Raw genomic sequence first — 72089 nt, forward strand, 5'->3', positions numbered from 1 at the left:
AAAACTGCGTACGTATAATTAAATAAACGCAATTTGCAATTAATTAACAATTACGAAAATTAATCACCCCTTTTAATTCTTGCAAATTTGTAATATTTAACCATGTTCATGCAATTTAGATTATGAAAATAATAAGAGGCTCGTGATACCACTGTTAGGTTATGATACATATGACAATTCATAAATCATGCGGAAAAACCATAAAGCCAGGAAAACATATTATTTACACATAATCATTTAGCATAGTTTAGATGCATACTCTGTGTTGCGTGCCTTCCTTAGCTGCGCCCGAACCGAACAAGAACAAGTCTTTAGGACTCCAAGTGTCGTCCCTCGGTAGATAGTCCACAGCACGTCCGGATCCGCCTTAAGATTGACCAACTAGAATCGCCCTTAAAGTACTACTTATTTTCGGCTAAATGGGCAAGAGTTATGGCTGATTTTTCTGCTTAAAAATCCTAGCTTTGAATACTTGAAAACTTGTATATAAATTTATGACCCTAGGCATATATTTATAGAACCTTGGAAAGGATTTCGAATCCTGTTAGAATACTAATTAATTAATTAGAATCCTATTAGAACTCTAAATAATTAAGTTAATCTTTTAGGATTAGGATTTAATCTATGCACGAATCCCGATAGCTTTAGGATTCGTATAGCACGTACAGGCACCGCACGAGCATCGCACGCCCATGCGCAAGCCTTGCGGCCCACGCTGTGCGCACGGCGCACAGGCCCTCTGCCCGCTGCCCATTTGTGCGCGCGCGCTTGCCTTGGCTGGGACTGGCCTTGCGCTAGGCCTGGTCGAGGCATTGGCGTGTTGTTGGATGCGTGTGGCTTGCTGGGCGATGGCCTGGCTTCGTGCTGGGCCCTCGTCCGGCAGGCCTCGTCCGATGCTTATTCGTACGATACGCTTCCGATTAAATTCCCGGTTCCGGAATTCATTTTCGATACGAACAATATTTAAAATTTCCGATTCCGGAATTAATTTCCGTTTCGAACAAATATTTAATATTTCCGTTTCCGGAATTATTTTCCGATTCTGATAATATTTCCGATTCTGACAATATTTCCGTTTCCGGCAATATTTCCGATTCCGGCAATATTTCCATTTCCGATAATATTTTCCGATACGTACCATGTTTCCGTTTCCGGCAACATCTACGACTTGGATAATATTTATATTTCCGATACGATCCATATTTCCGTTTCCGGCAATATCATCGTTTCTGGAGTATTCATTTCTTGCCTGTGACGATCTCAGCTCCCACTGAAACCAAGATCCGTCGATTCCGAATATCCATAGATGGAGTATTTAATGCCAATAAATACTTGATCCGTTTACGTACTATTTGTGTGACCCTACGGGTTCAGTCAAGAGTAAGTTGTGGATTAATATTATTAATTCCACTTGAACTGAAGCGGCCTCTAGCTAGGCATTCAGCTCACTTGATCTCACTGAATTATTAACTTGTTAATTAATACTGAACCGCATTTATTAGACTTAACATAGAATGCATACTTGGACCAAGGGCATTATTTCCTTCAACAACCCCCGTGATCATCTACTGAGCTTTGTGAATACCATGAACTTGAAAGGCGTGGACAAGTCCATGTACCTACCTGCCTTTCCTTTGTCCTTGGAACCTGTGCCGCTCAAATGGTACTATCACCAGGACCCTAAGCTCTTCCCCACCTGGGAAGACTTTGTCAATGTCTTCATCAAGCAATACTCGTCGAACATGGATTTCCAGGTCACCATGCGCGAGCTGGAAGTTCTCTTCCAAAAGAAAAATGAGCGTTTCACAACCTACTTTGCTAGATGGAGGGACCAGGCGGCCCAGCTAATCAATAGGCCTCCCGAAACAGAATTGGTCCAAAAATTCATTGACAACTTAGACCCGGCTTACAGACAACACCTTAGGTACTTGGGACTCGACACTTTCAAAAGGGTTTATGATGTGGGAATAAAAATCGAGGATGACCTCGCCAAAACCATACAGAGCAAACCTGCATATAAGACCAACACCTATAATCGGGGTAACACACCCCAAGCCCAAGAAGTCCATGCTGTAGAAGAGGCTCCCGCCCGAAGATACCCTGTAAGATGGGTCCGAGACCGAAAGTTTGCCCCACTCGGGTCAACTTTGGTACAAGCCTTTGAAAGACTAACCAATCAAGGAAAGTTGAGACCTATAGGCCCCACCCGTGACCCTCCTGTCAAAAACAAATATTGGGTTGAAGGTACTTACTGCAAATTCCATCAAGGAAATGGGCATGACACTGAAAACTGCTGGCATCTAAAACATACGATCCAGGACATGATAGAGGATGAAGTAATACCTCTCCCTAACGTGGCAAACCCAACAACAACAAGAGCCCACTCGGCTCTTGTCACATCTCTCTCGACCAACCAGAGAATTTCGACCCCACGGTGTATATTACACCTCAAGGTGCACCACTCGCTGTGGTACCTATGGATCGAATCGAGGGGAAAGTATGCGGTGTGTGGAACGATGATGCTGAAGATATTTACCTATCTCAAGTCTCGGGCCAGAACCTCTTCACTGAAACTTGGCCCGGGAATGCTCTCATTGACACCACCCCTCAGGAGCCCGAGGTCGACAACCTCACCCGATCCGGAAGGATATACCAACCGGATATTCACCCACCCCCTATGGACGACATCCCGGTTAGGCAAACTCCTTAGAACGGGCGGCACGCCACCGTCGCGGAAGTCATTGAAAATCCTCTCCTGAAACAACTAAAAAGAACCAAGGCTGAGATTACCATCTGGGATCTTATGTGTACTTCAAAGGAACATCGCGAAAAGCTTATTCGCTCACTTGACCTCATCTCAGTACCCACAGATATCACACCTGACTCATTGGTTAGCCATGTCACGAGAGATGCCAGAGAAAAGGCCATAGTTTTCACTGATAAAAACTTACCCAAAGAGGGGGGTGCTCACAATAAAGCCCTTTACTTAGTGGTTGGATGCAAAGGACAAAACATCCCCCTAGCACTCGTAGATAATGGTTCGACGGTTAATGTCTGCCCATTGCGAACCGCCCATTGCTTGGGGCTAGGAAGCGATGACTTCCAAACCTCCTCACAAGGGGTACGAGCTTATGATAACTCCCGAAGGCCCGTATTGGGAAAAATCAACCTTACCATACAAACCGGGCCTGTGGCACGCACCACGGAGTTTCAGATCATCGACATCAAGCCCACTTTCAACCTCCTCTTGGGGCGACCTTGGCTCCATGACTTAGGAGGTGTGGCTTCGACCTTGCACCAAATGGTTAAACTTAACCATAACGGGGTAATACTGGAAATCCGCGCCCCCCCTCTCGACGTCAGTTTTACTATGGTTGGAACGGCCGAAACTGCAGATGACCTTTATGGGTTTCAAATGGAAGAAGCAATCCAGTTCATCGAAGATTATGATCCAGCATTCCTAGACCCGCATGCATCCCGAGTCATCCCTAGAATGCTGTTGGCTCAAGGTTATTTCCTAGGAACCCCATTTGGCATAAGGAAGAAGGAATGCACATTCCATCCTTTTCCCGACAAATCTACTCCCTTTGGCTTAGGTTATGAACCAACGGAGGAAGATATTGCTGACCGCCTATCTAGGCTACGCCTTAACAAAGCCAAACAAACCACCCTCCTTCCCCCATATCAAAGGACCCTTAACGGGATGTTTGTTCGGGAAGGAGAAGAACACCCATGCTGTGATTTCCCTGAACCCTTCGTTCAGGATGGCTTGCTAAAACCCGGATTTGAAATTTTCCATGATTGCCACACCTTGGATGAGGCACCCCACCTCACCAAGACTAAAACAGCTGAAATATTGGACAACCAGGCTCTATGGACAATGTTTAACGAATCAAGGCCTATGGAGAACGAGACTGTGATGACTACCCTAGCTTTACAAGATGAAGGTTTCGATCCAACCCGGTTAATCTCTCCTGCATCAACACCACAAGAGGTCGGGAACGGATGGGTGAAGACATATCAGTGGGTCAACGCAAAAGGAATGGAATTCAAGATGAGTACCGGCGAAGGACCAAAGTTTTATGAGACTAAACCCCAGGCTTGAGCCACATAGAGCACCATTAGTAAAAAGCGCCTAGTAGTTCTTTAGATTGATAGAAAATATAATAAAGACTTTAGATGGTCCTAAGGCCCTTTAGAATATGGGTCAGTTTTATTTCAGTGTGTTTTCCTTACTTTCCAAATCAATAAAGGCGTAATATTTTTCCTAAAATTTTTATTCTAACACTAAATAAACACCAAATGTACTTGCAAAATAAAAAAAATAATAATAAAGAAGCGGCCCACTATAGGCCCAACAAACAAAGCCCACTCGGTTTTGAAATAATGCCATGTGAACCAGTTCCCGAAACCCACAAAATAAACCACACTATCCCATCCTCAAAACCTAAAAAGCCAACCAATGTCATCATAAGAGCCAACCCATGCAACCTAAAATCAAAAAGAAATAAAAAATTTGAAACAAATGCAAATGTTACCAAAAAAATAAATTCATAAAACATAGAATCCACCAACAGCGGTTTCACATAGATTCCATCATACCCTCCACAAAGATCTTCATAAGTTTCGCACCCTAACTCCATTTTCAAAACTGTTTTGAGTCACCAATAGAAAAAATTAATCTTGACAAAAATGCGTTTCACGCTAACAGTCAAAAAAACCTCCAAAACAGCCTCAAAATTAACTTTAACTGCGGAGCAAAATATCAAGGCACAAAAAACGAAATAGAAATAAACGCAAGAACATGTGAAGCAAAAACGTCAAAATTGACCGCCCAAGTTATTTTCAGCGCCCAGGGCTGGGCGCCGAAATTTCTGACGCCCCAGCCTGGGCGTTGAAACTCTCTGCCTGCCAAAAGTTTTCCTTTTTTCGAAAAGTGCTCGGCATTTTATCCGCACACAACGGAAAAATAACGAACACTTGGGGGGTACAGTACGTATCCAAATAGGTTTACCAACAAATTGGTCGAATTTTACACAACCTATGGAAAACGGCAGATGAAAATAATGGCAAATACTTCACTCATTTGACCGATTAAGTAATATGTTTCCACTTCAGGACATATCTACCAAAATCCGGCATACTAGAACTTATTCTAAAGCTAAGAACTACGCGCGACCTGATTCTGACAAGATACGTAGGCAATCCTTACCAAGGATTCGGTCCAAATAATAATAAAAATTATATTCTTTGTGTTAGACATATAAACAAAATTGAATGGGAACTAAAAATACGCCTTTATTAAAATATAATAAGAAGGAAAACAAAGTTCTAGGAATAAAAACAAACACAACTGAAATAAATAGAGGGCACCTACACCCTAGCAAAGAACTACACTACTCTAGTTCTTCCGGATCATCAAATAAAGTCTTGAAGAGAGCAATGTTCGCAGGATCCACCCCCATAGTCTTCTGCGCTGCCCCAATATCAATCTCCATAAGAACTGGCTCCTGGACACTAACTTCCAAAGATGCCAAAGCTTTAGAAACATTCTCAGTTATAGCCCGCTCAGCCTCAAGGGCACAAACAGTGGTGGGAGAAGGATTATTATCGTCAACTGGACTAGCCACTGTTTCTACAGGCGGCTGAGCCTTCCTAACCCATACATTGTTCCGGCGACGATCTCCGCGAGAGCTTGCATTTCTTTTAACAACAGCAGGCCCTTTCATGTTAGACATCTTTTTAGGCCTGACACTGGAACGGGGAAGAACTTCCTTTCGCTTTCGATCAGGACGAGCTTTCACAGTCTTAAAACTATAGGTACGAGGTCTGGCAGAATCAGGACCCTCATACTTAACACGAATACGAGGTATCAAAAGCTCAGCCGGCTCCCCATTACGAGCCTTGGTCCTCACATCCTTGTCATCAGAACTCATCCACAACTTATAGTTTTCAGAAAGACCCACCACTAGTAGAAAAAACCCCTGTTGCAGCCCCCTTGTTGCAGCGTACATGTATTAATACGCTTCAATAACCAGTCGGTCAACGCGGGTCAAACCTTTTAAAGGGTTGTTGCAGCGTACAATTTAATTGTTCCCTGCAAAAAAGTTTGTTGCAGCGTACAATTTAAAAGCCCCCTGCAATAACCTATTTTTGTCGCAGCGTACATTTAAAAGCCCCCTGCAATAGCCCGGGTCAAAAAAAAATTCGCTGCAATATTAAAATTTCATTTCTCGCGCTTAACTCCCCTCTTCTTCCCTTACCTTTTCCTGCGTAGTCCCCAAAAAAAACCCTTCCTGCGTCGCCATAGCTTACTCGTCGGTGGTTCTGGCCTCCTCGCCAGTCGCCACCTTTATTCGAAACCCTCTCCTCTTCCAAGAAAACCACGAGCAGCTAGTGAGCTACCAGCCTACCCTCTCAGTCCTCCCATCTTCAATTCTCTGAACTTGTACCTTTCTTTCACGAAAGCCGGCCACCAAGGGTAAGACGGATTTGTAATCTCGAAATTCTGCCGCGTTCACCACCGTCTCACCACCTTCCGATGGAGATCCAATTGGGTTCAACTACGACCGTTTCTCACCAATCGCGTTTCTCACCACCACCACCACCGCCCGTTTTTCTTCAAATTTAAGTGAATTTATGCACTACGGAGGTATATATCTCTATTCAATTTAAGATTCGGCTTATTCAATTTTTGTAAAATTGAATTAACTATTTTCCCCCAAATTTTAGGGTTTTGGCTCCATTTTATTTTTTAATCGAAAGAGGGAACGATCTACTAAGCTAGGGTTTCCTTTTTTCCTCTTTCGTTCAGAATTAGGGATTTGAGGACGCTTAATTATCAGGATTTCATCCGCAAACTCTGCACTTAGATTTTGGGATATGGGTTGAGGTTGATTCTTTTTGGTTATGCTACTGCTCTTTAAGTATAGGCATCGGTATGCTTCTCTTATTTGTTCTTTAAGATTTACATAATTTTTAGTGTTGATTGAAGTTGGATTTGCTGATTGTTAGAGGTTTTACTAATCTTGTATGATATAGTAATTTATGGCAGATATGAACTATTTAAGTTTTGTTAACCATCATTTTGCCTTTAATCTCTTTGAAGAAGTTAAAATAAAATAAGACTTAAAGTTTTAGTTAGGGAACGATTAGAGCTGAGAAATACCATGTTTATCAAGTAATACTGTCATTTGATGGGAATTAGGATGTTCACTTCATATTATTAGAAGAATTGAATCCATCTTTACTAAAATTCTTCTTTCATTGAGATGTTAATGTCTCAGGATTGAATATAGCTTTGCAATTTCACTACAATAGTATAGATTTGTGATAATTTGGGTTTCATTGTTCAACACCAGCAAAGCAAATGGAGAGGCGTCGAGATTAGGTTTCAGAAATTGATGGTTTTTTTAATGATTAAATAAGACAGCTGGTGTTGGAAATGCTGCTGGAGTTGGAACTCATTCCTGTACTGAATGTGTTTCTGAATGTGCTGCTAAATGTATGCTTCTCTTCTTTCTTCTTCAAGATTTGTATTATTACATGGTTTACATAGTTTTTAGTATTATATTGAGGTTAGTGGATGTTTGAGGTTTTTTGTTATTCTTATATGACATACTGATTGTTAAGTAGATATGAACTAATTAAGTTGCTAACTTTTTGACACCAGACCATACACAGCTCAAGTCAACAATGGCCCATGTTGACCTAACAACTGCAAACAGTATCCAACAAACTCACTCCCAACTGAGAAAGAGAAAGCAATGGAGAAAACGGTGGCGACATTGGAGAAAGGAACAGTATGCTCAGCTTGGAATTACAGCGCTCAAAGATTAGCTATTGGTTCAATCAATGGTCTTCTCACCATCTTCGATTCTCCTGACCCTGCTTCCTCTTCTCCCTTCTCTCCTTCTTCCTCTTTTCAGGTCTGCTCCTCCTTATTTTCCCAATCAATTGCAATTTTTTTTTTGGAGACAAATTCATTTCTTAATTGCCCATCTTTGTGTTTATACTATAATGTATGATATTTTCAGTTAAATATACAATCTTTTATTTGCTGAACTTTATTTCTTTCTAGTAGTATGTTTGTTGTTCTATGTATGAAACAATTTAATTTATGATGGAAGTTTGTGAATGTTGGTTACTTGATACTATGGCGCATGGTGATCTTTCCGATTTTAAAAATGTTAACAATTATTAATCTTAGAGCTGTCAAATTGGTGTTTTGGTCGGATTGTGTGTTCGTCGAATCATCCCCGGTAGATCATCTAAGGTCCGGTAGCTTTAATTATAATGTATGTGAGATTTTGATGTAATTCCGAATTATGATTCAATTTAACATTTTTCAGTGTATCAATATTTGGGGGTTTATCAAAATTATGTTGAGTTTTTGAGAATTAAGTTGGAGGGTATATATCTAATTTCTTCCATTGAAGCTTCTGAAGTAGTATGATGCAACTTTCATGTGACAATTAACATGAGATTAGATCGTGGTTTTAGGTGCATGAGGGTAGCATTGTGAAGGTGGCATGGGTTCCTCCAGAGTATGGAGATGCCATCGCGTGTATTTTGGATGATGGGACGTTATCATTATGGGAAGAAGTTACAGGAGGTAACACTAACTCAAACCTCTTGTTACATTCATACAAAGCAATCATTTCTGCACATGTCCATTTACACCATATTGTCTTTTCTATAATGACTGTACTTCCCTTCTTAAAGAATGAGTTGTGAAATTGTATGCTCGTGTAAGCTTTCTAGCCGAGAGAATTATGTTGCCAACTACTTTCAGATCTCCGCATTACAAGTAGAGTAATGATTTACAAATCTTATGCTACCCTTTTGGCCTTTACCCTAATGACTACTAGTAATAAGTAAGACATTGATTTCAGAATTGATACGAGAGTGGTGTTATTGGTGTATGGTTACGAATGATTTAAAAATCTAAAACATTTGCGCTTCCCTTTTCCATTCAGAGGGGCAATCACTTCAGTGGAAGATCTGTACCAAGTTTCAGAATAAAAGTGCCCGTGTATTAGATATTCAATTTGGAGGATCCTCTACTTGTTTGAAGTTGGTAAGTGTTAGATAATAAAAAACATGCTGAATGTGTTCTTCTTGGTGCATGGTGAAATCCTCTGACTTTATAATTGTGTCATGCATTTCTTTGCTTGTAGGTTGTTGCATATTCAGATGGGTATGCCAAAGTCTATGAGCTCCAAAATCCTTTGGAACTGAACACTTGGCAACTTCAGGTATATTTCCTGCTTGAATAATTGAATAAAAAATTTAAATGCTCCATTAACTTGATGCCTACTTATCTAAGGAGCTTTCGTTTAGTTAGAGTATCTGTAATAGTCGGAGCACTCTGCAGCTGCTCTTGTAACTTATTAAGTACAAGTTCGGATTTCTGTTAACAAACTTCTATTGTCAAATTGTGGTGTAGGCCGAGTTCCAGAATGTCATTGACTCTGTATCTAAATTTGCGAAAGCTTCATGCTTATCATCATCCATTTCATGGATTCCACAAATAGGTGAAAGCCAGCAATTGAGCTTCGTTCTGGGATTCAATTCAGATATACCACAACTCAATTCTTCCAAGGTATTGTTGAGTCCAATAAGTTTTGCTGAGTATTCTAACTTTTCTTTTTCTTTTTCGTTCACATGCCCTTATAGCATTGGTAGTTATGTTGTTCTAGGCCTTCTAGCGTATATATAGAGAGAGTATACATGTGATTCGCCCTCTTCTATCACTTTTCATTGTGTGTGGTTGCTGTAACTGACCTTTGCCTTTTTTGCGTATGCTTTAACGTTTATTCTTAGTTACTGATATCACTCTTTATGCCACTTTGTTTTCCTCTCCCGGGATTTAATTATTGCTACTAAAGTAGTAATACTCCTCTAGTGCTCCTCTCGTCTCAGAAGTTGTGTTCATAGTAAATAGTTTGGAATCAGCCTCTTTGAATGCTGAATGATAAAAGGTAGGCTATATGCAATTTGACTTCCCAAATATAACATCAGTATGGGGATCCACCGTGAGTGTTGTTTTTCTTACTATTGTTTGTTGTGAGATGAATAAGATGCTTGTGCTTCGCCGACTCATATCATATGTTTAACTTCGGCTCACTTACAAGTTACAACTGACAAGTATTAGCTTTTTTACTTTAGGTCTTTAGTACTTCGTATTGTTTCAATTTTCTTTTTGTTTGTGTGTGTGTGTGGGGGGGGGGGGGGGGGGGGTTGGTGTAAAACTTTACATAATTGCATATATATATATAAGAACATATAGGTGTGTAAATCTAAACTGAAACTTTTCACGAAGCAATTTTATATATGTAGAAAACATAGCCACCATGAGTTTTGGCGCCAAATTGCCAACAATGTCTAAGAAAACTATGCTATTATTGTATTATCTGTCAGAGGAAGATCAACCCCAATCCTGCAACTTAGAACAGAGGTCTGGATTTGGTTAGGCTTTGTTTTGTTCGACTTATTTTCGACAAAATAAGTTCAGATAAGTTCAGCAAAAATAAGTTTTTTCCAGACATTTTCACACACAAATAAGTTTATTTTAGACAAAATAAGTTTTTTTCAGATAAAATAAGTTCAGATAAGTTCAAATAAGTTTATAAAGAACCTAAGGACTTATTTTAAACTTATTACATGTTTAATATGCTTAGTTTTAAGTTTCTAAGACTTATTCTAACTACTTATACACATTTAAGGCTTGTTTGGTCGTTATAGGACATATTTAGGCTAAAATGACATTTTCGCTCCCAACTATGAACCAAAGAACCTAAGGACTCATTTTAAACTTACTAAATGTTTTATATGCTTATTTTTAACTTTCTAGGACTCATTCCAATCCATTTATGCACATTTAAGGCTCATTGTGTCGTTATGGGTCATATTTAGGCTAAAATGACATTTTCGCTCCCAACTTTGAACTTAAGAACCTAATGACTCATTTTAAACTTATTATATGATAAATATGCTTAGTTTTAAGTTTCTAAGACTTATTCTAATCTACTTATACCCATTTAATGCTTGTTTGATCGTTATAGGTCATATTTAGGATAAAATAAGGCATTTTCGATCCCAACTTTAAAATAAAGAACCTAAGTACTTATTTTAAACTTATTACATGTTTAATATGCTTAGTTTTAAGTTTATAAGACTCGTTCCAATCCATTTATGCATATTTAAGGCTCATTGTGTCGTTTTAGGTCATATTTAGGCTAAAATGACATTTTCGCTCCCAACTTTGAACTTAAGAACCTAAGGACTCATTTTTAAATTATTATATGATTAATAAGCTTAGTTTTGAGTTTCTAGGACTTATTCTAATCTACTTATACCCATTTAATGCTTGTTTGATCGTTATAGGTCATATCTAGGCTAAAATAAGGCATTTTCGCTCCCAACTTTAAAATAAAGAACCTAAGGACTCATTTAAAACTTATTACATGTTTAATATGCATAATTTTAACGATCTAAGACTCGTTCCAATGTATTTATGCACCTATAGGCTCATTGGGTCGTTATAGGTCATATTTAGGCTAAAATGACATTTTCGCTCCCAACTTTGAACTAAAGAACCTAAGGACTCATTTTAGACTATTAGGACATTGTCATTAGTTTCTTGAATGTTAAAATGTGATATTTAATTTGTATTTAATCTAATGTTTAATTTAAATTTCTGTTTTTGTAAAGGTCTACACTCCGAGGATTGCGCCTTATGCGAGGAATTTGATGTGGTTCGTGAGCAATGGGCTAAGTTTTTTACCAACAAGTATTTATTATTGGCTTTAGCGCGCTTGATCGAGTTGGTTTAGTTGTTATAGAATAAATTTTATATTAAAATGTATGTTTATGTTGAAATTGGAACATATATTTAAATGTAATATGTGCACTTTGGTTTTGGGATATATAGTATACAAAACTCCAGTTGTTGTTTTTATATTTGTTATACAGGTTGCGTTATTCTATTATTGTTTTGACAGGTTTCTATATTTGGTGCAAGGCACTCTAGGTATCCCTAAACAAAATTAGAATTTTCCCGCCAAAAGTGCTTTTTTGCAGCGTACATATATGTTGTACGCTGCAACAAGGGAAAAAAATTTCGCAAAAATTCAGACTTGTTGCAGCGGGCTTTTAGATGTACGCTGCAACAAGTGCCAAAAAATTGGCAAAATTTTGGACTTGTTGCAGCGTACAAATAAATGTACGCTGCAAAAAGTTGAGTCTTTTGCAGCGTACATATATATGTACGCTACAACAAGTCCAAAATTTTGCCAATTTTTTTGGCACTTGTTGCAGCGTACATCTAAAAGCCCGCTGCAACAAATCACTTTTTGCAGCGAACATTGTACGCTGCAACAAGTTCAGACTTGTTGCAGGCCCCCCAGTTGCAGCATACGATGTACGCTGCAACAGGGGTCTAAAAGCCCGCTGCAATAAGGGTTTTTTCTACTAGTGTGTCGATCCTAAACATTATCGCCCTATAGCTTTGGGTAACCGAAAATACTTGCACCAAGGCCAGGACGAGGCCGAATGGACCTCCTTTTTTACTTATGGCATTTATTCTATTAAGTGGGTGGTACCATGGTGGGGTTTGACTACTATGACAGGGGGGGTCTGATGTATCGGTTTATATTTCTTTGTTGGGGCTATCTTGTCCCATTTATATTTTCCCTTATCGAGTCATGCGTCAATATGGTTTAAGGCAGACTATCCCCTTTTCTGATACGGTACCTCCTAAGGTAGCTACTTTTGCACAAACACGGGTCTTAGCGTGGGCTAGGTATTATGATGGTCTCCCGCGTTGGGCTGTAGCTACAAATGGGTTTGTGCACTAGTAGAAAAAACCCTTATTGCAGCGGGCTTTTAGACCCCTGTTGCAGCGTACATCGTATGCTGCAACTGGGGGGCCTGCAACAAGTCTGAACTTGTTGCAGCGTACAATGTTCGCTGCAAAAAGTGATTTGTTGCAGCGGGCTTTTAGATGTACGCTGCAACAAGTGCCAAAAAATTGGCAAAATTTTGGACTTGTTGCAGCGTACATATATATGTACGCTGCAAAAGACTCAACTTTTTGCAGCGTACATTTATTTGTACGCTGCAACAAGTCCAAAATTTTGCCAATTTTTTGGCACTTGTTGCAGCGTACATCTAAAAGCCCGCTGCAACAAGTCTGAATTTTTGCGAAATTTTTTTCCCTTGTTGCAGCGTACAACATATATGTACGCTGCAAAAAAGCACTTCTGGCGGGAAAATTCTAATTTTGTTTAGGGATACCTAGAGTGCCTTGCACCAAATATAGAAACCTGTCAAAACAATAATAGAATAACGCAACCTGTATAACAAATATAAAAACAACAACTGGAGTTTTGTATACTATATATCCCAAAACCAAAGTGCACATATTACATTTAAATATATGTTCCAATTTCAACATAAACATACATTTTAATATAAAATTTATTCTATAACAACTAAACCAACTCGATCAAGCGCGCTAAAGCCAATAATAAATACTTGTTGGTAAAAAACTTAGCCCATTGCTCACGAACCACATCAAATTCCTCGCATAAGGCGCAATCCTCGGAGTGTAGACCTTTACAAAAACAGAAATTTAAATTAAACATTCGATTAAATACAAATTAAATATCACATTTTAACATTCAAGAAACTAATGACAATGTCCTAATAGTCTAAAATGAGTCCTTAGGTTCTTTAGTTCAAAGTTGGGAGCGAAAATGTCATTTTAGCCTAAATATGACCTATAACGACCCAATGAGCCTATAGGTGCATAAATAGATTGGAACGAGTCTTAGATCGTTAAAATTATGCATATTAAACATGTAATAAGTTTTAAATGAGTCCTTAGGTTCTTTATTTTAAAGTTGGGAGCGAAAATGCCTTATTTTAGCCTAGATATGACCTATAACGATCAAACAAGCATTAAATGGGTATAAGTAGATTAGAGTAAGTCCTAGAAACTCAAAACTAAGCTTATTAATCATATAATAATTTAAAAATGAGTCCTTAGGTTCTTAAGTTCAAAGTTGGGAGCGAAAATGTCATTTTAGCCTAAATATGACCTAAAACGACACAATGAGCCTTAAATATGCATAAATGGATTGGAATGAGTCTTATAAACTTAAAACTAAGCATATTAAACATGTAATAAGTTTAAAATAAGTCCTTAGGTTCTTTATTTTAAAGTTGGGATCGAAAATGCCTTATTTTATCCTAAATATGACCTATAACGATCAAACAAGCATTAAATGGGTATAAGTAGATTAGAATAAGTCTTAGAAACTTAAAACTAAGCATATTTATCATATAATAAGTTTAAAATGAGTCATTAGGTTCTTAAGTTCAAAGTTGGGAGCGAAAATGTCATTTTAGCCTAAATATGACCCATAACGACACAATGAGCCTTAAATGTGCATAAATGGATTGGAATGAGTCCTAGAAAGTTAAAAATAAGCATATAAAACATTTAGTAAGTTTAAAATGAGTCCTTAGGTTCTTTGGTTCATAGTTGGGAGCGAAAATGTCATTTTAGCCTAAATATGTCCTATAACGACCAAACAAGCCTTAAATGTGTATAAGTAGTTAGAATAAGTCTTAGAAACTTAAAACTAAGCATATTAAACATGTAATAAGTTTAAAATAAGTCCTTAGGTTCTTTATAAACTTATTTGAACTTATCTGAACTTATTTTATCTGAAAAAAACTTATTTTGTCTAAAATAAACTTATTTGTGTGTGAAAATGTCTGGAAAAAACTTATTTTTGCTGAACTTATCTGAACTTATTTTGTCGAAAATAAGTCGAACAAAACAAAGCCTAACCAAATCCAGACCTCTGTTCTAAGTTGCAGGATTGGGGTTGATCTTCCTCTGACAGATAATACAATAATAGCATAGTTTTCTTAGACATTGTTGGCAATTTGGCGCCAAAACTCATGGTGGCTATGTTTTCTACATATATAAAATTGCTTCGTGAAAAGTTTCAGTTTAGATTTACACACCTATATGTTCTTATATATATATATGCAATTATGTAAAGTTTTACACCAACCCCCCCCCCCCCCCCACACACACACACAAACAAAAAGAAAATTGAAACAATACGAAGTACTAAAGACCTAAAGTAAAAAAGCTAATACTTGTCAGTTGTAACTTGTAAGTGAGCCGAAGTTAAACATATGATATGAGTCGGCGAAGCACAAGCATCTTATTCATCTCACAACAAACAATAGTAAGAAAAACAACACTCACGGTGGATCCCCATACTGATGTTATATTTGGGAAGTCAAATTGCATATAGCCTACCTTTTATCATTCAGCATTCAAAGAGGCTGATTCCAAACTATTTACTATGAACACAACTTCTGAGACGAGAGGAGCACTAGAGGAGTATTACTACTTTAGTAGCAATAATTAAATCCCGGGAGAGGAAAACAAAGTGGCATAAAGAGTGATATCAGTAACTAAGAATAAACGTTAAAGCATACGCAAAAAAGGCAAAGGTCAGTTACAACAACCACACACAATGAAAAGTGATAGAAGAGGGCGAATCACATGTATACTCTCTCTATATATACGCTAGAAGGCCTAGAACAACATAACTACCAATGCTATAAGGGCATGTGAACGAAAAAGAAAAAGAAAAGTTAGAATACTCAGCAAAACTTATTGGACTCAACAATACCTTGGAAGAATTGAGTTGTGGTATATCTGAATTGAATCCCAGAACGAAGCTCAATTGCTGGCTTTCACCTATTTGTGGAATCCATGAAATGGATGCTGATAAGCATGAAGCTTTCGCAAATTTAGATACAGAGTCAATGACATTCTGGAACTCGGCCTACACCACAATTTGACAATAGAAGTTTGTTAACAGAAATCCGAACTTGTACTTAATAAGTTACAAGAGCAGCTGTAGAGTGCTCCGACTATTACAGATACTCTAACTAAACGAAAGCTCCTTAGATAAGTAGGCATCAAGTTAATGGAGCATTTAAATTTTTTATTCAATTATTCAAGCAGGAAATATACCTGAAGTTGCCAAGTGTTCAGTTCCAAAGGATTTTGGAGCTCATAGACTTTGGCATACCCATCTGAATATGCAACAACCTACAAGCAAAGAAATGCATGACACAATTATAAAGTCAGAGGATTTCACCATGCACCAAGAAGAACACATTCAGCAAGTTTTTTATTATCTAACACTTACCAACTTCAAACAAGTAGAGGATCCTCCAAATTGAATATCTAATACACGGGCACTTTTATTCTGAAACTTGGTACAGATCTTCCACTGAAGTGATTGCCCCTCTGAATGGAAAAGGGAAGCGCAAATGTTTTAGATTTTTAAATCATTCGTAACCATACACCAATAACACCACTCTCGTATCAATTATGAAATCAATGTCTTACTTATTACTAGTAGTCATTAGGGTAAAGGCCAAAAGGGTAGCATAAGATTTGTAAATCATTACTCTACTTGTAATGCGGAGATCTGAAAGTAGTTGGCAACATAATTCTCTCGGCTAGAAAGCTTACACGAGCATACAATTTCACAACTCATTCTTTAAGAAGGGAAGTACAGTCATTATAGAAAAGACAATATGGTGTAAATGGACATGTGCAGAAATGATTGCTTTGTATGAATGTAACAAGAGGTTTGAGTTAGTGTTACCTCCTGTAACTTCTTCCCATAATGATAACGTCCCATCATCCAAAATACACGCGATGGCATCTCCATACTCTGGAGGAACCCATGCCACCTTCACAATGCTACCCTCATGCACCTAAAACCACAATCTAATCTCATGTTAATTGTCACATGAAAGTTGCATCATACTACTTCAGAAGCTTCAATGGAAGAAATTAGATATATACCCTCCAACTTAATTCTCAAAAACTCAACATAATTTTGATAAACCCCCAAATATTGATACACTGAAAAATGTTAAATTGAATCATAATTCGGAATTACATCAAAATCTCACATACATTATAATTAGAGCTACCGGACCTTAGATGATCTAGCGGGGATGATTCGACGAACACATAATCCGACCAAAACACCAATTTGACAGCTCTAAGATTAATAATTGTTAACATTTTTAAAATCGGAAAGATCACCATGCGCCATAGTATCAAGTAACCAACATTCACAAACTTCCATCATAAATTAAATTGTTTCATACATAGAACAACAAACATACTACTAGAAAGAAATAAAGTTCAGCAAATAAAAGATTGTATATTTAACTGAAAATATCATACATTATAGTATAAACACAAAGATGGGCAATTAAGAAATGAATTTGTCTCCAAAAAAAAAAATTGCAATTGATTGGGAAAATAAGGAGGAGCAGACCTGAAAAGAGGAAGAAGGAGAGAAGAGAGAAGAGGAAGCAGGATCAGGAGAATCGAAGATGGTGAGAAGACCATTGATTGAACCAGTAGCTAATCTTTGAGCGCTGTAATTCCAAGCTGAGCATACTGTTCCTTTCTCCAATGTCGCCACCGTTTTCTCCATTGCTTTCTCTTTCTCAGTTGGGAGTGAGTTTGTTGGATACTGTTTGCAGTTGTTAGGTCAACATGGGCCATTGTTGACTTGAGCTGTGTATGGTCTGGTGTCAAAAAGTTAGCAACTTAATTAGTTCATATCTACTTAACAATCAGTATGTCATATAAGAATAACAAAAAACCTCAAACATCCACTAACCTCAATATAATACTAAAAACTATGTAAACCATGTAATAATACAAATCTTGAAGAAGAAAGAAGAGAAGCATACATTTAGCAGCACATTCAGAAACACATTCAGTACAGGAATGAGTTCCAACTCCAGCAGCATTTCCAACACCAGCTGTCTTATTTAATCATTAAAAACACCATCAATTTCTGAAACCTAATCTCGACGCCTCTCCATTTTCTTTGCTGGTGTTGAACAATGAAACCCAAATTATCACAAATCTATACTATTGTAGTGAAATTGCAAAGCTATATTCAATCCTGAGACATTAACATCTCAATGAAAGAAGAATTTTAGTAAAGATGGATTCAATTCTTCTAATAATATGAAGTGAACATCCTAATTCCCATCAAATGACAGTATTACTTGATAAACATGGTATTTCTCAGCTCTAATCGTTCCCTAACTAAAACTTTAAGTCTTATTTTATTTTAACTTCTTCAAAGAGATTAAAGGCAAAATGATGGTTAACAAAACTTAAATAGTTCATATCTGCCATAAATTACTATATCATACAAGATTAGTAAAACCTCTAACAATCAGCAAATCCAACTTCAATCAACACTAAAAATTATGTAAATCTTAAAGAACAAATAAGAGAAGCATACCGATGCCTATACTTAAAGAGCAGTAGCATAACCAAAAAGAATCAACCTCAACCCATATCCCAAAATCTAAGTGCAGAGTTTGCGGATGAAATCCTGATAATTAAGCGTCCTCAAATCCCTAATTCTGAACGAAAGAGGAAAAAAGGAAACCCTAGCTTAGTAGATCGTTCCCTCTTTCGATTAAAAAATAAAATGGAGCCAAAACCCTAAAATTTGGGGGAAAATAGTTAATTCAATTTTACAAAAATTGAATAAGCCGAATCTTAAATTGAATAGAGATATATACCTCCGTAGTGCATAAATTCACTTAAATTTGAAGAAAAACGGGCGGTGGTGGTGGTGGTGAGAAACGCGATTGGTGAGAAACGGTGGTAGTTGAACCCAATTGGATCTCCATCGGAAGGTGGTGAGACGGTGGTGAACGCGGCAGAATTTCGAGATTACAAATCCGTCTTACCCTTGGTGGCCGGCTTTCGTGAAAGAAAGGTACAGGTTCAGAGAATTGAAGATGGGAGGACTGAGAGGGTAGGCTGGTAGCTCACTAGCTGCTCGTGGTTTTTCTTGGAAGAGGAGAGGGTTTCGAATAAAGGTGGCGACTGGCGAGGAGGCCAGAACCACCGACGAGTAAGCTATGGCGACGCAGGAAGGGTTTTTTTTGGGGACTACGCAGGAAAAGGTAAGGGAAGAAGAGGGGAGTTAAGCGCGAGAAATGAAATTTTAATATTGCAGCGAATTTTTTTTTGACCCGGGCTATTGCAGGGGGCTTTTAAATGTACGCTGCGACAAAAATAGGTTATTGCAGGGGGCTTTTAAATTGTACGCTGCAACAAACTTTTTTGCAGGGAACAATTAAATTGTACGCTGCAACAACCCTTTAAAAGGTTTGACCCGCGTTGACCGACTGGTTATTGAAGCGTATTAATACATGTACGCTGCAACAAGGGGGCTCCAACAGGGGTTTTTTCTACTAGTGGAAGGAGTTTCCAAAAGTCTAAGCCGTTCCGCAAGCCAAATCTGCAAAAACAGGTACGATCGAATCAAAAGAATGAAAAAGAAAGAAAAAAGGTTCCTGGGGCGCAGTTTCCACGCCCAGGACCAGGCGCCGAATATTCCAGCGCCCAGCCCTGGGCGCTGAAACTCAGCCCCAGGCGAAAAGAAATATATAAAAGTGGCGTATGTGTGCGCAAAGAAAAAATAGATTACCTGCAGTAATAGGGGGCTTCCCTTGAAAATTTCGGATTTGGCATCCTTCTTCAGCTCATCCGCACTCAGCAAAGTCTCAGCAACAACCAACGGCATAATAGAATAGCAACTTTCCATCTGGCTAATCAAGGGGATCAGCCTTATGTCACCAAACTCACCATTATTATTCGACAGCAAATAATGATTCAACAAGCAAAATACAAGGGCTCGAATGTTCAATTTTTGTTCGGTCATATTCTTACTAGGCCTAAAATGATGTTTTACAAGTTTTGCCAAGTTAACCTTATCGTCTACAACAAGTTCAGCAAACATGTTATCATCTAGCCCTAGGAAAGCCCTTATGGTTGTTTTACCCTCTTCGATAGTGCCAGGGGTAACAGGAGTAGCATTAGTAGGATAACCAAGGATCGCAGCAAATTCATCAAGCAAAGGACATATTTCATTGCCACGAAAGGAAAAAACATGATGATCGGAGTCCCAAAGGTTTAGGGCAGCATGCAGAAAATTATAATCAATATTAATTTGTTGTAAGCCTAAAAGTGCCTCTAAGTGGTATTCTTTTAACAAAGCTTTTTCTGTGGGAGTAAGGGGCTCGTAGCCAACGCCTAACAGTACGTTGGAGTGAGAAAGTAGGGGTCAACATGGCAAAAGCAGTAAATAAATTAGAGCACAGCAAAAAGAGAGAAAGAACTTGAGAGTGGTGGAAAATAAGGACGTATCTAGCCCCTATTTATAGCTGAACGCACCCAATAAACATCCTGATCCCATTCGGAAACGTGTTTAGAAATCCGAAAATCAAATATTACCAGGAAAGAACTTTCAGCGCCCACCTCTGGGTGCCGGAATTTTTAACGCCTGAGCTGGGGCGCTGAAAATGCAGCCCAAGGCCCAGAGTTCACAAAAACACGGAATAGGAAAGGACTTAAGACCGTGTTGCTAAAACACGAGACCCTATTACAAGTAAGATCAAGCCCAAAGCACCTTTAGCTCCCAAATAAGCAAAAATTAATAATAACAGTGAAACTTGGTCGAAACTTAGACTCATCTCAGAAAACGCTCATGTACACTTTTAAAAAAAAAAAAAAAAAAAAAGAAGCAGGTTAAATATCATGGTCATTTTTCGAAACACCAAAAATATGTGTCGTCAAGTCATTGGTTTTCCAAATAGAAAATGTCTGTCTGTCAAAGGGATAATCCGGGCCAAGCCAAAACCGGATGTCGCCTGAAAGCTAAAGTCGCACTCCTCGGCTTCACTAAAAATAGCGCACTACTATAGGAGGTCGCTCGCACATACGAGCGTGACCCCAAACATGATTACAAGACGCGAAAAACAACCGACGAGCCCCAACACTTGGGGGCTCGCGAAAAGTGGACTCCAACAGGGAGTGCCAATCAAAATCACATTCCCAGACTGCGCCACGCACCATAACATGTTTGGATATCTCAAAAAATATTGTTAAACAAAAATACACAATGTGGACCCACTTATAGGACACATCTAATCAGGAAATATTACGACCCACCAACAGGTTGTAATCACAAAAGCCCTTCTACATAGGCAAAATAAGAAATTCAAAATGGGCTCGTCCACCCTCAGCCGCGCAGGTCCTCAGTTTTCGAAAGAAATAAAATCTTCAAATTTAAAATAGGCTCGCCATCTCCAGCCGGCGGGGTCTACGGCGCAAACCACGTAGGTCCTTATTTTGAAAAAGAAAACAAAATAAAAATTTCAAAACAGATTCGTCCACGTCTATCGGGCGGGGTCTACGTCACAAACCGCGTAGGTCCTTATTTTCAAAAACATCAAACAGATTCATCCACTTCTATCGGACGGGGGGTCCACCCTCAGAGGACAGGCTCGCCCACCTTCAGCGGGCGGGGTCTGCGTCACTAACAACGCAGGTCCTTAGTCGCTGCAGCGATAACTTTTATTGGTTTTCCCTTTTTCCAAAAATTAAAGGATTGGTTTGTTGGATTTTCCTTCGTTTTACATCCTATAAAAATGAGGGGGTTTTCTCGTTTAGCTAGCCCTGAAAATGAGAATCTTTAAAAACGTTTTACCTCGTGATTGGGCTTGGCCAGGCCCAATTACACTTTACAGCTTTAATTTCGAAAACATCTGTAGTTACTCCTAATGACATAGTGAGGGAATTTCTACGCATCTTTAGATCCTTCCAATGACAAAGCGAGGAAGTTTTTATACTATCAGTTGACAAATCTCAATGACACGTGAGGGATATGTCGACACTTCAAGTGATGACCCTTAAGTCAAATGTTATCACTCGGGGGCTCGTGAGACCCTCGCGAAAAAGGTCACATACACCATGGCTTGTGTGACGCACTCCGTCTAATACTTTGACCATCATCTTACTCCAAGACTCAGTCAAAGTGGGGGCTAACTGTAGACACCTACCTTTGTCCCCATTCTCGCAAGGGAAAGGTTCGATGATGAAAACATAAAAACTCCACTTGACAACACATCTCCTATAAAATAAACGAATCTCGATTCCCCATTTCATTTCACCCCGAACCTGCTATTTATGGAAACCTCCTAAAAATAGTAACTGCCGTAAAAGGTAGCGTCTAAAAGTGGCAAATCATAATAGATAGAAACCTGTCAGAATTAGGTGTTGCATTCCAACATAAATCCTAAATGAGATAGAAAACTGCGAGAATCCTATTCCTAAAAGGATTCGGAAATAAGAGTTACGTATTAATTAAAATCCTAACGAGCCTAGAGTTCGTAACGGGCCCAGAAGCATTCCGTCACAAATTGATACGCGCTAAAAGACTCAAATTAATCTCAAACTCTACGGATTTTAGAATCCGAATCTGACTAAACAAAAACTGCCCAGACCCTATTTTCAACGCCTGGCTCTGGGCGCCGAAATCTTCGGCGCCCAGGCCTGGGCGCTGAAAATACCTGGGTACGTTTCTTTTCCTAATTCTTTGCGGATTAGAACTCTGCAATTCTATCTTTCCACGAACTCTTCCCTATAAATAGGCCCCTAGTTTCGACGTGAAACAACACACAACAACACATAATATACTCTGAGTATTGACTCTAAACCCCTTAGCCTAAGCCTCTCGCTGCGAAACTGTTCACGCGTTCTGTCGCAATCGATCCATAAATCGAACAGAACGTATCCTGTCCCATAATCGAGATTCGTTAAATAAAAAGGAGAAATAGCAAAGTCAAAGTGGTTAGTTTTCTGAGAACCGTGACGCACCTCTCAAGGGTGCGTCGTAATGTGTCCCTTTTCGATGATTTAACTGCTTTCCTCGCCCTTTTTATGAACGGTTAAACTAACCTAATATGATTGTTCTATCACGCCTAATAAATATAATATTTTTGGGAAATCGGATTATCATGCTAGGTCCCTTAATGCTATTTAAATCAGATAATCATGATCGAATTAGTATTATATGTTGCATATTGCTAAAATCAACTCAGATTAGTTTAATAGTTAACGCATGTCCCTTCAATTATTTATGCTGAGCTAGTAAGGATATCCTGCCTCTGGAGTTATCGACGAGCGAATTACTCCTCTCGGTAGTTACAGTCCCCCGAACCCTCAATCTCTACCTTGCGGGTGTATATTGAGAGATCCCCACACCAGGGATCAATAGGGAACCTACGGCCGTCGTGGTCAAACATAATTGCACTCCCTTTATGTCACGATAACCGGGTTTTGTCAGTTTTTCTCATTGTTGTTAAAAACTGAATGGCGACTCCTATATTACTAGTCAATTGGGTGTATACTCACAGGAAATCCAATTACACTTGATTGAATAAAAAGAATCGTCACACCCACGAGGGACAAGGTCACGCATTAGCCTCGCGCTTTTTCGACCCCCTCACAGGTGGCAACGGACGAGACGCCAGAACAGAGGCGGGAGTCGACACCATGGTGGATGTCGTCATGCCGACCTGAGGTGGGGCGACTCGGGCAGCTGTCGTGGCGACGACTGTCGCCGATGTACCTGCAGAGGATGGTCGAATTGGAGGTGGTGGAAGAAAACTCGGGTTAGACCGGGGCGGATTTGGTAGTGGATCGAACTCGCTAATCTGTTCGAGGACAGGGCCCCCAGGCTCGCCAAAAGGTACATGGAGGGGATGGTCTGGAGCGGCGTCAAGATCCAAGCGGCGGTTTAGCCCGAAGGTGTCTCGCCGGTACTGGAACCTGGATCTGGTGGCGATGGAGGCGGTGGACCTGACTTGAGAGTGCAATGCTTCATTTTCCTTTTGGAGGATGTTGATGCGCTGCTCCATGGCTTCGAAGCGACGAGTAATGTCGTCGGATGAGCTAGTATTTCCGGCCATGGTGATTGGAATGGTATTATCAAGCTGTTTTTGATTGTCAGCCCCACGGTGGGCGCCAAATTGTTTTGGGCAAATTCGACTTAGAGACGAGCTTGCCTTGATGAAGGTGCTGACAATCGATCGAGCTAGATAATTGAAAATGGTGAGAGCAAGTTGTAATAGCATGGAATGATCGTAGGTTTATTGCTTAGAATTCGTGTGTAAAAATAGACAAGACTAAGCCATTTTATAGGCATTTACAATAAAAGTGTAACGTTTGTGCTTAATTGGACATAATTTAGACAATAAATGCGTAATGAAGGCCGGCTTCATCAAGGGCTTGTAACGGCCGTTTTGATCCCAGCAGTTGAGAGTAAGTTCGAACCGTGCCACCTCGTGCCTTGCTGGCAGCCACGTATGCAATTCTTGCCACGTTTGCCCACGTCACCAAGAGGGTATTTTCCCCCCTAACATCTACCTCGCTGCGGTTGTGACGACCTCGATTTGTATTTGTACTTTTCCGCCTTTAGTGCAGGACGGAGCTTGGCATCGAAAATTTTGAATCTTGAATTTTTGAATCTTGAATTTTTGAAATTGAACACCCGGAGTTGATCCGTTGGGGATGTGCTTTGCTGGGGATAAGAGCTTTTTACTGGCCCTTAAAATTTTGAAATTTCGACTGACTTTCCCGGAGCTTGGGTCCGTTAGGAGTTGAACGCCTGAGTCGTTGTATTTTTTGGACTTTGTATTCTTGAAATATTCATCTGTTTGTACTTGGAGATACAGGTGTATACTCGTATTTTCGATGGATGGCCGGCCTGATGCGACGTTTGATGCTTGGTGCGGAAGACCATAGCAGCAAAGGACGTGCAATCAGCACGGGAGACCGCGCGCGCTGAAGATTCGCGCATACAGCAGGCAGCGCTGGGCGCTGGGCCGGCGTACGACGCGATGCTGCGCTATATAAGCGCCCCTTGCCGTGCCATTTGAGGAGCAATCTCTTGCTTTCTTGCTCTCTTTCTCTCTCAAAGGTCGAATGGTCTTCCCTTGGTCTTGTTCTTGCCTTATCCATGTAAGTATTTCATGTTTTGCTTATGAAATAACTCTAGGATCGTATGTAGTTTTGATTTTCTCGTACTTTGAAATGATGCTTGTATGCTTAAGCTTCTTGAATCTTGTAGAAAACTGTTTGATAGCCACTTGAACTTGAACAGTTGGAACTTGTATATTTGAATTTTTGAATTTTTTGAAATTTCTCCCGCACTTTGTACTTGCTTTGGCATGGCTAGCCTAGGCGTTGGTGTAGAACTTGTATACCTGCTTCGGCATGGATAGCCTAGGCGTTGGTGTAGAATTTGTATACCTGCTTTGGCATGGATAGCCTAGGCGTTGGTGTAGAGCTTGTATTTTGAACTAGAGGTCCACTGGGGATTTGTTTTGAATTTTTTGACTTTGTATAGGCTAGTATAGGATAGCCCCCAGTTTAGAATTTTGACACTTTGTACTCCACTTGATTTAGTATGCCTCATCACACTCGGAGGAAGCTTGCCGAATCGTCGGTGGTTCGAGCTACTGAGGAGGATGCTTCGGATGATGAAGCGGCTGCAATAAACGCGCCAAATGGGGGTATGGTTCCCCGGGAGGCGCCCACTTTTACCGGTACTGGTTGGAGCCCTTCCAACCTGGTGTTTCGGCCGGAGTGGCACTTGTCTCAGCGGCCTCGCGCTGGCTTGGTGAGTCTTGTACTGTGTTTTGAGTTTGTATTTTGTACTTGCATAGGCTTTGAGCTAACTCGTTCACCTGTAGGCCGATGGAAAGCCGTTTCGTACTTTCTAGTCCTTGGTGGAGGTTCAAAAGGCCTTTAAAGCCCTTCCTGCTGATGAGGAGGCCATGGAGATTTGGTCACAGACGGGCATGGCTGATTTCTGGCGTGCCATGGGAGGTACTTCGAGGAGAACGAGGATCAAACCCCGGTTGTGGGATTTGTTGGAGCGGTGGTGGGATACCACCAACACTTTCCACATGGCATGGGGGGAGATCACCATTACCCCCTTTGAGTTTTCAATGATTACGGGTCTTCCTTTTTCTGAGAGGAATGCGACCTTTGATCCAGAGCTGACGTGGCGCTCGGCCGCTGCCAGGGCCTTGCTTGGCCTTGTTGTTGACTTGTCAGAGGACGACACCCATGCTTCCGTGACGGTGATTGTGGAGGCTATCTGCGGTGTGGGTGTGTCTGCGGAGCAAAGGGTTAGGCTCTTCCTCCTAGTTTTGGTGAGCAGAGTGATGGCCCCGAGCAGGAACAGTTGGGTGCACATTAGATTCCTGTCCATTCTACGGGACTTGAGGGCTGTTTCGAGCTACAACTGGGGTGGTTTGGCATATAGCCACCTCTTGTATGAGATGAAGCAGGCCTCCCGGAATGAGCCGGGGAGCGACCCGAGCATGGCTGCTCTGTGAGTGTGCTGGAGATATTTAAGACTCCATGTACTTTGTACGTTGTACTTGTATGTTTGTATTTGAACTTGACTGATGTCTTGCTTGCTTGTTGAAAGATTTGGATATATGAGCACTTTCCGACTTTGGCGCCGGATCGTACTGGAGATGCGGCTTACCCGTATGCTGCCAGGAGCGGTGCGCAGGAGAGTGTCTCTGGCGACCTCCCGCAGAGCTTGGAGAGTTCTACCTGCTGATGAGGTAATCTTTTGTACTGTTTTTCTCTCTTGTATTTGTATTTGTATTGTTGCCTGAGTTGTCTGCTTTGCAGGTGGTATGGCGTCCTTTTGCCAACGCGCCTGTACCTGCCTCGGCTGCTCGTGCCCATTTCTTGTCTGGGTGGCGGGTTTTGCTTCCAGGGGTGTACCGCCACATGTGGTATCTAGGGGAGCGAGTGTCCCTTCAGCACAATTCGGGGAATAGACTTGTACCCAAGGACCCACCGGAGCCCATGCTGGCGTCAGATGAAGAGCTTGCCCGGCTCTATGCGGATGCTAGGGCCGATGCTGTTTGCCGTTCTTGGAGGGATTTTGTACACAGGAAGGGTAGCTATGACGACTTCCTGAGGTGGCTAGATCCACCAGTACGCTTCGTACTGCCGGTGAGCTTTTGAACTTTGTATCTTGTATTCTTGTATTCTTGTGATCTTGTATGATTGGATGATTGTATGTAAGAGGAGGAGGTTGATCCTGAGGACATTCCCTATGCTGATAGGATCCTCCGCTATGAGAACTCGGACGGGGAACAGGTGGAGGAGACCATCCCTGTAGCTTCTCCTCCGCACCGGAAATCATATGATGTGGTACTTGAGCACTATGATGCTGTAAGTAGCGTTGCACTTCCTTGAAACTGATTGTAATCTTGTATTTGGAAATTGATCTTGAATTTTGTATGCAGGCGCCTTGGGCGAGAGTGCGTCGCTGGATGCTCTTGCTTGATTCCTGGAAGAGGCATTGTGCCAAGCTGACCCGGAAACTTTCTGGCCGGACATAGAGGTGCTTTACTTGATCTTGAAATTTGTATTCTGGAAATTTGAACTTGGATGTTGATCCTTGAACTTGTATTATAGGAGCGCCGCCGAGACCGTAGAGGATCCGTTGATAGAGAACCCCAGGTGGAGACGTCCTTGAGGCAGGAGGGACTGAGCTTGGAGCTGGGACAGGGGTCCGGTGCTGGTGCTCATCAGAGGCATTCTGATACTGAGTGGGGAGCTTCCCCTTTCGTACATGTTGATCCTACCAGGCATTCATTTGGAGGTGCAGGCAGTTCACGGCCCTTTGTTTTTTCCCCTGGTTACTACTTCGGAGGGAGTGGTCCTCAGCCTTGGGGTGCAGATTCCTGGGCTTACTATGGGGAGATGGAGAGGATGCGCCAGGCTCAGATGTTTGGGTCGTACCAGTATATGGCGATGCCGCCGCCTTATCAGTATTCCTCTCCTCAGCAGGGAGTTCATCCCTCCACTGGCACACTTCGTGTCTCGGAGCAGGATCCTAGTACCCCTGGGACAGAGCTGGATCGGGATCTGGAGCGCCTCAGGAGGCGGAACAGGGATAAGGCGCCTGTGGTTGATGTCACTGTTGATGATGACTCAGATTGACCCTGCATGGTAGCGAGTTCCAGCTTGCCTGCGTTGATTTTGTATAGGCTGGGTTGTATTTGTATGGATTTGTATGGTTTGGAACTTGAATTTTTGTATGGTTGTATGGCTTTGAACTTGGATTGGTTTGAATTTTTTTTGAAGATTGGCTTTTGTATGTTTGTATGTTTGATCTTGTACGCGTTGTGTGTGCCTTTGAAATTCGTGGCTATATGCATGCATGATAATTTTGCAAAAAAATTTGAAAAAAAATTACCCCATTTTTTCGGGTGTATATACCCACTATAAGCCCCCACTTTGACTAAGGTTTTTTTGGTTAGAAAAAGCGCAAGCCAAAGTATATTCAACTCTTGCTTATGCATATGCAGACTCGACTTAGGACGCCGATCTAGGACTAGAATGCTTAAATTTTGAAAAAAATGATCCGAAATCTTCCCGAAGCGTTGATCCGGACTGCTTGAAATTGCGCGGCTTGCGGCTTTGGAAACTTGAATAATGGAGGTTGTACTTTGCTGCCCGAAGCACTAAAGAGGGTGTACTTGGAGCCATAAGAGAGGACGGTGGCCTCGTCCTTTGGTGCAGGCCCCTGCGCCTGGCGCAGGCTTGGCGCTTGGCGCCAGTGGGCCGTCGTGCAAGCCGACTCTTGTATAAATAGGGAGGTTGTCGGATCACTTCTTGCATCAATCCTTCCCTGCTACTATTTCATACTGCTTCCTCACGAAAATAAAAGAGAATATGGCTGTGTCCTTTGAAAGTGCCTTGAACTCGTGGCTTGGTTCGCTAGGCAAATTGGAGAAAAGGAAGCTTGATGGCATGCATCTTGGGGTGCTCGTCTCTTTCCGGTTTATAAAATTGGATTTGCACTTCATTCTTGCTGCTCTGGAGGCTTGGGACCCAAATCATCATGTCTTCCGCTTTGGAAATAAGGAGGTATGTCCCCTCCCTGAGGAATTTATTGCCATATTGGGGTGGCCCATTATGCTGGAGCCATGCATGCCCAGTGTTGAGGAACACTTTTTCTTGAGTTTTGAAAGGTATTTGGGCTTGAAGACCCCACTTTTGAGTGCTGTTGTATATGACAGAGGGGTGGATTTGTCCCTCTTTGTCACCTACTTTGCTGGGCTTGATGTTCCCAAAGTATTCCACCTGAGAGACTTGAGTTTTTGTATATTTGCTCGCTTCCTCTTTTCGAAGCAGGGGTTTGGCAATGGTGATGCCTCCCTAAAAGAGATTGTAGAGCAGTTTGCTAATGGTCGGGACCCAATGCCGCTCGTGGTTGGCGAAACATTGATGGGCCTTGACATGCTGAAGTCGGACCCCTCTTCTCTGCCGTCGCGAAGTCCGGTATTACTCCAAGTAAGGATCTGGATCCTTCTTGTATGTTGAATTTGTACTTGTATTTGAATTTTGAATGTTGAATTTTGAAATGCACTTTTTGTATACTCCCCAAGGTTTGGCTTATGGAGAGGCTCATGCTGGTGGCATGACAGGCTAAATCGCACTCCTATCAAAGATAAACCTAACGTTCACTAACTAAAAATATAGCAAGGGAAGCAGGGATCGTATCCACAGGGAAACCGGCGTTCTTTCTACTATTAAATTACTAATCTAGACTACTGGTAACGAGTGTTGGATGGTTTGTGTATTAAACTAAAACAAGTAATCAAATCGGAAAATAACAATATTAAAGGAATCTAGGGCAGCGGTTCACCATAAATGCAGACCGGGATTGGACAACGGACAATAACAATCAACTAACAATCATAACTAGGAAAACATGCATCTCTCGAATCTTATGAATTCCTTAGGATAGAACAACTAGCGGGCCCTCGCTACGTACTAGAAATAATTCCTTTCTAATAGCCACAGACCAAAAACATCAGATTTATACCTCTCGGCGTAAATCTAAGGTTAATCAAACTCAAATCAAAATAGTCCGGCCGAACAGAATTGACGAGCAATAATAATAAGCTATAGAAATTAATCAATCAATCAAATATCATGTCCACATATAATCCCAATCATGCATTCATGGATCCCCTAAACCCTAGAAATTAAACTACTCACTCATGATAATATATAACAAAGCAATTAATATAATAGAAAACATGATTAAAGCAATAAACTAAATTAGAACAAGAATTTGATTGAAAATAAAACTAAGTATTGGAACAAATTTGAGAGAATAATAAGCTTAAGAGTAGATAAACTCAGGGTCTAATACTAGAAAATAAGATGTCTCTAAAAATATAAGGGGCTAGTATTTATAGGTTTGCCAAAAATACAAGCAAAAAACCGGAAAGAAAACTCGCGCATAAGTGCAGGAGGTTGGCGTCGCCCGATCGGGCGATGCACTCGATAGTCGGCCCGATCAGGCAAAAATCCGCCCGATCGGGCGGTTTGCGAACTCTCCACATAAGCTTCCGGATGACCGCCCGATCCGGATTGGGCGAGCTGCGGCCGATCGGGCACGCGTTGATGAGTCCAATTTACTTCAATTCCGCCCGATGGTTGCATTTCGCCCTCAGCTTCCAAGGCGATTTGCAATCTTCAATATAACTCGCCCATATCACTGAGTCTAACTCTCGGGGCTCAACCATAAGCATCCAAGGCTCCCGAAAGTCGACGATGGAGGTCCCGAACTTCCTCGGGCTCATATAGTGGCCTAGATCAACATGAAACGGGTCTAAAAAGACCAATTTCTCATAATTAAACCTGAAACTCAAGGCACACTCAATAACACACATTAGTACTAGAAACGGCTCCTAAGAGCACGTTTGACACATAAAAAGTACTAAGGGACGGGGGTGAAACACTATATAAAACGCACATATTAAACCTCCCCAAGCTAGATCCTTGCTTGTCCCTAAGCAAGGAAATCATCGGTGAACACAAGACCAACTTCACCCCCAACATATTTCAAAAATGAAAGCATAATCCAAGGTAAAATTCAACAAGCATGCATCAATGTCAACCAATCAAATCCATTCAATCGCTAATCCTTCTTAACAATCGTCACGCAAAGCGAACCACAAATGCACATTGGAATTCAAGACTAGTGCTCACACACTCGTCACTCATTTATGTGGCGGATAAAAGATGTACCCGTTCGCTCCCCTCCCAACCCAACATGTAAGTGAACAATGCCCTCCCAAACTCACACACTCGTGTGTCTAGAAAAACATACACTCAACCTAGTAGTCGACTCGGAATGTGTCATGTCATAACTTGCATTGATAAACAACTACTTTCACATTAATACAACTCTATGCACAAAGGTCGTAAGGTCTTTCAAGCTTGTAATGATAGGCTTAGGTAAGGGTGTGGTAAATTAGGGTAAAATGTGAGCTTAAAGCCTTGGCTTTGGGGAGCATAAATCCTAGCAAATCCATGATCAATCACAAATGATGACCACAACTCTCCCACTCAACACATGAATAAAATAACAAACAAACCACACTATACTTTCTTGCCTTGATTTCACAATTATAACCAATCACTCATGAAGATAAGAAATTGTAATACCAGAGTAACAAAAGCTTGAATTATTTTGAGAATAAGGATTTTTTTTTTTTTGCTCAATCTCTTATTTTTTCTTTTTTTCTTTTGGAACCTTCACATTTTTTTTTTATTCTCCTTATCTCATTCATTTTCAACTCATTTTTTTCAACAACAATCATGATAAGAAGAACTTCCCTTTTCAATATTCAAAATGCTCAAAATGTATCACACTACGACTCCCTCACCTCACTACTATTAGCTCCCACAAGCTAGGCTTGGGACTAGTAACCAATAGAGCTTTCATGGCCTTGTAATATGGTTAGTCACCGAATAAAGGGCACAAGCACAACATGGGTAGAAAAAGAGGGAACAAATATATCTAAACTAGTCTTATATGCACGCGATGCGTGCGAATATAAGAACAAATTTGTGTTATTACATATAAACCTGAAATAACATGTAAAGAATATAATATAAATGCGATGCGTGCGAATATAAGAAACATATAAGTTAGATATAATCGAACACATATAAACAGATTGATTAAAATGATAAGAATTTATTTAAGGGGCTAAGATTGATTAAAATGCTTCTTTAGTTGTCATTATATTCTCTATTGTATAAGAGTGGAGGGTATTTTAGTAATCCAAGGAGAACACGAAAAGTGGATTTACCAAAAATAATCTCACCTCTTCATCCTTACTTACAGACATCAATTTCATCCTCCATACTATTGAATTTTTTCACATCTTCATTATTCAGCTTCATTTTCTTCAAATTCCGAGGAGCTTTCTTCTGATTATTTCCACGCTTTCCCATTTTCTCAAAAACAAATTGCAGAAACCTCAGCAAACTAAAAATTAACTAAAATCCTGATAAAAATTCACAAAACCAAATTAAATTATTAACACCTAATTAAAAAAGGAAATCAAATTATTGCTTGAAAATAATCACAAAATGAAATTAAATTACAAACACCTAATTAAAATCCTAATAATTACAAAAAAAAACTAAAAAAATCCCCAGAAAAAGAAATCTAATTTAAACAAAACAGAAAAGCAAATGAAGAACTTTTACCCGATAATTGAAGAAGATCGATCAAACCCAGGAATTTCACCCAAATTTATAGAACCCTAATTGGAGCGCACTAAAATTCAATTGGAGCAACAGCAGGATTCAATTCCAGATTTGCAATTCTGAGAAGATTAAGTTAGTCAGAAAATTGAAATCAAATGAATCCATCATCTGAATCCCTCTTTTATTTGAATAAATCAATCAGAAAATTGAAATCAAATTGAAAAAGGGTAAATTACGATTGGAATTGTAAAATACTCACCATTATTGTTTTGGAAACTTCTACTTTCTGGATTCGCAGCCGGAGTACCCTGGAAAGGAAAAATCGACCGAGCTTGAGTCACGTTGTGTTGAATTTCTGAGTAGGCGGAAGCCATTGAAGAGCAGATTCGAAAGGATTGAGAGAGAAAGGGCGATGGAGTTGAGAGTGAACGGACGTGTGTTCTGGGTAATTTTAGGGCTTGGAATCAAAGTGGTTTAATTAGGGGGAAGGTATTACCGTCTTTTTCTTTGGGGACACGAAAAGTTAATTTACTTTTTAACCTCAGCTAGTCTTATATGCACGCGATCCGTGCGAGATTATATAAAAAATTAAAATTGTATTACTACCACTAAATATACATACTTCGTATTAGATTAAAAAAATATTCGCAAAGTTCATATTTTAAAAAATTAAGGTCATAGTATACAATCATACATCTAAATAGTGTAACGGAGTAATCATGTGTTTACTTTAATGAACAACATGACGACCTAAAAGCAGTTGTTCAAGAGATCACAAAAATTCATCTTCAATTCATTGTCATACACAAAAATAAACCTCACAACCATGACTCAAGAACGTCTCCATAAAATTAACAAAATTTACAAAATGTTCACACTTGAAATCATGTCTATATACAAATAGTTCAGCCACGGTTCGACAACAGCATAAGCACTTATGAACCCTCTTCTAAAGGGATATCAAAATACATCAAACCACTAACACAATATCAAATTCAATTGTAAATTTGTTGATACATGCATTTTCACAAATAGGGTACTTTTAAGCAACTATAGCTCTCCTCTAAAACCTGCACTTGACAAATACTGATTCAAGATCATTTCTTTGCTTAGGATATCGTCCCCTCTCCAGAAACAGCCCTTCAAGTGACCGATTTGTGACCATCTCCTTGCTTAGGATCTCGACCTCTCTCGTGGTGGAGGAGATCGACTGCGATAATAGTTAAGATGCAATGGAGTAATTAAGTACACAGTTGAGTTGAAGAGAGAACTGAATGTTCTTTAAGTTCACAACAGATATTTTGTATAAAAGAACAACATGGGCATGGGGACTCACATCTATACCTAGTACCTCATTAGTCGGAAAAGCTCAAGGGAATTAGGATGGAAATGAACACAAACCTGTGGTATCTTCCTCCATTAGCAAGGCCTTCATCTTTAGCATAATCAGAAGTTCCCCTGAGTTTCAGGTCTAGAACAACTGCATCAATATTCAACATAGAATCTATAAATTAAGTCTTAAATTGAGTCTGAGGAGAAATTGAGGTGTTCAGTTTAGAGATTAACTGAACATGTGATATCTTCCATTAGAAGTTCATCTTTAGGATAATCAGGCGTTCCTCGACCTCAAGTCTAAAGCGACTGCATCGACAGTATAGGTTTCAGTCCCAAAATGGTAGAGAGATGAAGATAGTCAGGTTGGATATGAACACAAACCTGTGGTATCTTCCATTAGCAGGGTTTTCATCTTTAACAAATTCAGGACTACCCCGAGCTTCGGGTCTAGAGCGACTGCATAAACAATAAATGTTCTAAAATTAATAGAGATGCACGCGATGTACGAAGCTCAAAGTTAAATAAATACATTAGAAAAAAATAATTTCCCTAGTTTTATAAGACTCCATAATTTCCCTTCCCGTTATAGTCTCCTTCATTTCCGTAGAGCTGTCATATGTCCAGTAACACCATTAACAATTCTCCCATCATCATCATAATGATCATCTAATCATCAAATCAAAAATCATCAAATCACAAAGAAATATACAGTCGATAATACTAACCCCTTCTTTCTGATCCAGACTCCACCTTGCCGTCACTCGTCCTCGAACCTTGCACCATCGAATCCCCACCCTGTTTCTGATTAAAATTACCTCCATAGTAATTCTGATCTTTATAAACTTCTGGTCTAGGCTCTTTCACACCCTCTCTTGCTTCCTATTTTAGTAAAAAAAAATCAAAAAATCAAAAAACTTTCACTAAAATCAGTTTCTAATGCAGGCTGAACTCAAATCAGTTTCTGATGCAGGCTGAACTCAAATCAGTTTCTGATGCAGGCTCAACTTAAATCATAAATAACAGTAACAACGAAATTAAACAATATAATTAATTGCACTTAAATACCTGTCCAACTGCACTTAGTAGTATTACATCTGAGTTATATTGCTGCATCTATAACAAAAACAAAAAGAACAAATCATCAATTTCTCAACAAAAATGGAAATAAATTCAATTAATTGGAAATAAACCAAATATCAAAATCAATAATCAATCCGTAAATTATGTGGCGTTACCTAATTCATAGTCCATCCAGCAGTATTCAACACTTTCTGTGACGTTAAATTGCAATTTCCTATTCCTATACCCAACCAAACACATCACTGAACTACTAAAGACAATAAAATTACACTAACAATAGTCATTCATACTACACTAATTTAATTAAGACAGACATAAACATGTTTTCATCTACCAAACGCAAAGAACCTTAAAAATAACAAAATCAATTGAAAATAATTGGGGGAAAGAAGCTCACGTTTGGAAAGGAACCACTCCTGCCAGTAGGATCTGCAACATCTTCTTTCTTAACATCACCATCTTCAAAGTGAGATCAGTAGACAAATTCGAACCTGAATGACGAAGAATTCCAAGTTGATGTTGTAATTAAGTTACACTTCAGTCAACTAAAAAAATTCAATCAATATGCCAAATTTCCGAAAATTATACAAAAATAACCTCAAGTGTTTCCTTATTGAATAGGGATCAACAAATTATACCCTTGAGCTTGGCATATTTTTTTATCAACAAATTCTATATATTTATTTATTTTAATTTTACTATCACTGTCCTCAAAGGGGTTGGTACAACAACTTGGTAGTTATATTAATTAAATTAATGCAAAAACACAAAACTAATAAAATATCTTAATCATGCATAACAGTCATTAATTCAATTATGTGATCACATAATCACCAGACCAAAGGGGGGAAAATTCAATTGACAAATACTATACTCTCCCATTAATCCATTTCATATTATTTGACCAAGATCCTAATTAGTCCATTCGATATGTACGTACATAACCTTAAAAAAACGATGATATGGAAGGGAGTAAAAATAAGGGGAAGAAATTTACAGCTAGGGTTTTCCAGAGGGTGAATTTGTCCAAATAGTAAGAAGGACAGCTGCTGCTGCATTCTCCTTGTTCTCGGATTAGCTCGTTTTACCCATTATTATGCTTAATCATTCTCTAACCTGATTTCTTCCAATGTCATAAAACTATGATTTATGTCTCCTTCACTCCTCTCTAATTCAACCATTGCAATGCGTCTGAAACCCAAAAACAAAAACAACCAAAAAGCAAATATTTTGTCAAATAATTACGTTTCGTAATAGAAAAAACCATAATCAACATCAAGATGAAGTAAAAGGGAGAAAGAATACTGCCAAAACTGCTAATTTATTCTAGATCGTCAACGAAACCTTGAATTTGAATGAAATTCAGATCCCGAAATCTGCAAAATTAAAAATAAAAATCGAATTGACAATCACTCACATCACCTTTCTCACGCAGCGGCAGCTTTCGCCCATTCATTAAGAGAGAGAAATCAAATTCTCGAAGAGTTTCGAAGTCAAATTTGGGGAAAACAAATCAGTTGATTTTGGAGAGAGAGAGATTCAAAGGTTTTCTGAGAAAATTTTCTCTCTTTGTGATTGTGTTTTCTGAGTGTGTTTTGATTTGTGGAGATTCAAAGGTTTTGGGTTATGTAAATTGAATTAGGTTTGCCGTTTCTGTTTCTTTTTGCCATTAAACAAAAATAATCCGATCTCAGGGGTAGAAGACGAAGATGAATCGAAGAATAGAAGATAGAGAAAGGGAGAAGATGAAGACTTACCATAGTTGCTGCTGAGGTTTCACGCATCGAAAGAAAGGGAGATGGAGTTGAGATGGAGGGAGGGAGGGAGGGAGAGAGAGAGAGAGGGGGAGGAGAGTGTGCGGTAAGAGACCGCGACATTTTAGGGTTTGTAACTGTGATTAACGGTTAAACGGGGGAGGGCATTATTGTATTTTCTCAAGTGGACACGAAAAGTTAATTTACCAAAAAAACCCTAAGGAGTTGGCTTATATAATAGAGATTCATCTGAAGGCTACCTAAATAGAAAAATTCCTTCGTCCTCCACAATGTGCATGTATATGAGTCATAAAACACTACTAATAGTTGCAAACCAATACTCAAAATCAATGACACACCAGGAAGCTATCACACATCCTAACCAAGTCAACTAGTCAAGCACCAAGTCCACAAGTAGTTAGTCGGAGTTGACTCATGTTAAGGCATCAAAGCAATCGAATATCAAATCATGGCTAACACATCTACATTGCCCATCATCAAATACCAAGAATCAAAACAATTTCCGCTCAAGGGGCACAAGGAAGCATGATGTTGTATTCATCGGAACGTATTTTTGTAATTTTTTTTTTCAAAGCAATAAAATACTCTATAAAGCAATAAACACACCAAAGAAACACACCAAAATAAAGAAATGCGAAAAGAAAAGAAAAACATACCTACAATGTACAAGTAATGTGAACCCCCTCAAACCAAATCAGACAATGTCCTCATTGGCTCAAGGGGTATCGAACCAACTCGATCCTTATCATCATCAGTGACGGCCTTGGCCGCCATCATCATCAACATCATCACCATCATCTCTGCCACCATGCCCGCTAGGACCCGCTCCAAACCCTCAGTACTGGGTAGGTGTGAAGGTACCCATAGAACCCGGAGCTCCATATCCCTCTGCGGGATAGGTATACCAGGTAGGGTGCTCATAATCTGGGGAAATGTAGCCCTGCCTGGCATACTGATCGTAGAATGGGAACATGGTCCTCTGGTGATCAGCTGCGAACTCCTGGAAACCGAGCTCAAGTCTGCTCAACCGCTCATGAATGGACCCCTGCTCCTCATCTACTACCGGGCCACCCTGGGGCCTCCCCGCGTCCCCTCGACGCCCCCTCCTAAAGTAGGTGCGAGGCTCTGGCTGGTACTGGTGGGGCTCTGGCTGTGGGTCAGGCTGAGGCTGGGGGTCAGGCTGAGCCTGTTGCTCAAATCCAACATATAAGTAATGAGCCTGACCGGGTCTGAAACTAGTGCGGCCTTGAGGGTCAGGCAAGGCGAAAAGCCTGTTTCCCTCAAACATCTAATACATGGCTCCCGGCCTAAACAGCCCATGCTCCCCCTGTAGCCGACGGAGTCCAGCAAAGTAAGCCAAGTCAAGTAAGTTGCTACCCAGAACTGGAGTCTGGTTAGCCTCAGTAAAGTTGGTCGTGGCCATGGCTATGTGGGTGATCAACCCACCAATGGTAATGCGAGTAGTATGGGTGGAAGTGGCTATGGAATAGAATTGAGAGGCCATATGGTGTGCAAGGTTCATTTTGTAGCTATCCTCCCCTTCTAAAACGTAGCCACCTAGAATCTCAAGCTCCGTACTCCTAATATTTTGGGTCTCATCCCTACCAAAGATCGTAAATCCCAGAAACCTGTAGGAGACAATAGGGACCGGGTGTTGTATCTTGGAAGGATGCAAATGTTGCATACTCCCGGGATTGGCATTACCCGTAAGCTTTCCCCACATTTCACAGTTATTATGGGTTTCCTTAGGTTTCCTACTATAGGTGGTAGACAACCCAAAAATCCTACCAAAATAGCATAACTCATGGTGAAAGTTCGGTTCATCACACGAAATTGAACCGACGACACGGTTCGATAACCATCTCTACGCACATTGAAACTACTCAAAAATTCCAAGGTTAACCGTCTAAATGTGAGACGGAGCATGCTATACATGTTTCTCATTCCAACACCAACAAAGACACGCTTGACATCACTTTCAATACCCATTTCATGTAAAGATTTTTGGCAAATAAAGCGAGTAGGGATTACCTCCCTCAGTTTGAGGTGGATGAAACGTGCTCGTTGCCCCTCCGAAACGAAAATGACATCCGGAAAATCCGTGTCGATCGGGCTCAAATTGCGGCGGCGGAGGTGGTGGTGTCGACTCCCGAGCTCGGCTCGTCGAAGCTTCATGTTGATTCCTTGGTACCCTTGTGCAATTCCTCCTTGGTCGGTCACCCATGGTTGAAAATCTGAATTTTTTGAGGTTTTTGAGCTTTTTGGGTGAATTTGGGGATTTTGTGGGGATTGGAGGAAACTTAAATCAGTTGGGTATAGGTTGTAGAGGATAGTGAGAGGATGATTTTGGTGAAAAGATTGTTGAATTTGGTGGAGATTTGAGGGAGATATGGTGGTTGGAAGTTTTTGGAGGTTGGGGTTTAATGGAGGAAGTGAGAGAAAGTTAGGTTGAAGATGAAGAGGAAGTGAAGAAAAGAAAGGGGATCCCGTGATTTTGTCGCTGAAATCGCATTCCGCCCGATCGGGCGACATTGCGATCTTTTTCTTCTGATACGTACGCGCCCGATCGGGCGCACCTCGCCCGATCCGGATCGGGCGATTTGCGAATGCCTCTTTTCTTGACTTTTTCTGCCCATAATTCTTCCTTGACTTTTCCATGAACTTTTCCTCAACCGCCCGATCGGGCAAAATAATTTCGCCCGATCGGGCAAACCACTCGCCTTTTGTGTCGATCGGGCCTCCGTCGCCCGGTCGGGCGATTTGCCAAGCTTTTCTTTGAATCGACACGCGCCCGATCGGGTGCTCCTCGCCCGATCCGCGTCGCGCGAAGTGCAGGCTGCTCCGTTTTGCTTTGATTCAACTTTTTCAAACTTTGAGCCTTAAACCTGCATAACATTAAACACCAAAATCGTAAAATACCCTCATCTTGCCTCTCCAATACCAAAGGCTACACTGAATCACACACTTGATCAAAAGGTATACTAAAACACACAAAAATGAAATCAAAAAGTATACTACGGAAAGAAATAAATGGATAATGAAATACTCATCCCCTATTAGATTGATGCAATGTCCCCATTACACAATCTCCGTTTATGCGCAGACAATCGACAGGAAAGGGATGAGAGCCACGACAAATCATCGAATGGGGGCACCAAAGATGGTGCCATCTGGTGTCACATCGATTTCCTTGGATGAGCTATGTGGTGCGGGGAGTGACAGACCACGACCCCGATCATGAATACTGTGCCCACCGTTTACAGAACTTTCGGCCTTTTGGGTCGCAGCATCATCAACCCGTGCCTTCTTTCGAACCCATGTTAAGGGGTTCACACTCCGGTCACCTCCACCTGCAAAACAATTTGAAACATGCGCTTTCTCCGAGGAGTTATTAGAGTTAGTATGAGTCAATTCAGTATTAAAATAATCATTAGAAACATTGACTCCAAAACATGACTCTTCTACCATCGGGCTTCTAGCAACTTGGGTTAAATTGAAAGTGACTTTTTCATCCCCCATATTTAAAGTCAGTTTGCCATTCTTGACATCTACAATTGCCCCCGCAGTGTGTAGGAAGGGTCGACCTAAAATAATAGGAATTTGCCTATCCTCTTCCATGTCTAAAACAACAAAATCAACAGGAATAAAAAATTTACCTACTCTAACAGGCACATCTTCTAAAACACCTAGGGGGTATTTTACAGATCTATCAGCCATTTGCATAATTATGTTGGTAACTTTTAAATCACCCATGTTCAACTTAGTACATACAGACAGGGGCATGACACTAACACTGGCACCTAAATCACATAAGGCTTTGTCAATAAAAAGGTTGCCAATATTACAAGGGATAGAGAAACTACCGGGGTCCTTCAACTTGGGTGGAGAGTTATTTTGTAGTAAGGCACTGCACTCTTCAGTAAATGCAACAGTCTCCACCTCACTAAATGCTCTCTTCCTAGTCAAGATGTCTTTCATGTATTTAGCATATGCAGGTACTTGAGTTATTAATTCAGTGAAAGGGACCGTTACCTGCAGATTCTTTACCACTTCTAAGAACTTACCAAACTGCTTGTCTAGCTTGTTCTTTAGCTGACGATGAGGGAATGGAAGTTTGATAAGTGGAACTTGTATCTCAACTTTCTTCTCAACCCTTGTGTCATCTTCCTTATCCTTGACCACCTTCTCACTTTCTCTTGGCACAGCACCACTAACAGATACTTCAACCCCTTCCTCTATAGTCATAGGTGGCCCATCATACTCATATCCACTCCGCAAAGTGACAGCATTTACAGACTCTCTGGTCACAGGCTGTGAAGGGAGTTGACCTTTGGGTCTATCTGCAAGAGCAGTAGCCATTTGTGCCAACTATTTATCCGTGATCTTGTTATGAGCAGTGAGGGCATCGATTTTGGCATCCTTTTCGCTCAGAGATCTCTGCAATTCCAACATCATATTCCTCATCTCTACAAGCATGGGATCAGGTTGTGTGGGTTGAGGTTGTGGAGGAAAACCAGGTGGTCCACTAGGCTGCGGGTTGTAGTTACTCCGCGGTTGGTAGGGTGCTTGTGGTGGTGGTTGGTAAGGTTGTTGTGGTGGTGGGGGGTGTTGAATCTGGTGGGGATTCTGAATATTAGTACTCCTATATGATAATAGGGGGTTGTTTTTATACCCCTCATTGTATGAGTTGGAGTACGGATTGTTCTGCTTGTAGGCCTGGAATGCATTGCATTATTCAATAGAGCTCCTACATTCCGGTGCATAATGACCTTGCATCCCACAACTATTACAGACATTGGCCAACTGAGCACTCATTGCGGCGACACTAGCGTGTTGGGTGGCTTGGGAAGATGGTTTTTGCATATTATCCAGCTTGTGATGTAGGGCAGTTAGCTGAGCAGTAAGTTGTTCAATAGAGTTCTCATGCTTAACACCACGATCGGCAAAACCTCTAGGATTCCCATATTGGGCACTATGGATGGCCATCTCCTCAATCACCTCTAAAGCTCTAGGCACCTCCAGTTGCATAAATCTCCCACTGGCAGCTTAATCCAAAAGACACCTAGACTCATTACCTAGACCATTATAGAACTGCTGAACCAGGAACCAGTCATCCAAACCATGGTGTGGACATTCTCTTTGCAAGTCCTTGAATCTTTCGCAAACCTCGAACAAACTCTCATCTGCTTATTGAGAGATACCTAATATCTGGCCCCTTAGACGAGCTGTCTTCTCGGGTGGGAAATATTTAACATAGAATGCAAGGGCCAAAGAATTCCAATCGGTGATTTTTATATCTGCGCGGTTGAGACTATTAATCCATAGCTTTTCCTTCCCACTCAATGAAAATGGAAAGAGTATCTCCATAGTCTGCTCTGGTGTTAAATTCTTCTGCTTAATGGTGGCACAATACTGAATGAAAGACTGAATATGGAGATTAGGATCTTCACCCTTTTCCCCACCGAATTGGTGTCTCTCGATCATGTTTATCGGCTGGGGTTCGATCTTGAAATTCTCGACCGCAATGGAAGGCATGATTGCCTTGGGGAGCATAGACAGACTTGGTTTAGAGTAGTCTGTAAGCCTTGGCACAAGTGAGGGTGGCGGTGGTGGTGCTTGGTCACCCATCTCTGAATCTGTATGGAATAGATTGCTAATCAGATAGTCGGATTCAGAGTCAGAATAGTCTCTCAACTGTTCAACGAATCTACGCCGTCTACGAAAGGTCCGTTCAGGTTCAGGATCGAACGAAGTCAGATCGCTGGTATGGACAGTCCTGGGCATAAACAAGCAAAAACTAGAGCACAGTCGTGAGATCCGGTCTCAAGGAACGGGAGTCCCTTGAGAAGTAACAAACAATAATCTAGAAAAAAAATTAATAACAGAAAATAAAACCGTTTCCCCGGCAACGGCGCCAAAATTTGACAGGCTAAATCGCACTCCTATCAAAGATAAACCTAACGTTCACCAACTAAAAATATAGCAAGGGAAGCAGGGATCGTATCCACAGGGAAATAGGCGTTCTTTCTACTATTAAATTACTAATCTAGAATACTGGTAACTAGAGTTGGAATGGTTTGTGTATTAAACTAAAACAAGTAATCAAATCGGAAAATAACAATATTAAAGGAATCTAGGGCAGCGGTTCACCATAAATGCAGATCGGGATTGGACAACGGACAATAATAATCAACTAACAATCATAACTAGGAAAACATGCATCTCTCGAATCTTATGAATTCCTTAGGATAGAACAACTAGCGCGCCCTCGCTACGTACTAGAAATAATTCCTATCTAATAGCACAGACCAAAAACATCAGATTTATACCTCTCGGCGCATAATCTAAGGTTAATCAAACTCAAATCAAAATAGTCCGGCCGAACAGAATTGACGAGCAATAATAATAAGCTATAGAAATTAATCAATCAATCAAATATCATGTCCACATATAATTACAATCATGCATTCATAGATCCCCTAAACCCTAGAAATTAAACTACTCACTCATGAAAATAAATAACAAAGCAATTAATATAATAGAAAACATGATTAAAGAAATAAACTAAATTAGAACAAGAAGCAATACCTAATTGAAGAACAATGAATAATGAAAGCTTGAATTTTTGATTGAAAATAAAACTAAGTATGGGAACAAATTTGAGGGAATAATAAGCTTAAGAGCAAATAAACTCAGGGTCTAATACTAGAAAATAAGATGTCTCAAAAAATATAAGGGGCTAGTATTTATAGTTTGCCCAAAATACAAGCCAAAAACCGGAAAGAAAACTCGCGCATAAGTGCAGAAGGTTGGCGTCGCCCGATCGGGCGTTGCTTCGCCCGATCGGGCGATGCATTCGATAGTCTGCCCGATCGGGCCAAAATCCGCCCGATCGGGCGGTTTGCGAACTCTCCACATAAGCTTCCGGATGACAGCCCGATCTGGATCGGGCGAGCTGCGCCCGATCGGGCGCGCGTTGTTGAGTCCAATTTACTTCAATTCCGCCTGATGGTTGCATTTCGCCCTCAGCTTCCAGGGCGATTTGCAATCTTCAATACAACTCGCCCATATCACTGAGTCTAACTCTCGGGGCTCAACCATAAGCATCCAAGGCTCCCGAAAGTCAACGATGGAGGTCCCGAACTTCCTCGGGCTCATATAGTGGCCTAGATCAACATGAAACGGGTCTAAAAGACCAATTTCTCATAATCAAACCTGAAACTGAAGGCACACTCAATAACACACATTAGTAATAGAAACGGCTCCTAAGAGCACGTTTGACACATAAAAAGTACTAAGGGACGGGGGTGAAACACGATATAAAACGCACATATCATGGCACCACCAGAGAACATGGAGAGCTATAATAGAAAAGGATTCACTGTGCGGCCCATAATGTATGTCCGGCTTTCATTGGATGAGTGGCGATGCGCACTCTCTGGGATTGAATCTTGTATAAAGTGGATAGTTCCTTGGTGGGGAATTGCTGCTATGAGGCATGCCCCTGGTTCTACTGCTTTGAGGGTGCCAAGCCTCTCAATGCTGGTCTTCTACTCGCCTCCTTGAGTGATGAGACTATATGGCTTGAAATAGGAGATCCCAGACTGTACTGAGAAGAACCCGAAACCTGTTGCGCTGAATGCAAATCGTCTTGAAGTTTGGAGGCGGTATTGGGTCGCCAAACCATTCTTGAGTATTCAGTTCCCACCTGAGCCGGTTACTCTGTATGCGGGGTACTTTGTATGGATGAGAGGCCCAAGCCAGAGGGACATTTCTTTCTCCAAACCAGCTAGAGTCCGAGGTTCTAGAGCTAGACGTCCTGCATCAACTGACTATGAGGAAGGTGACGGGAGTGTGGCCCGTCCGGTGCTTGACTGTTCGGAATCCAAAGGAGGTTCTTCATCCTCCCGTCTTGGAAGGCTTGCAAGTTCCTTCTCCCGCCGCTTGGGCAAGGGGAAGATTGAAGATTGATTGCGGGAGGAGCCAGGGGATAGTACTCATGAAGGAAATAATGCCCTTGGTCCAAGTATGCATTTAATATTAAGTCTAATAAATGCGGTTCAGTATTAATAAGTTAATAATTCAGTGAGATCAAGTGAGCTGAATGCCTAGCTAGAGGCCGCTTCAGTTCAAGTGGAATTAATGATATTAATCCACAGCTTACTCTTGACTGAACCCGTAGGGTCACACAAATAGTACGTAAACGGATCAAGTATTTAATGGTATTAAATACTCCATCTATGGATATTCGGAATCGACCGATCTTGGTTTCAGTGGGAGCTGAGATCGTCAAAGGCAAGTAAATGTATACTCCGGAAACGATGATATTGCCGGAAACGAAAATATGAATCGTATCGGAAATATAAATATTATCCAAGTCGTAGATGTTGCCGGAAACGAAAACATGGTACGTATCGGAAAATATTATCGGAAATGGAAATATTTCCGGAATCAGAAATATTGCCGGAAACGGAAATATTGTCAGAATCGGAAATATTATCGGAATCGGAAAATAATTCCGGAAACGGAAGTATTAAATATTTGTTCGAAACGGAAATTAATTCCGGAATCGGAAATGTTAAATATTGTTCGTATTGAAAATGAATTCCGGAATCGGGAATTTAATCGGAAGCGTATCGTACGAATAAGCATCGGACGAGGCTTGCTAAGACGAAGGCCCAGCACGAAGCCAGGCCGTCGCCCAGCAAGCCGCATGCATCAGCACACGCCAAAGCCTCGCCCGACCTAGCGCAAGGCCAGGCCCAGCAGGCATAGCGCGCGCGCTCAGCCAATGGGCTGCGAGCATTGGGCCAAGGCGCTGTGCGCTCAGCGTGGGCCGCGAGGCATGCGCGCAGGCGTGCGGTGCTCGTGTGCGTGCTATATGAATCCTAAAGCTATCGGAATTCGTGCTATGATTAAAGCCTAATCCTAAAAGATAAAATTAATTATTTAGAGTCCTGAAAGGATTCAAATTAATTAATTAGTATTCTAACAGGATTCAAAATCCTTTTCCATGGTTCTATAAATATATGCCTAGGGTCATAAATTTACACACGAGTTTTTTAACAAGTATTCGTACAATAAAAGCTGTGATTTTTAAGCAGAAAAATCTGTCACATTACCTGCCCATATTAGCCGAAAATTATAGTACCTTAAGGGCGATTCTAGTTGGTCAATCTTAAGGTGGATCCGGACGTGATGTGGACTATCTACGGAGGGACGACACTTGGAGTCCTAAAGACTTGTTCTTGTTCGGTTCGGGCGCAGCTAGGGAGGGCACGCTACAAAGTGTATGCATCTGAATTATGCTAACTGATTATGTGTAAATAATATGTTTCCTGGCATTAAGGTTTTTCCGCATGATTTATGCTTTTCATATGTATCATAACCTAACAGTGGTATCACGAGCTTCTTATTATTTACATAATCTAAATTGCATGACATGGTTAAATTTTACAAATTTGCAAAGAATTAAAAGGTGTGATTAATTTTCGTAATTGTTAATTAATAGCAAATTGCGTTTATTTAATTATATGTACGCAGTTTTTCGGCGTTTATTCGTTACTCAACCAAATCGAGTGATTTTTGTGTCAATTCCGCATGTAAAAGGCATTCTAAAATTTTGACAAAAACACTATTTTTCAGCCGAACCCAGAATTCCCAAATTCGAAGCCTAACTATGACTTTTCGGAGGTTTTAGTTTTGCGAACGCAAAAGTTTGTAAATTTAAGATGTTAAATTGAATATTTGCGATTCTTGTTGATAAATCTTGAATTTTTGATTGACCTACTATATATGTTTAACAATTTTGAATGCCTAGACTTGTTAATTATACAACCTAATTTGTAATTATGATAAATTTGTTGAAATTCGAATAATTTAGAATTGATTTGATTTTCATAATTAATTAATAATTTAATTAAGTATCCATGATTAAAAACCACCACAAAAATTGTTAATTTGTGATCAATTTTAAATTTTTATGACCTAGATTTGAATCCATGTTAATCGGAAATTAATTCATTAATAAATTTTTGATTTTTCGCCTTAAAATTATGAAATTAATATGATTTATTAATTTGTCATTAATTTTAAATTAAAAAGTTTTAATTTTTATATAATTCGCTCAAAAAGTTGTACGCACAAAGCAAAGGAAGCTACGTGTTACCCTTAAGGGGTGTTGTTATTAGGTTATGATACATATGACAATTCATAAATCATGCGGAAAAACCATAAAGCCAGGAAAGCATATTATTTACACATAATCATTTAGCATAGTTTAGATGCATACACTTTGTTGCGTGCTTTCCCTAGCTGCGCCCGAACCGAACAAGAACAAGTCTTTAGGACTCCAAGTGTCTTCCCTCCGTAGATAGTCCACAGCACGTCCGGATCCGCCTTAAGCTTGACCAACTAGGATCACCCTTAAGGTACTTAGAATTTTCGGCTAATGTAGGCAATTGTATGACTGAATTTTTGCTCTCAAAAATCACTTTGAATACTTGAATACTCTATCCAAAATAATGACCCTAGGCCTTTATTTATAGAGGTATGGAAAGGGAATTGTAATCCTATTTGGATACGAATTAATTAAACTAGAATCCTAATAGAATTCTTATTTAATTAATTCATCCTTTTAGGTTTAGGAATTTAATCATATGTCGAAACCTGATAGCTTTAGGATTCGTATAGCACACAAACACACACACCCTCGCACAGCAGCCCACGAGGGGCGCCATGCGCGCGTGCGCAGCCCGCGAGCTCGCAGCCCATTGCCACGAGGCCCACACGCTGCCGCAGCGTTGGCGCGCGCTGGGCCTGCCTTGCGGTGGGCCTGGCGCAGCCTTGGCTGGTGCGTTGTGGCGCGCTGGCTTCCTGGGCGATGCCCCGGCTTCGTGCTGGGCCTTCGTCTGGCAGGCCTCGTCCGATGCTAATTCGTACGATACGCTTCCGATTAATTTCCCGATTCCGGAATTCATTTCTGATACGAACAATATTTAATATTTCCGATTCCGGAATTAATTTCCGTTTCGAACAAATATTTAAAATTTCCATTTCCGGAATTATTTTCCGATTCCGATAATATTTCCGATTCTGACAATATTTCCGTTTCCGGCAATATTTCCGATTCCGGCAATATTTACGACTTGGATAATATTTCCGATACGTACCATGTTTCAGTTTCCGGCAACATCTACGACTTGGATAATATTTATACTTCCGATACGATCCATATTTCCGTTTCCGGCAATATCATCGTTTCCGGAGCATTCATTTCTTGCCTGTGACGATCTCAGCTCCCACTGAAACCAAGATCTGTCGATTCCGAATATCCATAGATGGAGTATTTAATGCCATTAAATACTTGATCCGTTTACGTACCATTTGTGTGACCCTACGGGTTCAGTCAAGAGTAAGCTGTGGATTAATATCATTAATTCCACTTGAACTGAAGCGGCCTCTAGCTAGGCATTCAGCTCACTTGATCTCACTGAATTATTAACTTGTTAATTAATACTGAACCGCACTTATTAGACTTAACATAGAATGCATACTTGGACCAAGGGCATTATTTCCTTCAGTCTCCCACTTGTCCTTAGGGACAAGTGTGCATTTCCTAATTCCTTTGTCGCTCGATGCTTGCTCTTGAACATAAGGTAAGAGTTGTCATCCTTATTATGTCCAGAGGTGTTCCTCGGTTTCAGAGTTCAACTGATCAAATAGACAGATAATCATAGCCTATGATTCATCCGAGCACGGCCATGCATTTCACAGTTTCTAGCTCTCCGAGTGGCCTTGTACAACTTTTAAGCATCTCATCCCGATTTATGGGAGGACAATCCCAATCTTGCGATCTTGAGATTAGACTTCGTTTGATAGGTGATTACCTGAGCGTTGCCTTTATAGCCTCCTTTTACGGTGCGACGGTTGGTCAACGTCAAAGCAACCAGTTCTCAAACAAGTAATCTCAAATCACTCAGGTATTGAGGAATTAGTGTCTAATAATTTTAATGAAATTTACGTATGACAGATTTTCATCTCTTACAGTAAAGTTTCATAGGTCTTGTCCGATACTAGTCTTCCCAAAGTAAGTATCTATGCAAATGATTATGACATTGCCATGTCCACATAGTTCAAGAAACAGAACTACTAGTCATCTTGCATTCTAATCGTCTAACGTTTTCTATGCGTCCAATTTTATAGAAAACTCCGACTAGGGACCATTTTCAACCTTTGACATTCAAGTTCACTTGATAGACATTTCTTAGTCACGGGACTGGTCCTGACAGTCTATCTTGAATATATCGTCAAATTGAAGGGACTCATCATTTAATAAACCACAAATTAAACGGAAAAATGAATTCTTTTCATTTGTTGTGAATGATTAACCAATAATGTTTTACAAAGATTTAAACTCTAAAACTTTAAAACATTAAACAGGGATATCAAAGCCATTCTCCAATATGCTTGATTCCCATAGCTGCAGTGTGCGAGTTGTGCTTCGCCTGCGGCAGAGGTTTAGTCAATGGATCTGATATGTTGTCATCAGTTCCAATCTTGTTTATCTCGACTTCTTTTCTTTCAACGAACTCTCGTAGAAGGTGAAATCTACGGAGTACATGCTTGACTCTCTGGTGGTGTCTAGGCTCCTTTGCCTGTGCAATAGCTCCGTTATTATCACAATACAGGGCTATTGGTCCTTTAATGGAGGGGACTACACCAAGTTCACCTATGAACTTCCTTAGCCATATAGCTTCCTTTGCTGCTTCATGTGCAGCAATGTACTCCGCTTCAGTTGTAGAATCCGCAATGGTGCTTTGCTTAGCACTTTTCCAGCTTACTGCACCTCCGTTGAGGCAGAAGACAAACCCAGACTGTGATCTGAAATCATCTTTGTCGGTTTGGAAACTTGTGTCTGTATAGCCTTTAACAATTAATTCATCATCTCCACCATAGACCAGGAAGTCATCTTTGTGCCTTTTCAGGTACTTCAGAATATTCTTGGCAGCAGTCCAATGCGCCTCTCCTGGGTCTGACTAGTATCTGCTCGTAGCACTGAGTGCGTACGCAACATCCGGGCGTGTACATATCATAGCATACATTATTGAACCAATCAATGATGCATATGGAATCCCATTCATTCGTCTACGCTCATCAAGTGTTTTTGGGCACTAAGTCTTGCTTAGAGTTATTCCATGAGACATGGGTAGGTAGCCTCGCTTGGAGTCTGCCATCTTGAACCTATCAAGCACCTTATTGATATAAGTGCTTTGACTAAGTCCCATCATCCTTTTAGATCTATCTCTGTAAATCTTGATGCCCAATATGTACTGTGCTTCTCCTAGATCTTTCATCGGAAAACATTTCCCAAGTCAAATCTTGACAGAGTTCAACATAGGAATGTCATTTCCGATAAGTAATATGTCGTCGACATATAATACTAGGAAAGCAATTTTGCTCCCACTGACCTTCTTGTATACACAAGATTCGTCTGCGTTCTTGATGAAACCAAAGTCACTGACTGCTTCATCAAAACGTATATTCCAGCTCCTGGATGCCTGCTTCAATCCGTAGATTGACTTCTTTAGCTTGCATACCTTTTTAGCATTCTTTGGATCCTCAAAACCTTCAGGCTGTGTCATAAACACAGTTTCTGTTAAAACGCCGTTTAAGAAAGCAGTTTTGACATCCATCTGCCATATTTCGTAATCGTAATATGCAGCGATTGCTAACATTATCCGAATAGACTTTAGCATTGCAACTGGTGAAAAGGTTTCATCGTAATCCACACCGTGGACTTGCCTGTAACCTTTTGCAACCAATCTAGCTTTGAAAACTTCAAGTTTCCCATCTTTGTCCTTTTTCAGTTTGAAAACCCATTTGCTTCCAATGGCTTGGTAGCCATCTGGCAAATCGACCAAATCCCATACTTGGTTTTCAGACATGGAGTCTAATTTAGATTGCATGGCTTCTTGCCATTGCTTGGAGCTAGGCTCGTCATAGCTTGTTTGTAAGTCGCAGGTTCATCACTTTCAAGTAATAGAACGTCATAGCTCTCGTTTGTCAAAATACCTAAGTACCTTTCTGGTTGAGATCTATATTTTTGCGATCTACGCGGGGTAACATTTCTAGATTGACCATGATTCTCACCAGATTCTTCTAAAGATCTCGGAGTTTCATCCTGAATGTCATCTTGAGCATTCTCTAGAGTTTGTTGTTCGACTCGAATTTCTTCGAGGTCTACTTTTCTCCCACTTGTCATTTTGGAAATGTGATCTTTCTCCAAAAAGACACCATCTCGAGCAACAAACACCTTGTTCTCAGATGTATTGTAGAAGTAATACCCCTTTGTTTCCTTTGGATAGCCCACAAGGATACATTTGTCAGATTTTGGATGAAGTTTGTCTGAAATTAATCGTTTGACGTATACTTCACATCCCCAAATCTTAAGAAAAGACACATTTGGAGGCTTTCCAAACCATAACTCATATGGAGTCTTTTCGACAGCTTTAGACGGAGCTCTATTTATAGTGAGTGCAGCTGTATTTAGTGCATGTCCCCAAAATTCTAATGGAAGTTTGGCCTGACCCATCATTGACCTGACCATGTCTAGCAAGGTTATGTTCCTCCGTTCCGACACACCGTTCCATTGTGGTGTTCCAGGAGGAGTCAATTCTGATAGAATTCCACATTCTTTCAGATGGTCATCAAATTCATAGCTCAGATATTCACCGCCTCTGTCAGACCGCAGTGCCTTAATCTTCTTGCCTAATTGATTCTCTACTTCACTCTGAAATTCCTTGAATTTGTCAAAGGATTCAGACTTATGCTTCATTAGGTAGACATAACCATATCTACTGAAGTCATCAGTGAAAGTGATAAAGTAGCTGAAACCACCTCTAGCATTTGTACTCATTGGTCCACATACATCTGTATGGATTAAACCCAATAGTTCATTTGCTCTTTCTCCAACTATAGAGAAAGGTTGCTTTGTCATTTTTCCAAGTAAACATGATTCGCATTTACCATAATCCTCTAAGTCAAATGGTTCTAGAATTCCTTCCTTTTGAAGTCTTTCTAAGCGTTTCAAGTTTATATGGCCTAATCGACAATGCCACAGATAGGTGAGATTTTAATCATCCTTTTTGCCCTTTTTGGTATTTATGTTATATACTTGTTTGTCGTGATCTAATAAATAAAGTCCATTGACTAATCTAGCAGATCCATAAAACATCTCTTTAAAATAAAACGAACAACTATTGTCTTTTATTAAAAAGGAAAATCCCTTAGCATCTAAGCAAGAAACTGAAATGATGTTTTTAGTAACACTTGGAACATGGAAACACTCTTCCAGTTCCAAATCTAGCCCGGAGGGCAACGACAAATAATAAGTTCCTACAGCTAATGCAGCAATCCGTGCTCCATTGCCCACTCGTAGGTCGACTTCACCCTTGCTTAACTTTCTACTTCTTCTTAGTCCCTGTGGATTGGAACATAAGTGTGAGCCAAAACCTGTATCTAATACCCAAGAAGTTGAATTAGCAAGTATACAGTCTATAACGAAAATACCTGAAGATGGAACGATTGTTCCGTTCTTCTGATCTTCCTTTAGCTTCAAGCAATCTCTCTTCCAATGCCCCTTCTTCTTGCAGTAGAAGCATTCGAATTCAGAAGTGGGTTGACTGACCTTCCTCTTTACAGATTTGGCGCCAGTTTGCTTAGTTGGGCTGGCCTTGTTGCCACCTTTCTTAGCATTCCTCTTTTTTCCAGATTTCTTGAACTTGCCCCCACGCACCATAAGCACATCCTGCTTATCACTTTTGAGCGTCTTTTCAGCGGTCTTCAGCATACCGTGAAGCTCAGTGAGCGTTTTGTCCAGACTATTCATACTGTAGTTCAGTTTGAACTGATCATACCCGCTATGAAGAGAATGGAGGATGGTGTCTATAGCCATTTCCTGAGAAAATTGTTGATCCGGCCGACTCATATTCTCAATGAGTCCAATCATTTTGAGAACATGTGGACTTACGGGCTCGCCTTTCTTAAGCTTGGTCTCAAGAATTTGCCTATGAGTCTCGAATCTTTCGACTCGAGCCAGATCTTGGAACATGTTCTTCAACTCACTGATGATTGTGAAAGCATCTGAGTTGATGAACGTTTTCTGCAGATCTGCACTCATGGTGGGGAGCATTAGACATTTCACCTCCTTGTTGGCATCAATCCAACGATTGAGGGCTGCCTGAGTGACCCCGTCGCCTGCGGCTTCGGGCATCGCCTCTTCTAGGACATACTCCTATTCTTCCTGCATAAGAACTATTTGCAAGTTCCTTTGCCAGTCAAGGAAGTTTTTCCCGTTCAACTTCTCCTTTTCGAGAATTGATCGAATGTTGAATGAATTGTTGTTTGCCATATTTAAAACTACAATTGAAAAGAATAAACAAATAAATAACCATTCACAGTTTCTCTTAATAAACTTAAATTCTAGCATACATGCATAATTCAATGTTCATTAAGCATTTTATTCAAGTTATGTGTTCCGGCAGGTGTGAATAAAATGATTCCAAGATCCTAAAATCATTGAAGAACTAAGCACAGTTTGTCGACTTAATCCTAAAACATCTTAGGTAAGCAAAAGCCTTTTGCTAATAGTCTAGAAACTATTCTTGGTTGATAGGTACGTCTAAGAACTTATTAGGTAAACCTATCGATTTTGCCATGACATAAAAGGACTCCCTACTTATATCGTTGAGTTTCACCAAAACTAACATGTACTCACAATTATTTGTGTACCTTGCCCCTTTAGGACCAATAAGTAACACCTCGCTGAGCGAAAACTATTACTAGATTGATGTAAAGGATATCCAAGCAAGTGTATATTTTGGCATGGCACCTTTTAACTCAATTTTTAAGTTTGGAATTTAAGGCTCTCACTATGTTGGTTAGATTTTAAGTGAACTAAAATCCTTAATCATGCAACATAATCAAGCTTTTGATCTCATGCATTTTAAGACATATTTAAAAGCAATAAATAACTTAAAACATGCATAAGATAAATGTGATCTAGTATGGCCCGACTTCATCTTGAAGTTTTAACTTCAAAGTCCGTCTTGAAAATCTCCGTGGGAGGCACCATTTTCTTCAAATAGGATAAGCTATAATTAAAAACTAATTACAACTATTTGATGGTACGCAGACCATATTTGAATTGAAAAACAACTTTGGTACTTTAGACCAATTACATTCAAATTAATGGTACGCAGACCATATTTTCTATCCTATTTGGGCCATACAAGTCACTTCATAACCTGCAAAACAGTACATGTACAATATATACCATTCACCCATTCATTATCATGAATGGCCCACATAGCTGGTTAGTAAAACACATTATGCATCACATAAACATTTGCAGCAATTAATCAAGGGCACCAATAATCTACAAATTATTCAGTCCTTATTAATTCTAATCAAGTTGTTTTAACCTTAAGGATTTGTAGACCTAATCAATAGTTTATGACTAAAAAGGGCTCCCACTTAAATCAATAAATTCATATGATTTACTAATTTTAAAAATAAAAATGTATTTCTAGTCTAACCGGAAACATACAAATTTAATTAAAATTTAAAGCTCATACAAATTTATAATTGAATCCAAAAAGTTTAATTTAATTTCAGTCGTATTTAAATTAATTCATGATTTTAATTTTAGTAAAATAATTAGAATAAATAAAATTTATTATAATTACAATATTCAAAATTAAAATCCAAGAAAATAATTTAAATTATTAATTTTAAAATTAATTAAAATTACGTAAACTGAAAATTTCAAATTAAAATTTTAAAACGATCTAATCGCAACGCAACAATCAAACGCAACGCACGCCCATGGGCCACACGCACACAGCCATCGCTGGCCATGTGCGCGCAGCCCATGCGCTGCGTCGCATCGCTGCTGCTCACCATCGCAAGGCATCACGCGAGCTGGTGCTCGCTGCGCGAGCCAGCGCTCGACGCAACAAGCATGCTGCCGCAGCCCATCGCTGGGCGCAGCGCTCATCGCACGTCGCAACAAGCAAGCTGCTCGCCATGGCTGGGCGCAGCGCTCGTCGCACGTCGCAACAAGCACGCTGCACGCCATCGCTGGGCGTAGCGCTCGTCGCATGTCGCAACAAGCACGCTGCACGCCATCGCTGGGCGCAGCGCTCGTCGCACGCACACTAGCGCTCGCTGCGCGCGAGGCTCCGCGTGCTTGCGCGAGGCAGTGCGCGCTGTGGCGCAGCTCGCTTGCTGCCCACACGCGACTGCTCGTGCTCCCTTGCTCGTCGTCACATGCCCGCACTATAAAACACCCCTTAAGGGTAACACGTAGCGTCCATTGCTTTGTGCGTGCAAGTTATATGAGCGAATCGCATAAAAATTTAAAATTTATATTCAAAATTAATGACAAATTAATAAATAATATTAATTTCATAATTTTAGGGCGAAAAATCGAAAATTTATTATTTAATTGATTTCCGATTAACATGGATTCAAGTCTAGGTCATAAAAATTTAAAATTTAACATAAATTTACAATTTTTATGGTGGTTTTTAATCATAGGTATCTAATTAAATTATAACTAATTATGAAAATCAAATTAATTCTAAATTATTCCAATTTTCAACAAATTAATCATAATTACAAATTAGATTTGCATAATTAACAAGGCTAGGCATTCAAACTTGTTAAACATATACAGTAGGTCAATTAAAAATTCAAGATTTATCAACAAGAATCGCAAATATTTAATTTAACATCTTAAATTTACGAAATTTTGCATTCGAAAAACTAAAACCTCCGGAAAGTCATAGTTAGGCTTCGAATTTGAGAATTCTGGGTTCGGCCAAAAAATAATATTATTTTTGTCAAAATTTTAGAATGCCTTTTACATGCGGAATAGACACAAAAATCACTCGATTTGGATGAGTAACGAAGAAACTGTCGAAAAACTGCGTACGTATAATTAAATAAACGCAATTTGCAATTAATTAACAATTACGAAAATTAATCACCCCTTTTAATTCTTGAAAATTTGTTATATTTAACCATGTTCATGCAATTTAGATTATGAAAATAATAAGAGGCTCGTGATACCACTATTAGGTTATGATACATATGACAATTCATAATCATGCGGAAAAAACATAAAGCCAGGAAAGCATATTATTTACACATAATCATTTAGCATAGTTTAGATGCATACACTTTGTTGCGTGCCTTCCCTAGCTGCGCCCGAACCGAACAAGAACAAGTCTTTAGGACTCCAAGTGTCGTCCCTCCGTAGATAGTCCACAGCACGTCCGGATCCGCCTTAAGCTTGACCAACTAGGATCGCCCTTAAGGTACTTAGAATTTTCGGCTAATGTAGGCAATTGTATGACTGAATTTTTGCTCTCAAAAATCACTTTGAATACTTGAATACTCTATCCAAAATAATGACCCTAGGCCTTTATTTATAGAGGTATGGAAAGGGAATTGTAATCCTATTAGGATACGAATTAATTAAACTAGAATCCTAATAGAATTCTTATTTAATTAATTCATCCTTTTAGGTTTAGGAATTTAATCATATGTCGAAACCTGATAGCTTTAGGATTCGTATAGCACACAAACACACACACGCACGCACAGCAGCCCACGAGGGGCGCCATGCGCGCGTGCGCAGCCCGCGAGCTCGCAGCCCATTGCCACGAGGCCCACACGCTACCGCAGCGTTGGCGCGCGCTGGGCCTGCCTTGCGGTGGGCCTGGCGCAGCCTTGGCTGGTGCGTTGTAGCGCGCTGGCTTGCTGGGCGATGGCCCGGCTTCGTGCTGGGCCTTCGTCTGGCAGGCCTCGTCCGATGCTTATTCGTACGATACGCTTCCGATTAATTTCCCGATTCCGGAATTCATTTCCGAATACGAAAAATATTTAATATTTCCGATTCCGGAATTAATTTCCGTTTCGAACAAATACTTAATATTTCCGTTTCCGGAATTATTTTCCGATTCCGATAATATTTCCGATTCTGACAATATTTCCGTTTCCGGCAATATTTCCGATTCCGGCAATATTTCCATCTCCGATAATATTTTCCGATATGTACCATGTTTCCGTTTCCGGCAACATCTACGACTTGGATAATATTTATATTTCCGATACGATCCATATTTCCGTTTCCGGCAATATCATCGTTTCCGGAGCATTCATTTCTTGCCTGTGACGATCTCAGCTCCCACAGAAACCAAGATCCGTCGATTCCGAATATCCATAGATGGAGTATTTATTGCCATTAAATACTTGATCCGTTTACGTACTATTTGTGTGACCCTACGGGTTCAGTCAAGAGTAAGCTGTGGATTAATATCATTAATTCCACTTGAACTGAAGCGGCCTCTAGCTACGCATTCAGCTCACTTAATCTCACTGAATTATTAACTTGTTAATTAATACTGAACCGCACTTATTAGACGTAACATAGAATGCATACTTGGACCAAGGGCATTATTTCCTTCAGTTGTATAGTGCGGGCCCGTGACGACGAGCAAGGGAGCTCGTCGCCCGTGCGGTACGAATGCAGCGAGCAACGAGCGTGGCATGCACAAGGCAATGGGTGCCTAGGGGCTGTGTGCTACGGGTGTGGGGCAATGGGCGATGGGCGAGCAGTGTAGCGAGCAAGGCAAGCACGCGTGGGCAGCGATGGATGCTTCGCCACAACGTGCGTTGCCTCGCCCAGCAAGCACGCCAAGGACGCATCCAAGGCAGCGACAAACGCAGCACAACGTGCACGCGGGCAGCGTTGGCTGACATGTCCAGCAAGCGTTGCCCAGCAGCGCGCCAAGGCGATGGGCGAGTGGGCTGCGCGCAAGCGTGGCTCGCTGGGCCTGACGCATTGGTGCGTTGTTGCTTGGGATTTGCGGTATGATCAATCGAGTGACAAGGGGTTTGTTGGTTGTTGGACTTGACGGGGCATGGGCGCAAGCCCATGGCCTTGTCTTGACCCGATTGGTTCGTTTTAATTTTCATTTGAAATTTTCAGTTTGAAAATAATTTTAATTAACTTTAAAATTAATAATTTAAATTGTTTTCTCGGATTTTAATTTTGAATATTATAATTATTATAAAATTTTAACTTATACTAATTATTTTACTAAAATTAAACCTTGAATTAATTTAAATTCGTTTAATTCAACTGAAAATAAATTAATTGGATTCGATTATAATTTTATATGAGCTTTAAATTTTAATTAAATTTGTATGTTTCCGGTTAGACTAGAAATACATTTTTATGTTTAAAATTAGTAAAGCATATAAAGTTATTGGTTTAAGTGGGAGCCTTTAGTCATAAACTCTTGATTAGGTCTACAAATTCTTTAAGGTTAAACAACTTGATTAGAATTAATAAGGACTGAATAATTGGTAGATTATTGGTGCCCTTGATTAATTGCTGCAAATATTTATGTGATGCATAACGTGTTTTACTAACCAGCTATGTGGGCCATTCATGATAATGAATGGGTGAATGGTATATATTGTATATGTACTGTTTTGCAGGTTATGAAGTGACTAGTATGGCCCAAATAGGATAGAAAATATGGTCTGCGTACCATTAATTTGAATGTAATTGGTCTAATGCACAAAAGTTTATTTTTTCAATTCAAATATGGTCTGCGTACCATCAAATAGTTGTAATTAGTTTAATTATAGCTGATCCTATTTGAAGAAAATGGCGCCTCCCACGGTGAAATTCAAGACGGAGTTTCCAATCCATTTTCAAGACGGACTTTGAAGTTGAAGCTTCAAGATGAAGTCGGGCCATACTAGATCACATTTATCTCATGCATGCTTTAAGTTATTTATTGCTTTTAAATATGTCTTAAATATGCATGAGATTGTGGCTTGATTATGTTGCATGATTAAGGATTTTAGTTCACTTAAAATCTAACCAACATAGTAAGAGCCTTAAGTTCCAAACTTAAAAATTGAGTTAAAAGGTGCCATGCCAAAATAACACTTACTTGGATAACCTTAACATCAATCTTAGTATTAGTTTTCCGTCATAGCGAGGTGTTACTTATTGATTCTAAAGGGGTAAGGTACACAAACAATTGTGAGTACATGTTAGTTTTGGTGAAATTCAACGATATAAGTAAGGAGTCCTTTTATGTCGTGGCAAAATCGATAGGTTTACCTAATAAGTTCTTAGACGTACCTATCAACCAAGAGTAGTTTCTAGACTATTAGCAAAAGGCTTTTGCTTACCTAAAAGATTTTAAAATTGAGTCAAAATACAGTATGTGCTTAATTCTTCAATTGTTTTTAGGGTCTTGGAATCATTTTATTCACACCTGCCGGAACACATAACTTGAATAAAATGCTTAATGAACATTAAATTATGCATGTATGCTAGAATTTGAGTTTATTAAGAGAAACTGTGAATGATTATTTATTTGTTTATTCTATTTAAATTGTAGTTTTAACTATGGCAAACAACAATTCATTCAACATTCGATCAATTCTCGAAAAGGAGAAGTTGAACGGGAAAAACTTCCTTGACTGGCAAAGGAACTTGCAAATAGTTCTTATGCCGGAAGAAAAGGAGTATGTCCTGGAAGAGGCGATGCCCGAAACCGCGGGCGACGGGGTCACTCAGGCATCCCTCAATCGTTGGATTGATGCCAACAAGGATGTGAAATGTATAATGCTTGCAACCATGAGTGCAGATCCAGAGAAAACGTTCATCAACTCAGATGCTTTCACGATCATAAGTGAGTTAAAGAACATGTTCCAAGATCTGGCTCCGGTCGAAAGATTCGAGACTCATAGGCAAATTCTTGAGACCAAGCTGAAGAAAGGCGAGCCCGTAAGTCCACATGTTCTCAAAATGATTGGACTCATTGAGAATATGAGTCGGCTGGATCAGCAATTCTCTCAGGAAATGGCTGTAGACACCATCCTCCATTCTCTTCATAACGGGTATGATCAGTTCAAACTGAACTACAGTATGAATAGTCTGGACAAAACGCTCACTGAGCTTCACGGTATGCTGAAGACCGCTGAAAAGACGCTCAAAAGTGATAAGCAAGATGTGCTTATGGTGCGTGGGGGCAAGTTCAAGAAATCTGGAAAGAAGAGGAATGCTAAGAAAGGTGGCAAGAAGTCCAGCCCGACGAAGCAAATTGACGCCAAGTCTGAAAAGAGGAAGGTCAGTCAACCCACTTCTGAGTCCGAGTGCTTCTACTGTAAGAAGAAGGGGCACTGGAAAAGAGATTGCTTGAAGCTAAAGGAAGATCAGAAAAACGGAACAGTCGTTCCATCTTTAGGTATTTTCATTATAGACTGTATACTTGCTAATTCAACTTCTTGGGTATTAGATACAGGTTGTGGCTCACACTTATGTTCCAATCCACAGGGACTAAGAAGAAGTAGAAGGTTAAGCAAGGGTGAAGTCGACCTACGAGTAGGAAATGGGGCACGGATTGCTGCATTAGCTGTAGGAACTTATTATTTGTCGTTGCCCTCTGGGCTAGTTTTGGAACTGGAAGAGTGTTTTCATGTTCCAAGTCTAACTAAAAACATCATTTCTGTTTCTTGCTTAGATGCTAAGGGATTTTCCTTTTTAATAAAAGACAATAGTTGTTCGTTTTATTTTAAAGAGATGTTTTATGGATCTGCTAGATTAGTCAATGGACTTTATTTATTAGATCACGACAAACAAATTTATAACATAAATACCAAAAAGGCCAAAAAGGATGATTCAGATCTCACCTATCTGTGGCATTGCCGATTAGGCCATATTAACTTGAAACGCATAGAAAGACTTCAAAAGGAAGGAATTCTAGAACCATTTGACTTAGAGGATTATGGTAAGTGAGAATCATGTTTACTTGGAAAAATGACAAAGCAACCTTTCTCTGAAGTTGGAGAAAGAGCAACTGAACTATTGGGTTTAATCCATACAGATGTATGTGGACCAATGAGTACAAATGTTAGAGGTGGTTTCAGCTACTTTATCACTTTCACTGATGACTTCAGTAGATATGGTTATGTCTGCCTAATGAAGCATAAGTCTGAATCCTTTGACAAATTCAAGGAATTTCAGAGTGAAGTAGAGAATCAATTAGGCAAGAAGATTAAGGCACTGCGGTCTGATAGAGGCGGTGAATATCTGAGCTATGAATTTGATGACCATCTGAAAGAATGTGGAATTCTATCAGAATTGACTCCTCCTGGAACACCACAATGGAACGGTGTATCGGAACGGAGGAACAGAACCTTGCTAGACATGTTTAGATCAATGATGGGTCAGGCCGAACTTCCAATAGAATTTTGGGGACATGCACTAAATACAGCTGCATTCACTATAAATAGAGCTCCGTCTAAAGCCGTTCAAAAGACATCATATGAGTTATGGGTTGGAAAACCTCCAACAGTGTCTTTTCTTAAGATTTGGGGATGTGAAGTATACGTCAAAAGATTAATTTCAGACAAACTTCATCCAAAATCTGACAAATGTATCCTTGTGGGCTATCCAAAGAAAACAAAGGGGTATTACTTCTACAATACATCTGAGAACAAGGTGTTTATTGCTCGAGATGGTATCTTTTTGGAAAAGGATCACATTTCCAAAATGACAAGTGGAGAAAAGTAGACCTCGAAGAAATTCGAGTCGAACAACAAACTCTAGAGAATGCTCAAGATGACATTCAGGATAAAACTCCGAGATCTTTAGAAGTATCTGGTGAGAATCATGGACAATCTAGAAATGTAACCCCGCGTAGATCGCAGAGATATAGATCTCAACCGGAAAGGTACTTAGGTATTTTGACGAACGAGAGCTATGACGCTCTATTACTTGAAAGTGATGAACCTGCGACTTACAAACAAACTATGACGAGCCCTATCTCCAAGCAATGGCAAGAAGCCATGCAATCTGAATTAGACTCCATGTCAGAAAACCAAGTGTGAGATTTGGTCGATGTGCCAGATGGCTACCAAGCCATAGGAAGCAAATGGGTTTTCAAACTGAAAAAAGACAAGGATGGAAAACTTGATGTTTTCAAAGCTAGATTGGTTGCAAAAGGTTACAGGCAAGTCTACGGTGTGGATTATGATGAAACCTTTTCACCAGTTGCAATGCTAAAGTCTGTTCGGATAATGTTAGCAATCGCTGCATCTTACGATTACGAAATATGGCAGATGGATGTCAAAACCGCTCTCTTAAACGACGTTTTAACATAAACTGTGTTTATGACACGGCCTGAGGGTTTTGAGGATCCAAAGAATGCTAAAAAGGTATGCAAGCTTAAGAAATCAATCTACGGATTGAAGCAGGCATCCAGGAGCTGGAATATACGTTTTGATGAAGCAGTCAGTGACTTTGGTTTCATCAAGAAACAGACGAATCTTGTGTATACAAGAAGGTCAGTGGGAGAAAAATTGCTTTTCTAGTATTATATGTCGATGACATATTACTTATCGGAAATGACATTCCTATGTTGAACTCTGTCAAGATTTGGCTTGGGAAATGTTTTTCGATGAAGGATCTAGGAGAAGCACAGTACATACTGGGCATCAAGATTTACAGAGATAGATCTAAGAAGATGATTGGACTTAGTCAAAGCACTTATATCAATAAGGTGTTTGAAAGGTTCAAGATGGCAGACTCCAAGCGAGGCTACCTACCCATGTCTCATGGAATGACTCTAAGCAAGACTCAGTGCCCAAAAACACTTGATGGGCGTAGACGAATGAGTGGGATTCCATATGCATCATCGATTGGTTCAATAATGTATGCTATGATATGTACACGCCCGGATGTTGCGTATGCACTCAGTGCTACGAGCAGATACCTGTCAGACCCAGGAGAGGCACATTGGACTGCTGCCAAGAATATTCTGAAGTACCTGAGAAGGCACAAAGATGACTTCCTAGTCTATGGTGGAGATGATGAATTAATTGTTAAAGGCTATACGGACGCAAGTTTCCAAACCGACAAAGATGATTTCAGATCACAGTCTGGGTTTGACTTCTGCCTCAACGGAGGTGCAGTAAGCTGGAAAAGTGTTAACCAAAGCACCACTGAAGCGGAGTACATTGCTGCACATGAAGGAGCAAAGGAATCTATATGGCTAAGGAAGTTCATAGGTGAACTTGGTGTAGTCCCCTCCATTAAAGGACCAATAGTCCTATATTATGATAATAACGGAGCTATTGCACAGGCAAAGGAGCCTAGACACCACCAAAGAGTCAAGCATGTACTTCGTAGATTTCAACTTCTACGAGAGTTCGTTGAAAGAAAAGAAGTCGAGATAAGAAAGATTGGAACTGATGATAACATCTCAGATCCATTGACTAAACCTCTGCCGCAGGCGAAGCACAACTCGCACACTGCAGCTATGGGAATCAAGCATATTGGAGAATGGCTTTGATGTCCTTGTTTAATGTTTTAAAGTTTTAGAGTTTAATACTTTGTAAAACATTATTGGTTAATCATTCACATATATGAATAGAATTCATTTTTCCATTTAATTTATGGTTTATTAAATGATGAGTCCCTTCAATTTGACGAAATATTCAAGATAGACTGTCAGGACCAGTCCTGTGACTAAGAAATGTCTATCAAGTGAACTTGAATGTCAAAAGTTGAAAATGGTCCCTGGTCGGAGTTTTCTATAAAGATGGATGCATAGAAAATGTTAGACGGCTAGAATGCAAGATGACTAGTAGTTCTGTTTCTTGAACTATGTGGACATGGCAATGTCGCAATCATTTGCATAAATACTTACTTTGGGAAGACTAGTATCGGACAGACCTATGAAACTTTACTGTAAGAGATGAAAATCTGTCATAAGTAAATTTCATTAAAATTATTAAACACTAATCCTCAATACCTGAGTGATTTGAGATTACTTGTTTGAGAACTGCTTACTTTGACGTTGTCAACCGTCGCACCGTAAAAGGAGGCTATAAAGGCATCGCTCAGGTAATCACCTATCAAACGAAGTCCAATCTCAAGACCGCAAGATTTAGATTATCCTCCCATAAATCGGGATGAGATGCTGGAAGTTGTACAAGACCGCTCGGAGAGCTAGAAACTGTAAAATGCATGGTCGTGCTTAGATGAATCATAGGCTATGATTATCTGTTTATTTGATCAGTTGAACTCTGAAACCGAGAAACACCTCTGGACATAATAAGGATGACAACTCTTACCTTATGTTCAAGAGCAAGCATCGAGCGACAAAGGAATTAGGAAATGCACACTTGTCCCTAAGGACAAGTTGGAGACTGAAGGAAATAATGCCCTTGGTCCAAGTATGCATTTAATTTTAAGTCTAATAAATGCGGTTCAGTATTAATTAACAAGTTAATAATTTAGTGAGATCAAGTGAGCTGAATGCCTAGGTAGAGGCCGCTTCAGTTCAAGTGGAATTAATGATATTAATCCACAGCTTACTCTTGACTGAACCCGTAGGGTCACACAAATAGTACGTAAACGGATCAAGTATTTAATGGCATTAAATACTCCATCTATGGATATTCGGAATCGACGGATCTTGGTTTCAGTGGGAGCTAAGATCGTCAAAGGCAAGTAAATGAATACTCCGGAAACAATGATATTGCCGAAAAAGGAAATATGGATCGTATCCGAAATATAAATATTATCCAAGTTGTAGATATTGCCGGAAACGGAAACATGGTACGTATCAGAAAATATTATCGGAAATGGAAATATTGCCGGAATCGGAAATATTATTGTCAGAATCGGAAATATTATCGTAATCGGAAAATAATTCAGGAAACGAAAATATTAAATATTTGTTCGAACCGGAAATTTATTCCGGAATCGGAAATGTTAAATATTGTTCGTATCGGAAATCAATCTCGGAATCGGGAATTTAATCAGAAGCGTATGGTACGAATAAGCATCGGACGAGGCTTGCTAAGACGAAGGCCCAGCACGAAGCCAGGCCGTCGCCCAGCAAGCCACACGCTTCAGCACACGCCAAAGCCTCGCAAGGCCCGGCGCAAGGCCAGGCCCAGCAGGCATGGCGCGCGCGCTCATCCAATGGGCTGCGAGCATTGGGCCAAGGCGTCGTGCGCTCAGGGTGGGCCGCGAGGCATGCGCACAGGCGTGCGGTGCTCGTGCGGTGCTCGTGTGCGTGCTATACGAATCCTAAAGCTATCGGAATTCGTTCTATGATTAAATCCTAATCCTAAAAGATAAAATTAATTATTTAGAGTTCTGAAAGGATTAAAATTAATTAATTAGTATTCTAACAGGATTCGAAATCCTTTTCCATGGTTCTATAAATATATGCCTAGGGTCATAAATTTACACACGAGTTTTTTAACAAGTATTCACACAATAAAAGCTGTGATTTTTAACCAGAAAAATCAGTCACATTACTTGCCCAAATTAGCCGAAAATTATAGTACCTTAAGGGCGATTCTAGTTGGTCAATCTTAAGGCGGATACGGACGTGCTGTGGACTATCTATGGAGGGACTACACTTGGAGTCCTAAAGAATTGTTCTTATTCGGTTCGGGCGCAGCTAGGGAGGGCACGCTACAAAGTGTATGCATCTGAATTATGCTAACTGATTATGTGTAAATAATATGTTTCCTGGCATTAAGGTTTTTCCGCATGATTTATGTTTTTCATATGTATCATAACCTAACAACTCAAGGTACCAAGACTCGAGAGCATAGTCGCCCGACCCTAGATCTTTGTAGGCTAAATGTGTTTGAAATTGTATTGGAAGGAATTGTGTTTAGAAGATGTGTTTAGGAAGTGAAAAGGCTTTTGAACTTTGCTTCACTTGATCCTAACTTTGTATTTGAATTAGCTTTTAAGGCCTTAGAGCCAAATAAAGTGTTATTGTATTAAATTCCGCTTGAACATACTTTTCTTTGAATTGGCACATTTGGAATAAAGACAACAACAATTGAGTTTTGAAATTTGATTTGATTTTTAGGATGCCCTTAATTGAGGAAATTTTGAAATTTTTATTGTATTAAAGTGGTCAGGCCTCGAATTGGGGTTGCCTACGTGTCCCGTTAGGGAATCAGGCCGGACGTAGTTCTGACTACCTTACAGGACTTTGAATTGGATTCTTGAATTTGAACATGGAACTTAGACATAGAACTTCTTGAGTTAATCGAGGTTGGTCAGAGATCTGAATTCTGTACCATCGATGTCTGTTAGTTCGACGGCTCCCCCCGGAGAGGATCTTCTTGACAATGTATGGGCTTGCCCAGTTGGGTTTGAATTTTCCCCTTGGGTCCATGGTGCTTTTGCGCAGGGCTTTCAGGACAAGCTCGCCTTCCTTGATGTTTCGGGTTCTGACCCTTTTGTTGAAGTTTCTGGCCACTCGGCGCTGATAGACTTGTACATGGTGAGCGGCTTGAAGCCGACGCTCATCGAGCATGACTAGCTCGTCATATCTTGCTTAATTGTACCCATGCAGCTTCTGGGATTTTGCTTTCGAGGACTATCCTTAGAGAAGGTATCTCTAGCTCGATAGGTTGTACTGCTTCCATTCCATAGACCAATGAGAACGGAGTTGCACCAATTGAAGTGCGAATTGAAATTCAATATCCCCACAATGCGAAATGCAACTTCTGGGGCCAGTTCTTGTAATTGGTAGTCATTTTCATGATGATGGCTTTGACATTCTTGTTGGCTGCTTCGACTGCCCCATTGGTTTGTGGGCGATAAGGTGAAGAGCGATGATGTTGAATCTTGTACTCAGTGAATAGGTCTTCACACTCTACTTGAAAGTGGGTTCCTTGGTCACTTATGAACTCGTGAGGAACACCGTATCTGCATATAATGTTTTCTTGTATGAACTGGGCCACTTGCTTGGAACCTAACACTTTGAACGATCTGGCCTCGACCCATTTGGTGAAATAGTCGATGGCGACCAGTATGAACTCATGAACCCCGTTGCCTGTTGGAGTGACTTTGCCGATGACGTCGATACCCCAGGCTGAGAATGGCCACGGTGATGACTGAGAGTATAGCAATGATGGTGGAATGTGCTTCAGATTCGCACACTTTTGACATGTAGGACATTTCTTGACAAAGAAGTAGCAGTCTCGTTCGAGGGTAGTCCAGTAATATCGAGCCCTGATGATCTTGAGGGCTAGCATTTTCCCATTCATGTGGGTGCCACAGACTCCAGCATGTATTTTTTCCATGACTCTTTGAGCTTCGTGCTTGTCAACACATCGGAGGTTAGGACCGCCAAGGGACTTTTTGTATTGAATGCCGCCTTCTATGACGAAATTGGCTGATTGTAGCCGTAGAGCCCTTTGATTTTTGCTTGAAAAGTGCGGGGGATACTCTGAATTTTGTAGATACCTTTGAATGTCTATAAACCAAGGTTCATCCCCATCTTGCTCGACGTTGTCAATAGCATGGACATATGCTGCTTCTTGACGTGTATCAATTGTAAGTGGCATTTCGGTCATGCCGCTTGGAATGTTGATCATTGAGGCCAGTTTTGCCAGTGCATCCGTGAAGGAAATAATGCCCTTGGTCCAAGTATGCATTCTATGTTAAGTCTAATAAATGCGGTTCAGTATTAATTAACAAGTTAATAATTCAGTGACATCAAGTGAGCTGAATGCCTAGCTAGAGGCCGCTTCAGTTCAAGTGGAATTAATGATATTAATCCACAGCTTACTCTTGACTGAACCCGTAGGGTCACACAAATAGTACGTAAACGGATCAAGTATTTAATGGCATTAAATACTCCATCTATGAATATTCGGAACCGACGGATCTTGGTTTCAGTGGGAGCTAAGATCGTCACAGGCAAGAAATGAATACTCCGGAAACGATGATATTGCCGGAAACGGAAATATGGATCGTATCGGAAATATGAATATTATCCAAGTCGTAGATGTTGCCGGAAACGGAAACATGGTACGGATCGGAAAATATTATTGGAAATGGAAATATTACCAGAATCGGAAATATTACCGGAAACGGAAATATTGTCAGAATCGGAAATATTGCCGGAATCGGAAAATAATTCCGGAAACGGAAATATTAAATATTTGTTCGAAACGGAAATTAATTCCGGAATCGGAAATATTAAATATTGTTCGTATCGGAAATAGATTCCGGAAATGGAAATTTAATCGGAAGCGTATCGTACGAATTAGCATCGGACGAGGCTTGCCGGACGAAGGCCCAGCACGAAGCCGGGGCCAATCGCCCAGCAAGCATGCGCGCCACAAGCCCAGCCAAGGCAGCGCCCAGGCCTACCGCAAGGCAGGCCCAGCGCGCGCCAAGGGCCACGGCTGCGTGGGCCGTGCTACGCGGGCTGCTGCTCGCACGCGCATGGGCAGCCCTTGTGGCTGCCGTGTGTGTGTGAGTTTGTGCTCATGCGTGATTCCTGAATCTACAAGAGTCAGTGTATGATTAAATTTCTATTCCTAATTGGATAAATTAATTAAATAGAATTCATGTAGGATTCTAATTCCAAATTAATTCGCATCCTACTAGGATTACGATTCCTTTTCCATAACTCTATAAATAAAGACCTAGGGGTCATAATTTATACACAAGTTTCAAAGTATTCAAAAGTGAGTTTTTGAGAGAAAATTAAAACACACATCTTGCTCATAAAGTGCCGAAATTTTCTAGTACCTTAAGGGCGATTCTAGTTGGTCAATCTTAAGGCGGATCCGGACGTGCTGTGGACTATCTACGGAGGGACGACACTTGGAGTCCTAAAAGACTTGTTCTTGTTCGGTTCGGGCGCAGCTAGGGAGGGCACGCAACAAAGAGTATGCATCTAAATTATGCTATATGATTATGTGTAAATAATATGTTGTCCTGGGTTAATGGTTGTTTCCGCATGATCTATGTAGTGTCATATGTATCATAACCTAACAGTGGTATCACGAGCCCCTTATTATATTCATAATCTAAATTGCATGAACATGGTTAAATATTACAAATTTGCAAGAATTAAAAGGGGTGATTAATTTTCGTAATTGTTAATTAATTGCAAATTGCGTTTATTTAATTATATGTACGCAGTTTTTCGGCAGTTTCTTCATTACTCATCCGAATTGAGTGATTTTTGTGTCAATTCCGCATGTAAAAGGCATTCTAAAATTTTGACAAAAATAGTGTTTTTCTGCCGAACCCAGAATTCTCAAATTCGAAGCCTAACTATGACTTTTCGAAGGTCTTAGTTTTTCGAATGCAAAATTTCGTAAATTTAAGATGTTAAATTAAATATTTGCGATTCCTGTTGATAAATCTTGAATTTTTGATTGACCTACTGCATATGTTTAACAAGTTTGAATGCCTAGTCTTGTTAATTATGCAATCTAATTTGTAATTATGATTAATTTGTTGAAAATTAGAATAATTTAGAATTAATTTGATTTTCATAATTAATTGTAATTTAATTAGAAACCTATGATTAAAAACCACCATAAAAATTGTAAATTTACGATAAATTTTAAATTTTTATGACCTAGACTTGAATCCATATAAATCGGAAATCAATTGGATAATAAATTTTCGATTTTTTCGCCCTAAAATTATGAAATTAATAATATTTATTAATTTGTCATTAATTTTAAATATAAATTTTAAATTTTTATGCGATTCGTTCAAATAACTTGCACGCACGAAGCAATGGACGCTTCGTGTTACCCTTAAGGGGTGTTGTATAATGCGGGCATGCGACGACGAGCAAGGGAGCTCGTCGCCCGTGCGGCACGAATGCAATGAGCAAGGGCGTAGTGCACGAGCACAAGGCAGCAGCCCTGCCTTGTGTCGTGTGCCACGAGCAATGAACGAATGGGCATGGGCGAAGGGCGAGCCAAGGCAGTCGCGTGTGGGCAGCAAGCGAGCTGCGCCACAACGCGCGCTGCCTCGCGCGCAGCGAGCGCAAGCTCGCGTGCCACGAGCGCTGCGCCCAGCACTGCTCGCGCGCGCAGCGCGCGATGTCGCTCGCCCAGCGAGCGATGTCGCGCCCCAGCGAGCGATGGCTCGCGCGCGCAGCGCGCGATGTCGCTCGCCCAGCGAGCGATGTCGCGCCCCAGCGAGCGATGGCTCGCGCGCGCAGCGCGCGATGTCGCTCGCCCAGCGAGCGATGTCGCGCCCCAGCGAGCGATGGCTCGCGCGCACAGCGAGCGAGCCAGCGCGCCCAGCGAGCGATCTCGCGCGCGCGCACTACGAGCGATAGCTCGCGTGCGATGGGGCGCTGTGCGGAGGCTTGCGATAGGACAGCAGCAGCTATGCGACGAGCGCATGGGCTGCGCGCACATGGCCAGCAATGGCTGTGTGCGTGCGGCCAATGGGCGTGCAACGCGTAGGGTGTTTGCGTTACGATTAGATCGTTTTGAATGTTTAATTTGAAAATTTCAGTTCACGTAATTTTAATTAATTTTAAAATTAATAATTTGAATTAATTTCTTGGATTTTAATTTTGAATATTATAATTATAATAAATGGAATTTATTCTAATTATTTTACTAAAATTAAAATCATGAATTAATTTAAATGCGACTGAAATTAAATTAAATTTTTGGATTCAATTATAAATTTATATGAGCTTTAAATTTTAATTAAATTTGTATGTTTCCGGTTAGACTAGAAATACAATTTTATGTTTAAAATTAGTAAAGCATATGAATTTATTGGTTTGAGTGGGAGCGCTTTTTAGTCATAAACTCTTGATTAGGTCTACAAATCCTTAAGGTTAAAACAACTCGATTAGAATTAATAAGGACTGAATAATTGGTAGATTATTGGTGCCCTTGATTAATTGCTGCAAATGTTTACGTGATGCATAATGTGTTTTACTAACCAGCTATGTGGGCCATTCATGATAATGAATGGGTGAATGGTATATATTGTATATGTACTGTTTTGCAGGTTATGAAGTGACTAGTATGGCCCAAATAGGATAGAAAATATGGTCTGCGTACCATTAATTTGAATGTAATTGGTCTAAAGCACCAAAGTTATTTTTCAATTCAAATATGGTCTGCGTACCATCAAATAGTTGTAATTAGTTATAGCTTATCCTATTTGAAGAAAATGGTGCCTCCCACGGAGATTTTCAAGACGGACTTTGAAGTCAAAGCTTCAAGATGAAGTCGGGCCATACTAGATCACAAATATCTTATGCATGTTTTAAGTTATTTATTGCTTTAAATATGTCTTAAAATGCATGAGATCAAAAGCTTGATTATGTTGCATGATTAAGGATTTTAGTTCACTTAAAATCTAACCAACATAGTAAGAGCCTTAAGTTCCAAACTTAAAAATTGAGTTAAAAGGTGCCATGCCAAAATATACACTTGCTTGGATATCCTTTACATCAATCTAGTAATAGTTTTCGCTCAGCGAGGTGTTACTTATTGGTCCTAAAGGGGCAAGGTACACAAATAATTGTGAGTACATGTTAGTTTTGGTGAAACTCAACGATATAAGTAAGGAGTCCTTTTATGTCGTGGCAAATTCGATAGGTTTACCTAATAAGTTCTTAGACGTACCTATCAACCAAGAATAGTTTCTAGACTATTAGCAAAAGGCTTTTGCTTACCTAAAATGTTCTAGGATTAAGTCGACAAACTGTGCTTAGTTCTTCAATGATTTTAGGATCTTGGAATCATTTTATTCACACCTGCCGGAACACATAACTTGAATAAAATGCTTAATAAACATTGAATTATGCATGTATGCTAGAATTTAAGTTTATTAAGAGAAACTGTGAATGGTTATTTATTTGTTTATTCTTTTCAATTGTAGTTTTTAATATGGCAAACAACAATTCATTCAACATTCGATCAATTCTCGAAAAGGAGAAGTTGAACGGGAAAAACTTCCTTGACTGGCAAAGGAACTTGCAAATAGTTCTTATGCAGGAAGAAAAGGAGTATGTCCTAGATGAGGCGATGCCCGAAGCTCCTGGCGACGGGGTCACTCAGGCTGCCCTCAATCGTTGGATTGATGCCAACAAGGATGTGAAATGTCTAATGCTCGCCACCATGAGTGCGGATCTGCAGAAAACGTTCATCAACTCAGATGCTTTCACAATCATCAGTGAGTTGAAGAACATGTTCCAAGATATGGCTCGAGTCGAAAGATTCGAGACTCATAGGCAAATTCTTGAGACCAAGCTTAAGAAAGGCGAGCCCGTAAGTCCACATGTTCTCAAAATGATTGGACTCATTGAGAATATGAGTCGGCTGGATCAGCAATTTTCTCAGGAAATGGCTATAGACACCATCCTCCATTCTCTTCATAGCGGGTATGATCAGTTCAAACT

The 72089-nt window shown here is 40.3% G+C and overlaps 2 protein-coding genes, 3 long non-coding RNA genes and 1 pseudogene across 6 annotated transcripts; 2 read left to right on the plus strand and 4 right to left on the minus strand.

Moving 5' to 3' along the window:
- The first annotated feature begins 7739 nt into the window (after nucleotides 1-7739).
- Nucleotides 7740-11829, plus strand: LOC130459100 (protein SEH1-like). 2 transcript variants are annotated; one of them, XM_056834584.1, is made up of 6 exons: nucleotides 7744-7928; nucleotides 8503-8614; nucleotides 8979-9079; nucleotides 9180-9257; nucleotides 9449-9604; nucleotides 11716-11829. In XM_056834584.1, exons 1-6 carry the CDS (start codon nucleotides 7767-7769, stop codon nucleotides 11812-11814), a joined length of 708 nt encoding a protein of 235 aa, XP_056690562.1. In that variant the 5' UTR covers nucleotides 7744-7766; the 3' UTR covers nucleotides 11815-11829. The 2 variants fall into 2 exon arrangements, with proteins under 2 accessions (XP_056690561.1, XP_056690562.1); XM_056834583.1 differs by lacking the exon at nucleotides 11716-11829 and having other exon boundaries at nucleotides 7740-7928; nucleotides 9449-9736.
- A 1675-nt stretch (nucleotides 11830-13504) lies between these two features.
- On the minus strand, nucleotides 13505-17601 carry LOC130465725 (protein SEH1-like). The gene is made up of 6 exons (XM_056834585.1): nucleotides 17403-17601; nucleotides 16716-16827; nucleotides 16251-16351; nucleotides 16073-16150; nucleotides 15726-15881; nucleotides 13505-13618 (listed from the first exon to the last, which is right to left on the minus strand). The coding sequence occupies exons 1-6, from the start codon at nucleotides 17562-17564 to the stop codon at nucleotides 13520-13522; spliced, it is 708 nt and encodes a 235-aa protein (XP_056690563.1). The 5' UTR covers nucleotides 17565-17601; the 3' UTR covers nucleotides 13505-13519.
- A 14619-nt stretch (nucleotides 17602-32220) lies between these two features.
- Nucleotides 32221-32997, minus strand: LOC130465726 (uncharacterized). Its single transcript, XR_008925737.1, has 3 exons — nucleotides 32826-32997; nucleotides 32567-32685; nucleotides 32221-32361 (listed from the first exon to the last, which is right to left on the minus strand). It is a non-coding gene; the product is annotated as an uncharacterized lncRNA (long non-coding RNA).
- A 396-nt stretch (nucleotides 32998-33393) lies between these two features.
- On the minus strand, nucleotides 33394-34025 carry LOC130465727 (uncharacterized). The gene is made up of 2 exons (XR_008925738.1): nucleotides 33968-34025; nucleotides 33394-33776 (listed from the first exon to the last, which is right to left on the minus strand). It is a non-coding gene; the product is annotated as an uncharacterized lncRNA (long non-coding RNA).
- Nucleotides 34026-34689: 664 nt separating this feature from the next.
- On the minus strand, nucleotides 34690-35382 carry LOC130465728 (uncharacterized). Its single transcript, XR_008925739.1, has 3 exons — nucleotides 35137-35382; nucleotides 34967-35014; nucleotides 34690-34780 (listed from the first exon to the last, which is right to left on the minus strand). It is a non-coding gene; the product is annotated as an uncharacterized lncRNA (long non-coding RNA).
- Nucleotides 35383-41872: 6490 nt separating this feature from the next.
- Nucleotides 41873-41971, plus strand: LOC130466622 (uncharacterized; annotated as a pseudogene).
- Nucleotides 41972-72089: the final 30118 nt, after the last annotated feature.

The sequence above is a fragment of the Spinacia oleracea genome, chromosome 1 (genome assembly GCF_020520425.1).
Source record: "Spinacia oleracea cultivar Varoflay chromosome 1, BTI_SOV_V1, whole genome shotgun sequence".
NCBI lineage: Eukaryota > Viridiplantae > Streptophyta > Magnoliopsida > Caryophyllales > Amaranthaceae > Spinacia > Spinacia oleracea.

Coding starts and splice junctions, on each gene's coding strand:
- LOC130459100 (XM_056834583.1), top strand. CDS start 7,767: ATGGAGAAAACGGTGGCGACATTGGAGAAAGGAACAGTATGCTCAGCT. Junction 7,929..8,502: donor CTCCTTCTTCCTCTTTTCAG/GTCTGCTCCTCC, acceptor TCGTGGTTTTAG/GTGCATGAGGGTAGCATTGT. Junction 8,615..8,978: donor ATGGGAAGAAGTTACAGGAG/GTAACACTAACT, acceptor TTTTCCATTCAG/AGGGGCAATCACTTCAGTGG.
- LOC130465725 (XM_056834585.1), bottom strand. CDS start 17,564: ATGGAGAAAACGGTGGCGACATTGGAGAAAGGAACAGTATGCTCAGCT. Junction 16,151..16,250: donor CCTCTACTTGTTTGAAGTTG/GTAAGTGTTAGA, acceptor CTTTGCTTGTAG/GTTGTTGCATATTCAGATGG. Junction 13,619..15,725: donor CACAACTCAATTCTTCCAAG/GTATTGTTGAGT, acceptor GTTTTTGTAAAG/GTCTACACTCCGAGGATTGC.